Below are 71,676 nucleotides of genomic sequence, written 5' to 3'. Positions count from 1 at the left end.
GCCAGACCAGATAAGGTCTGCATGTAAGCATGCATGTAGTTTTGTGTAGCTTCATTAGGATTGTACCTCATTTTCAGTTATGTTTCTTACTGTTAATTTATCTCCATACCTTTTTTAGTCTATTTACCCAATTAACCTCAGCCAATTCTCTCCTCATACCTATATAATTGGCTTTAAGTTTAAGATTCTTGACTGATTGGAAGATGCCACTTTTAAACTTGAGATGGAGTTTAATGGTATTATGATCACTATTTCCCAGAGGACCTTTTACTGTGACATTGTTAATTAACCCTCCATTATACAATACTAGATCTAAGATAGCCTTTTCCCTAGTTGGTTCCACGACATATTTCTCCAAGAAGCTGTCATGAAAATGTCCTACAAACTCATCTTCTAGACCACTCTTAGCAATTTGATTGTCTCAATCTATGTGAAGATTAAAGTCCCCTACAATTATTACATTGCCTTGGTCACAAGCTTCAATAATTTCTTGTTTAATGCTCTGCCCAATGGTATAACTACTGTTAGGGGGCCTATAAACTACTCCCAGCTGTGTTGCCTGACTTTTGCTATTCCTAATTCCACCAATACTGATTCTACTTAATGATCTTCTGGGGCCAGATCCTTTCTCACTAATGTCCTTATGTCATCTTTTACTATCAGACTACCCGTCCTTCTTTGCCATTCTGTCTGTCTTTCTGGATTATTTATTTCCTACCCTTGGTCACCTTGTAACCATGTCTTTGTAATGGCAATTAGATCTAAATCATTTACCTTTTTGTGCTACAAATTCATCTATTTTATTGTGGATGCTTCGTGCATTCAAATAAAGAACCTTTTAATTTCAATTTCAATTCAATAGAATACTTCTATTCCCTGCAATGTTCTTATTCAATGTACAAATTCTGTTAATCCCTCTCCTCCTTCCTGTCCCACGCTGCTTGTCTTTATCCACATCATTATACTGTTCTGATGCTACGACCTTTCTCTTTGGATTTCTAAATCCTCCTTCACCTGAGCCCTCCCCCCTATTACTTTAAAGCCTTGTCCACAGCCTTAGTTAAACGATTGGCCAGGACACTAGCCTCAGCCTGGTTCAAGTAGAGCCCATCCCAACAGAACAGCTCAATCTTCCCTGAGTACTAACGCCAGTGCCCCAATAACTGAAAACCCCTCTTCCCAGACCACTCCTTGAGCCAAGTGTTATAATTCTCTAATCTACTTGATCCTATGTTAATTTGCACATGGCTCAGCTAATGATCCAGAGATGATTGCCTTTGATGTTCTGCATTTTAATTTGGTCCCTAGCTGCTCAAATTCTCTTCAGTAGAACTAGGAATGATGTTCCACTATATTGTTGGTTTCCAAGTGAACCGTGACAACTAGATCCTCTCCCTCCCACTCCAAGTTCCTCTCCAGCCGTGAGGTGATGTCCTTCACCCTGGCACTGGGCAGGCAATACAATCAACGGAACTCCCAGTCACAGCTGCAGAGAACAGTATCTATCCCCCTGACTATATCGTCCCCTGTCACTACCCCATTCTTCTTCACTCTCCCGACTTGAATGGCATCCTTCATCGTGGTGCATGATCAGTCCGCTCATTCACCTTGCAGTCCTTCTCCTCATCCCCATAGGCAGTGAGCACTTCATACCTGTTGGACAAGGCTCAGCATGGTTCCCCTTACCTGCCTGACTTGCAGTCACACCCTCCTGTACCTGACCATTGGTCAACTCTAAATTTCCGCCTGACCTAAAAGGGACTGACTGCCTCCCTGATGCCCTGCAATGTCTGCAACTCAGACTCCAGCTCAGCAACTTGGAGCTGAAGTTGCCTAAGCTGCAGACACTTTCTACAGATATGGTTGTCTGGGATTACAGTGCATTCCTCAGATTCCCACATGCTGCAGTCAAGACACTCAGCCCTGCCATTTCTGTCCAACCTTATTTATTTAGTCAATTAGTTAATAATTTACACAAAAATGCAGGGTAGCTACTTTCAGCCGACTGACAGATAACTCACTTAGGCTGCTCCCTGAACTGAAATCTCACCTTCATATTGAAGATACATTCCAGCGTGTTGTGTGGCACTACCACCATGCTAAATGGGATAGATTTTGAACAGATCTAGTAACTCATGACTGGGCATCCATAAGGCACTGTGGCCATCAGCAGCAGCAGAATTGTACTCAAATGCAATCTGTAACTTCGTGGCCCGGTATATCCCCCACTCTACCATTACCACCAAGCCAGAAGATCATCCCTGGTTCAATGAAGAGTGTAGGAGGGCATGCCAGGAGCAGCGCCAGGCATACCTAAAAATGAGGTGTCAACCTGGTGAAGCTATAACACAGGACTACTTGCATGACAAACAGCATAAGCAGCAAGTGGTAGACAGAGCTAAGTGATCCCACAACCAACAGACCGGATCTAAGCTCTGCAGTCCTGCCACATGCAGTTGTGAATGGTGGTGAACAATTAAATAAGTCACCGGAGGAGCAGTGTCCACAAATATCCTCATCCTCCATGATGGAGGAGCCCTCCACATCAGTGCAAAAGATAAGGCTGAATCATTGGCTTGCACACGAACAGGGCAGAGAGCTCATCCTAAGTGAGATACAGCCAGTGAATGTGGGTATTGGCAATTTGGTGCACAGTGGGAATTTGGTGCCTGGCGAAGAGATGCTCTCTGCATTTTTTTCCTTGCTATCCAACTTCTTAAATCTTCAGAGAGTGGTCTTGCCCTGCTGCAGCAGTAAAGGCTACAAGGGAAAGGAATGACTGGTAAGTAGTGGGTAAGGTTGGGTAAGTATTTACTACTTTAATTGCTTATAGTTTAAGGTCTTTTTGTGGTTCATAATTTGTATATTCTATAGTAACTAAGATCAGGAAAGAAGGGCCCTAGAGTAATTGACTTAAAAGGTTTAATATAAAGGGATAAGTCATGACAGGAGAGGTCAAAACCGTGGTGTGCTGCTCATGTTCCATGTGGGAAGCCGGGGACATTTCCAGTGCCCAGGACCAGCATGTGTGCAGGAAGTGTGTCCAGCTGCAGCTCCTGGAAGCTCGGGTTTCAGAGGTGGGAAGGCAGCTGGGGACACTGTGGAGCATCTGCGAGTCTGAGAGCATTGTGGAGAGCACAGTTAGAGAGGTGGTCACACTGCAGCTGAAGGGACTTGAGGAAGGAAGGGAATGGGTGACCACCAGGCAGTCCAAGAGAAACAGGCAGGTAGCTCAGGAGTCCCCTGGGTCCCGCTCGCAAATTAGTATTCTATTTTGGAGGCTGATCAGGGTGCTGGTTCCTGCAGGGAGTGCAGACAGAGCCAAGCTTCTGGCACCACAAGCAGCCTGTCTGTACAGGAGGGGAGGAAGAGCAGTAATAATAGGGGATTCTATAGTCAGGGGAACAGATAGGTGTTACTGTGGCTGTCAACGTGACTCCAGGATGGTGTGTTGCCTCCCTGGTGCCAGGGTCCGGGATGTCACTGAACGGCTGCAGGGCATCCTGAAGGGGGAGGGTGATAAGGCAGAGGTCATGGTACATGTTGGTACCAACGACATAGGTAGAAAGTGGGATGAGGTCTTGCATCAAGAATTTCAGGGAGTGAGGCAGTAGACTAAAAAGCAAGACCTCTCGGGTTGTAATCTCTGGATTACTCCCAGTGCCACGTGCCAGCGAGCTCAGAAATAGGAGAATAGCGCAGATGAATATGTGGCTAAAGAGTTGGTGCAGGAGGGAGGGTTTTAGATTCCTGGATCACTGGGACCGTTTCTGGGGAAGTTGGGACCTGTACAAGCGGGATGGTCTACATCTGAACCAGAGCAAGACTAACATCCTTGCAGGTGGGTTTGCTAGTGCTGTTGGGAGGAGTTTAAACTAATTTGACAGGGGGAGGGGACACAGAATGTTAGCAGAATAGGGACACATCATAATACAGTAAAACAAGTCAGAGGGAGTACAGATGCAATAAGCTTCAAGGGAGTAAGTCAAGGCTGGATGGCCTCTACTTTAATGCCAGGAGTATTACAGGTAAAACGGATGAGTTAAGGGTGAGGATTGACATGTGCAATTGTGATATAGGAACCATCACTGAGACATGGTTGAGGGAGAAGCAGGATTAGCAGCTCCGGGATATAGAATCTTCAGGCGAGACAGGGGAGGAGGTAAAAGAGGAGGAGGCGTTGCATTATTAGTTAAGGAGTCAGTTACTGCAGTAAGGAGAGATGATATCTTGGAGGAGGCATCGAATGAAGCTTTGTGGGTAGAGCTTAGGAATAAAAAAAGGGGCAGCCACATTGTTAGATGTTTATTATAGACCCCCAGATAGTCAGTGGGAAATTGAGGAGCAAATATGTGCACAATTTGCGGAGGTGTGTAAAAACAATAACAATCGGGTAATTATATTAGGTGATTTCAACTTTCCCAACATTAATTGGGATAAACATAGTGTTAAGGGCTTGGATGGAGCGGATTTCTTGAAATTTGTATAAAATAACTTTTTAGGTCAATATGTAGAGGGTCCAACAAGGGATGGTGCAGTCCTGGACCTAATTCTGGGGAATGAAGACAAGGTGGCTGAGATGGTGGTGGGGGAGCATTTTATTGATAGTGACCACAACATGGTACAGTGTAAAATAAAAATAAAAATACCTGGAAAAACTCAGCGGGTCTGACAGCGTCTGCGGAGAGGAGCAGTTAACGTTTTGAGTCCGTATGACTCTTCAACAGAACAGAATGGTATAGTTTAAGTTTGTTATGGACAAAGACATAGACAAGTTGCAAAACAATGTTTTGGATTGGGGGAGAGCGGATTTTAGTAAAATAAGGCAGGATCTGGCCAAGGTAAACTGGGAACAGCTACTTGTGGGGAAATCGACAGAGGAGCAATGGGTTCAAAAAGGAAATGGGGAGGATGCAGACTTAACATGTTCCCTCTAGGTTGATAGGAAGGAGTAACAAGCCGAGAGAACAATGGATGACCAGAGATATTCAGGTTACGATGAGAAGGAAAAGAGGCTTTTAGCAGGTACAAGGGAAGCAAATCAGTGGAGGCTATAGTGGAGTACAGACAGTGCACGGTGGAGTTTAAGAAAGCAATTAGAAGAGCAAAGAGGGGATATGAGAAAGCTCTGGCTGGTAAAAGTAGGGAAAATCCCAAGATATTCTATAAGTATATCAAAGGGAAGAGGATAACCAGGGAAAGAGTAGGGCCCATTAGGGACCAAGGGTGGAGCCAGAGGACATCGCTAGAGTGTTGAATGAATACTTCACATTCGTCTTCACCCAAGAGAATGAGGATGAAGGTATGGAACTCAGGGAGAGAGACTGCCAGGTTCTTAAGTAAATCGATATAGGGAGTGACAAGGTATTGGAGGTGTTGACAGGTTTAAAAATGGACAGATATCCAGGTCCGGATGATTTGTGTCCCAGACTACTGAGGGAGGCAAGGGAGGAGATCTCAGGGGCTCTGACCCAAATGTTTAATTCCTCACTGGCCATGGGGGAGGTGCCAGAGGACTGGAGAACAGCTAATGTGGTTCCGCTATTTAAGAAGGGTTGTAGAGATAAGCCAGGGAACTACAGGCCAGTGAGTCTCACATCAGTGGTAGGGAAACTATTGGAGAAAATTCTGAAGGAGAGAATCTATCTCCACTTGGAGAGGCAAGGTTTGATCAGGGATAGTCAGCATGGCTTTGTCAGAGGGAGGTCATACCTAACAAATTTGATTGAATGTTTTGAGGAGATGACCAGGTGTGTAGATGAGGGTAGTGTAGTTGATGTAGTTTATATGGATTTCAGCAAAGCCTTTGACAAGGTCCCACACGGGAGACTTATAAAGAAGGCAAATGCACATGGGATACAGGATAATTCGATAAGGTGGAATCAAAATTGGCTTAGTTGTAGGAGACAGAGGGTGTTGACAGAAGGATGCTTTAGTGGCTGGAAGCCAGTGTCCAGTGGCGTACCACAGGGATCTGTGCTGGGTCCCCTATTATTCGTCATTTATATAAATGACATAGATGACTATGTGGGGAGTAGGATTAGTAAGTTTGTGGATGACACAAAGATTGGCTGGGTGGTTAACAGTGAGGTTGAATGTCTTGGGCTACAGGAAGAAAAATATGGGATGGTCAAATGAGCAGATAAGTGGCAGATGGAATTTAACCCTGAAAGGTGTGAGGTGATACACTTTGGAAGGAGTAATTTGACAAGGAAGTATTCAATGAACGGCATGACACTAGGAAGTTCTGAGGAACAAAGGACCTTGACGTGTGTGTCCATAGATCTCTGAAGGCGGAGGGGCATGTTAGTGGGGTGGTGAAAAAGGCAAACGGGACACTTGCCTTTATCAATCGAGGCATAGATTACAAAAGTAGGGAGGTCATGTTGGAGTTGTGTAGAACCTTGGTGAGGCCACAGCTGGAGTACTGTGTGCAGTTCTGGTCCCCACATTATAGGAAGGATGTGATTGCATTGGAGGGGGTGTAGAGGAGATTCTTGGCCTGGGATGAAACATTTAAGTTATGAAGAGAGGTTGGATAGACTTGGGATGTTTTCGTTGGAGCAGAGAAGACTGAGGGGGTGACCTGATTGAGGTGTACAAGATTATGAGGAACATAGACAGGGTGGATGGGGAGCAGCTGTTCCCCTTAGTTGAAGGGTCAGTCACAAGGGGACATAAGTTCAAGGTGAGGGGCAGGAGGTTTAGGGGGGAATGTGAGGAAAAGCTTTTTTACCCAGAGGGTGGTGAGGGTCTGGAATGCACTGCCTGGGAGGGTGGTGGAGGTGGGTTGCCTCACATCCTTTAAAAAGTATCTGGATGAGCACTTGGCACCTCATAACATTCAAGGCTATGGGCCAAGTGCTGGTAAATGGGATTAGATAGGTAGGTCAGGTGTTTCTTACGTGTCGGTGCGGACTCGATGGGCCGAAGGGCCTCTTCTGCACTGAGGTTCTGTGAAGAATATTGAGCCAGAAGTGCCGAGTGGATGATCCATCTCGGCCTGCTCCGGAGGTCCCCAGCATCACAGACGCCAGTCTTCAGCCAATTTGATTCACTCCATGTCATATCCAGAAATGGCTGAAGGCACTGGATACTGCAAAGACTATGGGCCCTGACAACATTCCAGCAATAGTACTGAAGACTTGTACTCCAGAACTTGCCACGCCCCTAGCTAAGCTGTTCCAGTACAGCTACAACACTGGCATCTACCCAACTGTGGATAATTGTCCAGGTATGTCCTGTACACAAAAAGCAGGACAAATCAAACCTGGCCAATTACCGCCCCATTAGTCTACTTTAGATCATCCATAAAGTGATGGAAAGTGTAATCAACAGCACCATCTAGTGGCACTTGCTTAACAATAAGCTGTCCACTGGTGCTCAGTTTGGGTTCTGCTAGGGTCACTCAGCTCCTGACCTCATTACAACCTTGGTCCAAGCATGGACAATTGAGCTGAAGTCCAGAGTGAGGTGAGAGTGACTGCCCTTGACATCAAGGCAGCATTTGACCAACCCCTACAAGAGAGAAACCATTGCCCCTTGATATTCAACAGCATAGCGATCGCTAAATCCCTGACTATCAACATCTGGGGGTTACCATTAACCAGAAACTGAACTGGACTAGCCATATAAATACTGTGGCTATAACAGCAGGTCAGGGGCTAGGAATCCTGTGGCAAGTAACTCACCTCCTGACTCCCCAAAGCCTGTCCACCATCTACAAGGCACAAGTCAGGAGTGTGAAGGAATACTCCCCACTTGCCTGGATGAGAGCAGCTCCCACAACACTCAAGAAGCTTGACACCGTCCAGGACAAAGCAGCCTGCTTGATTGGCACCCCATCCACAAACATTCACTCCCTCCATCACCGATGCACAGTAGCAGCAGTGTGTACCATCTACAAGATGCACTGCAGGAATTCACCAAGGCTCCTTAGGCAGCACCTTCCAAACCCACGATCACCACCATCTAGAAAGACAAGGGTAGCAGATAGATGGGAACACCACCACCTAGAATTCCCCCTCCAAACCACACACCATCCTGACTTGGAAATATATCGCTGTTCCTTCACTGTCGCTGGGTCAAAATCCTGGAACTTCCTCCCTAACAGCACTGTGTGTGTACCTACACCACATGGACTGCAGCGGCTCAAGAAAGCAGCTCACTACTACCTTCTCAAGGGCAATTAAGGATGGGCAATAAGTGCTGGCCCAGCCAGTGAAGCCCACATCACGTAAAATTAAGTTTAAAAACTAGTCTATTAAACTATCAATGTTTGAAAGTAAGAGCCTAACTCATAATCTAAAAAGTTTAGCAGAATTTACCACCTGATCGAACTCACTCAATCCACATCTTAGGCATTTGTCTTATGTCCCTTTTCCATCTATTGAATTTAAATTCCACCAGCTGCTGTAGTGGGATTTGAACCCAAGTCCCCAGAGCCTTTGGATTACTACTCCAGTGAAATTACCACAGCACCACCATCTTCCTATGCTGTTGATAAGGGAAGGGAGGTGGGGGGGATTCAGCGATGGTAATGCCATTGAATGTCAAGGGGCGATAGCTAGCTTTTCTCTTGTTGATTATGATCATTGCCTGACACTTGTGTGGTGTGAATGTTACTTGCCACTTGTCAGCCCAAGCCTGGATATTGTCCAGGTCTTGCTGCATTTGGACCTGGACTGCTTCAGTATTTGAGGTGTCGCGAATGGTGCTGAACATTGTGCAATCATCAGTGAACATCCCCCCCTTCTGACCTTATGATGGTAGGAAGGTCTTTGATGAAGCAGCTGAAGATGGTTGGGCCGAGGACATTACCCCGAGGAACTCCTGCAGTGATGTTCTGGGACTGACCTCCAACAACCACAACCATTTTCCTTTGTGCTAGGTATGACTCTAACCAGTGGAGAGTTTTCCCCCTGATTCCAATTGACTCCAGTTTTGCTAGGGCTCCTTGATGCCACACTCGGTCAAATGTGCCCTTGAAGTCAAGGGCAGTCAGCCTTGAGTGTTGTTGGAGCTGCACTCATCCAGGCAAGTGGAGAGTATTCCACCATACTCCTGACTTGTGCCTCATAGATGGTGGACAGGCTTTGGGGAGTCTGGAGGTGAATTACTCTCCGCAGGATTCCCAGTCCCAGTCTCTGATCTGCTGGAATTTCTGATTTTTTGATGTCACATAGGCTGAGAATTTCTCACCTTCCGCCTGATTTTTCTGTTCAATTTTTGAATGCTTTTTCTTAATTGATCAATCCCAATGGTGAGGCAACAAATTGGCACTGGCCCATCTGTCCTGGTGGTTTTTGTTTCATTTAAAATCTTGTAACAGTACAGATTGTTTGAGCCCTTTCCCCAGGTCAGTCCTTCCTTGGTAACGCAGGTTAAATGATTAAATGTAGAGTTCCGTTTTCTAACTGTTTCCAATGAGATGCAGTTTCCAGCAGTAAACTGGCTTCTTTTATTGACTGGATGTGTGTTGTTGTGTATGGGACAGCTCAACCTGTTTAAATATTAATCACTTAGTCATGGTTTAACTGCCCAAATGGAGAACAGACAATATGCCCATCACTTTCTCCTGACCATTTTGAAGGTTGATAAACTTGTCCCATGCAAACCAAACCCCAGGACAAGGTTCCACACTGCAGCTATGTCCAGAGGATGCTGGAGACCCACTTTGAAGGTCAAGTAGCAGAAGCCAGGAGTCAGCGGTGATGCATTGTTCAAGGTCAATACACTTCATGACAAGGTGATTGGCAAAGCAAACCGGGCTTTTGAGCTAAGCCCGAGGATAGGAGGTTTTATTTTAATATATTTAGGTGTTAGGACTTGGAACATTTGAGCAGAGACAATGGTGGGAGCAGAATCTAGAATATCTTTCAAATGGCCAAAGGAAAAATATTTAGGAAAAATAAAATTTCCCAAGTTGTGGGGAAAGCTAGGACACAAATAGGAGCATTCGGCCCCTTCACCCTGCTCCACCATTCTGGCCCCTCCACACTGCTCCACCATTCAATACGATCATGGCTCATCCTGGATTCCAACTCCATTTCCCACCCGCTCCCCGTACCCCTTAATTCACAAAGACCAAAAATCTGTCTATCCCAGCCTTAAATATATTCAACGATGGAGCAACCACAATCCTCTGGAGTAGAAAATTCCAAATATTCACAACCCTTTGAATGAAGTAATTTCTCCTCATCTCAGCCCTGAATGATCGGCCTCTTATCCTGAGACTGTTCCCACGTGTTTTAGATTCCCCGACCAGTGGAAACAATCTCTCAGGGTCCACCCGATCAAACTCCTTCAGAATTTTGTAGGTTTCAATGAGATCGCCTCTCATTCTTCTAAACTCCAGAGAATATAAACCCAATTCACTCAGCCTCTCATCATAGGACAGCCCCCTCATCCCAGGGACCAATCTAGTGAACCTTCACTGTACCACCTCCAATGCAAGGATATCCTTTCTTAAATAGAACCAGAGAACACTACAGCACAGAAAACAGGCCATTCGGCCCTTCTAGTCTGTGCCGAAATATTATTCCGCTAGCCCCATTGACCTGCACCTAGTCCATAACCCTCCAGACCTCTCCCATCCATGTATCTATCTAATTTATTCTTAAAACTTAAGAGTGAGCCCGCATTTACCACGTCAGATGGTAGCTCGTTCCACACACTCACCACTCTCTGAGTGAAGAAGTTCCCCCTAATGTTCCCCCTAAACCTTTCCCCTTTCACCCTAAAGCCATGTCCTCTCGTGTTTATCTCTCCTAATCTAAGTGGAAAGAGCCTACTCGCATTTACTCTGTCTATACCCCTCATAATTTTGTAAACTATCAAATCTCCCCCCATTCTTCTATGCTCCAAGGAATAAAGTCCTAACCTGTTTAATCTTTCCCTGTAACTCAACTCCTGAAGACCCGGCAACATCCTAGTAAATCTTCTCTGCACTCTCTCAATTTTACTGATATCCTTCCTGTAGTTGGCCTCACCAATGTCTTATACAACCTCAACCATAACATCCCAACTCCTATACTCAATACTTTGATTAATGAAGGCCAGTTTGCCAAAAGCTTTCTTTACAACCTTGACTACCTGTGACGCCACTTTCAGGGAATTATGTATCTGAATTCCCAGATCCCTTTGTTCCTCCGCACTCCTCAGTGCCCTACCATTTACTGTGTATGTCCTACCTTGGTTTGACCTTCCAAAATGTAGCACCTCACACTTTTCCACATTAAATTCCATCTGCCATTTTCTGGCCCATTTTTCCAGTTGGTCCAGATCTCTCTGCAAGCTTTGAAAGCCTTCCTCGCTGTCCACATCACCTCCAATCTTAGTGTCATCAGCAAACTTGCTGATCCAATTCACCACATCATCCAGATCATTGATATAGACAACAAACAACAATGGTCCCAGCACAGATTCCTGAGGCACACCACTAGTCACAGACCTCCAGTCTGAAAAGCAGTCATCCACTACCACTCTCTGTCTTCTCCCACACAGCCAATTTCAAATCCAGTTTACAACCTCTCCATGGATACCAAGTGTCTGAACCTTCTGAACTAACCTCCCATGTGGGACCTTGTCAAAGGCCTTACTAAAGTCCATGTAGACAACATCCACAGCCTTTCCTTCATCAAATGTGAAAACCAAAACTGCACACAGTATTCCAGATGTGGTCTCACCAAAACCTTGTACAACTGTAGCAAAACTTATTAGATATACTGAATCAGGTGCTACAGTCTCAAACGGAAAACATTCCAGGAGACAACAAAGAAAATGTTTCAAAGACACTCTGAAGCTCTCCGTGAAGTGCGGCAGCATTGACATTAATGACTGGGAGCTGTTTGCCACCAATCATTCAAAATAGCAGTAACTTGCCTCTGAAGCTACATCACACTTTAAATCACAATGTCTTAATGATGAGACAGAGAGGTAGCGGAGGAGAAAAGGAAGCAAATCCTGCACTTGGGAACCCACTAACCCATGGGAAGTCCTGCCCCATGTGCCAAAAGATCTGTGGGTTGAGAGTCGGCCTGTTCAGTCACAAGACGACCCGCGGGAGAAACTCACGACCCTGAGTAGATGTTATCCTCAAATTGATGGACAGACAATAACAACATGATAGCGGGCAGCCTCTGACTGGATACATTGTCTTGGGGCCTGATTGGTTACAGTAGCTCGGGGTCTGATTGGACCCACAATCTCGGGCACTGATTGGGTATGCAGTCTCGAATTCTGATTGGTCACAGTCTCTCGGGCTTTGATTTGATACACTGTCTTGGGCTATTTTTTATTCATTTATAGGATGTGGGCATCGCTGGCTAGGCCCAGTATTTATTACCCATCCCTAATTGCCCTTGAGAAGGTGGTGGTGAGCTGCCTTCTTGAACCGCTGCAGTCCATGTGGTGTCGGTACACCCACAGTGCTGTTAGGGAGGGAGTTACAGTATTTTGACCCAGCGACAGTGAAGGAACGGCGATATATTTCCAAGTCAGGATGGTAAGTGACTTGGAGGGGAACTTCCAGGTGGTGGTGTTCCCATGTGTCTGCTGCCCTTGTCCTTCTAGATGGTGGTGGCCGTGGGTTTGGAAGGTGCTGTTGAAGGAGCCTTGATGAATTCCTAGCTTTGATTGGATACACTGTCTCACGTTCTGATTGGATACACTGTCTCGGGCTCTGGTTGGATACACTGTCTTGGACTCTGATTGGATACACTGTCTCGGACTCTGGTTGGATACACTGTCTCGGGCTCTGGTTGGATACACTGTCTTGGACTCTGATTGGATACACTGTCTCGGACTCTGGTTGGATACACTGTCTTGGACTCTGATTGGATACACTGTCTCGGGCTCTGATTGGATACACTGTCTCGGGCTCTGGTTGGATACACTGTCTCGGGCTCTGGTTGGATACACTGTCTCGGGCTCTGATTGGATACGCTGTCTCGGGCTCTGGTTGGATACACTGTCTCGGGCTCTGGTTGGATACACTGTCTCGGGCTCTGATTGGATACACTGTCTCGGACTCTGGTTGGATACACTGTCTCGGGCTCTGATTGGATACACTGTCTCGGACTCTGGTTGGATACACTGTCTCGGGCTCTGGTTGGATACACTGTCTCGGACTCTGATTGGATATACTGTCTCGGGCTCTGGTTGGATACACTGTCTCGGACTCTGGTTGGATACACTGTCTCGGGCTCTGATTGGATACACTATCTCGGACTCTGGTTGGATACACTGTCTCGGGCTCTGGTTGGATACACTGTCTCGGGCTTTGGTTGGATACACTGTCTCGGGCTCTGATTGGATACACTGTCTCGGACTCTGGTTGGATACACTGTCTCGGGCTCTGATTGGATACACTGTCTCGGGCTCTGATTGGATACACTGTCTCGGGCTCTGGTTGGATACACTGTCTCGGGCTCTGATTGGATACACTGTCTCGGGCTCTGGTTGGATACACTGTCTCGGGCTCTGGTTGGATACACTGTCTCGGGCTCTGGTTGGATACACTGTCTCGGACTCTGATTGGATACACTGTCTCGGGCTCTGGTTGGATGCATTGTCTCGGGCTCTGATTGGATGCACTGTCTCGGGCTCTGATTGGATACACTGTCTCGGACTCTGATTGGATACACTGTCTCGGGCTCTGGTTGGATGCACTGTCTCGGGCTCTGATTGGATGCACTGTCTCGAGCTCTGATTGGATGCACTGTCTCGGGCTCTGATTGGATGCACTGTCTCGGACTTTGATTGGATACACTGTCTCGGACTCTGATTGGATACACTGTCTCGGGCTCTGGTTGGATGCACTGTCTCGGGCTCTGATTGGATGCACTGTCTCGGGCTCTGATTGGATACACTGTCTCGGACTCTGATTGGATACACTGTCTCGGGCTCTGGTTGGATGCACTGTCTCGGGCTCTGATTCGATACACTGTCTCGGACTCTGATTGGATATACTGTCTCGGGCTCTGGTTGGATACACTGTCTCGGACTCTGATTGGATACACTGTCTCGGGCTCTGATTGGATACACTGTCTCGGGCTCTGGTTGGATGCACTGTCTCGGGCTCTGATTGGATGCACTGTCTCGGGCTCTGATTGGATACACTGTCTCGGACTCTGATTGGATACACTGTCTCGGGCTCTGATTGGATGCACTGTCTCGGGCTCTGATTGGATACACTGTCTCGGGCTCTGGTTGGATACACTGTCTCGGGCTCTGGTTGGATACACTGTCTCGGGCTCTGGTTGGATACACTGTCTCGGACTCTGATTGGATACACTGTCTCGGGCTCTGGTTGGATGCACTGTCTCGGGCTCTGATTGGATGCACTGTCTCGGGCTCTGATTGGATACACTGTCTCGGACTCTGATTGGATACACTGTCTCGGGCTCTGATTGGATACACTGTCTCGGGCTCTGGTTGGATGCACTGTCTCGGGCTCTGATTCGATACACTGTCTCGGACTCTGATTGGATACACTGTCTCGGACTCTGATTGGATGCACTGTCTCGGGCTCTGGTTGGATACACTGTCTCGGACTCTGATTGGATACACTGTCTCGGGCTCTGATTGGATACACTGTCTCGGGCTCTGGTTGGATGCACTGTCTCGGGCTCTGATTGGATACACTGTCTCGGGCTCTGATTGGATACACTGTCTCGGGCTCTGATTGGATATACTGTCTCGGGCTCTGGTTGGATACACTGTCTCGGACTCTGATTGGATACACTGTCTCGGGCTCTGATTGGATACACTGTCTCGGGCTCTGATTGGATACACTGTCTCGGGCTCTGGTTGGATGCACTGTCTCGGGCTCTGATTGGATGCACTGTCTCGGGCTCTGGTTGGATGCACTGTCTCGGGCTCTGATTCGATACACTGTCTCGGGCTCTGGTTGGATGCACTGTCTCGGGCTCTGATTGGATACACTGTCTCGGGCTCTGGTTGGATGCACTGTCTCGGGCTCTGATTGGATACACTGTCTCGGGCTCTGATTGGTCTCTGCGAGCGGATTTCCGGTTCTTTCCCTCGTGTTTCTCCCCATGTCGGAGCCGCCGATTTTCGGATCCGACCCCCCGGGCCGAGCCCCGACCCCCGGGACCCAGTTCCTCATCAGCGGGGGGACCGGCTACGTCCCGGAGGATGGACAGAGTGGACAGCAGCTGTTCGGGGCCGGAGAGGGGCTGACCTACAAGTGAGTCCCCCGGGGGGGGGGGGGGGGGCGTCTGTCTGTCTGTCTGGTGGGGGTGGGGGGGGGGGTGGGGGGTTTTGTCTGGGGGGGGGTGGGGGGGTGGGGGGGTTTGTCTGGTGGGGGGTGGGGGGGTGGGGGGGTTTGTCTGGTGGGGGGTGGGGGGGGGTGGGGGGGTTTGTCTGGTGGGGGGTGGGGGGTGTGGGGGGTGGGGGGGGGTTCTGTCTGGTGGTGGGGGGGGTGGGGGGGTTTGTCTGGTGGGGGGTGGGGGGTGTGGGGGGTGGGGGGGGGGTTTGTCTGGGGGGGGTGGGGCGGTGGGGGGTTTGTCTGGGTGGGGGGGTGGGTGTGGGGGGGTTTGTCTGGGGGGGTGGGGGGGGGTTCTGTCTGGTGGTGGGGGGGGTGGGGGGGTTTGTCTGGGGGGTGTGGGGGTGGGTGTGGGGGGGTTTGTCTGGGGGGGGGGGGTGGGTGTGGGGGGGTTTGTCTGGTGGGGGGGGTGGGGGGGGGTTGTTGGTTTTTCAGAACCTGGGGTGGAAAGTTGGTCTCACTTTGTCTCAGGTCAGTGATTGATTCTCATAAAAACCCGTCAGAGTCACTGATGCCTTTTAGGGAAGGAAATCTGCTGATGTGGGAGTGACACAATCACAGAAATTTAACAGCACAGCAGGAGGCCATTCAGCCCATCATGTCTGCACCGGCTCTCCAAATAAGCATTATGATCTAGTGTCATTGCCCTGCCTTTTCCTCGTACCCCTGCACATTGTTTCTATTCAAATAATCATCTAATGCCCTCTTGAAAGCATCGATTGAACCTGCCTCCACCACACTTCCAGGCCGTGCACTCCAGACCCGAACCACTCGCTGTGTGAAAAAGTTTTTTCTCCCATCACATTTGCTTCTTTTGCAAATTACTTTAAACCTGTGCCCTCTTGCTCCTGATCCTTTTATGAATGGGAACAGCTTCTCCCTATCTACTCTGTGCAGACCCCTCATGATTTTGCACATCTCTATCAAATCTTCTTTTAACCGTCTCCTCTCCAAGGAGAACAGGCCCAACCTCTCCAATCTATCCTCATAGCTGAAATATTTGGAGAGGTGATGGTGTAGTGGTATTGTTGCTGGGCTGGTCATCCAGAGACCCAGGGTAATGCTCTGGGGACCCGGGTTTGAATCCCGACACAGCAGATGGTGGAATTTGAATTCAGCAAAAATCTGGAATTAAAGCCATTGTCGATGGTTGTAAAAACCCATCTGGTTCACTAATGTCCTCTAGGTAAGGAAATCCTCCATCCTCACCTGGTCTGGTTTGTGACTCCAGGCCCACATTGACTCTAAAAGGCCCCCTGAAAAGGGGCGATTAGGGATGGGCAATAAATGCTGGCCTAACCAGTGACACCCACATCCCATGAATGAATAAAAAAATGTTTCTCATCCCTGGAACCATTCTGGAGCTGTAACATGCACTGTGGATAAAGGGGAGCCAGTGGATGTGCTGTACTTGGATTTTCAGAAGGCATTTTATAAGGTGCCACATTGCAGAAAATAAAAGCTGATGGTTTTGGGTGTAACATGGATAGAAGATTGGCTGGCTGCATAAAAGGGCTGTTTTCTGATTGGCAGGTTGTGACAGGTGGTGTCCCAGTTAGTGCTGGGACTCAACCTTTTACAGTTTACGTCAATGACTGGTGCCCCTTGCTGGGCCATTTCAGAGTCACCCACATTGCTGTGGGTCTGGAGTCACGTGTAGGCCAGACCGAGTAAGGACATCAGGTTTCCTTCCCTAAAGGGCATTAGTGACCCAGATGGGTTTTTACAACAATCGGTAATGGTTTCATGGGCATCGCTTTTAATTTGAGATTTTTTTTATTAAATTCAAATTTCACCACCTGCCGTGATGGGATTTGAAACTGTGCCTCGGCAATACTAGCCCAGTGACAATACCACTACACCACCGCACCCCCCCCCTCACCCGCCATTTCGTTATTACCTACTATCAACTCCCCACTCTCTAGAGGACCAACACTCACTTTACCTTTTTCCTTTTTATGCACCTCTTGCTATCCATTTTTACATTTCTCGCCAACTTCCTCTCATACTGTAATCTTTCTCCTGATTAACCTTTTAGTTATTCTCTGCTGTTCTTTATATTCTGACCAATCATCTGAGCTGCCACTTATCTTTGTGCAGTTATATACTTTTCCCTTAAGTTTGATGCTTTCCTTAACTACTTTAGTTAACCACGGATGGTGGGTCCTCCCCTTAGAATTTTTCTTTATAGTAGGAATATACTTATTCTATGTATTCTGAAATATCCCCTTAAATGTCTGTCACTGCTTCTCTATTGATCTATGCTCTAGCCTAGTTTCCTGGTTAACTTCAGCTAGCTGAGCTTTCATCACCACATAATTGCCCTTATTTACATTTAAGACACTAGTCTTAGACCTGCTTTTCTCCCTTTTAAACTGGATGTAAAATTCAGTCATACTGTGGTCACTGCTACCTAGCGGTGCCTTTACTCTGAGGTCACTAATTAATCCTGTCACATTGCACAATGCCAAGTCTAATATAACCTGCTCTCTGGTTGGTTCCAGAGTGTGCTGCTCTAAGAAACTATCTCAAAGGCATTCTAAGAACTCATCCAGGCTACTACTGCTAATCTGATTTTTCCAGTTTATATGTAGATTAAAGTCACCCATGATTATTGCTATCCCTTTATCACAAGCACACAATATTTCTTCTGTATAAAAATAAAAATACCTGGAAAAACTCAGCAGGTCTGACAGCATCTGCAGAGAGGAACATAGTTAACGTTTCGAGTCCGAATGACCCTTCAATATGCTGTCAGACCTGCTGAGTTTTTCCAGGTATTTTTATTTCTGTTTTGGATTTCCAGCATCTGCAGTTTTTTGCTTTTATTTCTTCTGTATACTTTGTCCTACATTGTGGTTACTGTTAGGGAGCCTGTAGGCCATTCCCACTAGTCACTTCTTTCCCCTACTGTTCCTCATCTCCACCCAAACCGATTCTACACACTGATCTCCTGAACCCAGGTTGTCTCTATATATTGCACCAATGTCATCCTAGTTCTCACTAGAACACTGGTCCCAGCCTTGTTCAGGTGTAAACTGTTCCAACTGTACAGCCCCTACTTTCCCCAGTGCTGGTGCCTGTGCCCACAAACTGGAACCCACTTCTCCCACACCAGTCTTTGAGCCACGCATTCATCTCTCTCTAATATTATATACCCTAGGCCCATTTGCACCTATCTCCGGTATTAATCCAGAGATTATTACCTTTGAGATTCTGCTTCTCAATTTAGTGCCTAGCTCTAACTATGTAGAACCTCTTTCCTAGTTCTACCTTTGTCAGTGGTACCTACGTGGACCACAACAACTGGATCCTCCTCCTCCCACTCCAAGTTCCTCTCCAGCCCCGAGCAGATGTCCTGAACCCTGGCCCTGGGCAGGCAACACAGCTGTCTGGAATTTCGCTGTTTGCTGCAGTGAACAGTGTCAATCCCCCTAACTGTGCTTTTAAAATATTATTTGTTCATCGGTTGTGGGCATCGCTGGCTGGGCCAGCACTTATTTCCCAGCCCTAATTGCCCCTTGAGAAGGTGGTGGTGAGCTGCCTTCTTGAACCGCTGCAGTCCATGTGGTGTAGGTACACCCACAGTGCTGTTAGGGAGGGAGTTCCAGGATTTTGACCCAGTGACAGTGAAGGAACGGCGATATATTTCCAAGTCAGGATGGTGATTGACTTGGAGGGGAACTTCCAGGTGGTGGTGTTCCCATCTATCTGCTGCCCTTGTCCTTCTAAATGGTAGAGGTCGTGGGTTTGAAAGGTGCTGTCTAAGGAGCATTGATGAATTCCTGCAGTGCATCTTGTAGATGGTACACACTGCTGCTACTGTGAGTCAGTGATGGTGGGAGTGAATGTTTGTGGCTGTGGTGCCAATCAAGCAGGGCTGCTTTGTCCTGGATGGTGTCAAGTTCCTTGAGTGTTGTGGGAGCTGCACACATCCAGGCAAGTGGAGAACATCCCACCACACTCCTGGCTTGTACCTTGTAGATGGTGGACAGGCTTTGGGGAGTCAGGAGGTGAGTTACTCGCCACAGGATTCCTAGCCTCTGACCTGCTCTTGTAGCCACAGTATTTATATGGCTAGCCCAGTTCAGTTTCTGGTTAATGGTAACCCCCAGGATGTTGATAGTTGGGGATTCAGTGATGGTAACGCCATTGAATGTCAAGGGGCGATGATTAGATTCTCTCTTGTTGGAGATGGTCATTGCCTGACACTTGTGTGGCGTGAATGTTACTTGCCACTTGTCAGCCCAACCCTGGATATTGTCGCAAGTTTTGCTGCATTTGGACATGAACTGCTTCAGTATCTGAGGAGTCGCAAATGGTGCTGAACATTGTGCAATCATCAGTGAACATCCACACTTCTGACCTTATGATGGAAAGTTGTTGCAAATGCTTCAGCCTTATCTTTTGCACTGATGTGCTGGGCTTCTCCATCATTGAGGATGGGGACACTTGTGGAACTTCCTCCAGTGAATTGTTTAATTGTCCACTACCATTCACAACTGGATGTGACAGGACTGCAGAGCTTAGATCTGATCCATTGGTTGTGGGATCGCTTAGCTCTGTCTATCATTTGCTGCTTATGCTGTTTGGTACACAAGTAGTCCTGAGTTATAGCTTCACCAGGTTGACACCTCATTTTTAGGTATGCCTGGTGCTGCTCCTGGCATGCCTCCTGCACGCTTCATTGAACCAGGGTTGATCCCCTGAATTGATGGGAGGGCCAGTGCTGAGGGAGCGCCGCACTGTCGGAGGGCCAGTGCTGAGGGAGCGCCGCACTGTCGGAGGGCCAGTGCTGAGGGAGCGCCGCACTGTCGGAGGGCCAGTGCTGAGGGAGCGCCGCACTGTCGGAGGGCCAGTGCTGAGGGAGCGCCGCACTGTCGGAGGGCCAGTGCTGGGGGAGTGCTCCCTCAGTAATGCAACAGCATGGGTTCAATTCCATTCCAGCTGGGATAGGCCTTCTTGCCTGCCCTATGCTTAACGTGGAGTGATGTCCATCAAACTATACAACCATGTCTCTCTCTCTCTCGTGGAGAGAGATACCTTGTGGACTCGGGCTCATTACCCAGCTAATCATGTAACTGTTCATCAGAACATAGGACTTAGGAGCAGGAGCAGGTCAGTCAGCCACATTTGTGGGATCTTGCTATGTAGAAAGTGATGATCACTTGAATGCCCTTATGGATGATGCCATTGGTCCTGAGGCTGGAGGACCTCCTGTCCTGAATTAGTTTGAATGTGTTCAGTGTGGGTTAACATTCTGCCCCCTTTGTGAATGGGGAGGAAATGTCTGGCTGCGAAAATTGACTCTGCTAAATATAACTTTGTGTTAATGTTCACTGTGTGACTTCAGTAACTGAATTAAATGTAGTTACAGTGCAGGGACTGACCTTGCTTATTGATTAAAACAGCAGCTGCTGTCTCCATAATCCAGTAATCGGGGAGCCTGTGATCCCTCCCCCCCACATCCACCCGCTGTAGAGTGGGGGCCGAGGGAGGAGTGTGTGATCAGACTCACGCCTCCTGAATCCCACTGACCTGATCTCCCAGTGCCTCACTGGACTGGGCCTGAGTTACAGAGCCCAGTTCCCAAGTGGAGTCAGTTTTTAAAAACCACCGGGACATGACGGAGATGAAAGTTTCTGAGGATACAGGAGCTGTGGGGAGCAGAAGAGTCATCAGTGCCTGCTCTGAATTCCAGCCTGTGATTGCTGAAGCTGTCTGTAGGTAAGGCTGTGAGTAACTTTCTCATTCACTGAGCCTACGGGTGCTGAATTCAGTATGGAATTGGCTTTAAATTTCCCACAGGCGGCTGCTGGACTGGGTCCAGAGGCATCTCTCTATCCTCCACCCCCCCCACCCCCAAACAACCAGAGGACCCTGGGCCCCGAGGCTGGTAAAACTCATTTGGTTAGGCTGGTTACTGCCTGACACCCCCAGTGACATTGGGACCAGGCTGAACTCCTTCATTTTCAGACAGCTTGCTCCTACTCCATGGGCCGAAGGACTGAGGAGCAGCCCAGTGCCTGTCGAACCCAGCGCCTGGCTTGGGGCTGCTCTGGTGACAGGTCTGATTGAAATTCCAGCAAACTGCACGTTGAAGTCAGGCAGAGCTGATTGACAGGATTGATCATTCAGTGTCATCTGATTCTATAACCAGCCATGAAGAGAACATTAACGGGAAATGGAATCATGTGAGGAAGCTGTTTAAATTAAATTCATCTCAGCTAATGCTACAAAACTCTTTCAATGGGTTGATAATCGATTCAGTGAGGTTACATGAGACCTGTCACAGGACCGTGAGATCTCAGTCATCCTGGATAATTCCAGAATAGTGTGTCCACCTGGCATCTCTGGCATCTACCCCCACTCACCCCCCTCCCCACCCACCTCTCATGGTTGGGCCCCCACCCCATAACTGCTCTCCCAATGAGACCAGTGCTGACTGTTCCTTGTTGTGATTCTGTCCAAATGGGTGGTCACTTCTCTGGTGCTACGATGTAGAAAGGGGCCGTGTGAATCTCTCCCTGACGAGTTAGTGCCTGAATATTGAGGGGAGAGTCACCTTCCCCAGGACCCAGCTGTAAGGGAGAGAGACCCAGTGACTGGAAACTGGGTGTCACCAGTCGCTTGGGCTTCTCTGTGTGTAACGTGGTGTCACAATGCACTAGATGTAGGATCTCAGTGACTGAACAGTGGGGTGGTGTGTTTGGCAGAATAGGACCAAGGATGTTACAGATATCTTGGAAAATGAGTCTAAATGGGGTTGAAGAGCAGAGGGATCTGGGGGTACAGATACTGTCCATTTGCTCATAGCTAGTCTGACCAGAAGATCTGTTGTCAGGGTTACAGTTACAGAAATTACTAAATAGAGCAATGTAGGTGAGGCCATAAAAAAGCAAATAAACCAGTGGGGTTTATTCTAGAGGGTTAGAACTGAAAAGCAGAGGAATTATATTTAATTTGTATCAAACTTTAATTAGGCCACATTGTGAATGACCGTGAACAGTTGTGGTCTCCATGTTATAAAATGGATAGAGATGCACTGGAGAAGGTGTAAAAATGATTTACTAAGATTATACCAAAACTGAGAGGTAATAAACTATCAGGAAAAATTGAAAAAGGGTGGGGCTCTTTTTCTCTAGAAAAGAGAAGATTGAGAGAGCAACCTGACTGGTCTTTAAGATCATGATGGGTTTGATAGGCTGGAGGTAGAGAATATGTTTCTAATTGGGGCGGTGGGGGGGTAGTGTTGATGTAAGCTTGTTAATAATAGAGATTCACTGCAGGAATTCACCAAGGCTCCTTCGACAGCTCCTTCCAAACCCACGACCACTACCACCTAGAAGGACAAGGGCAGCAGATAGGAGCACCACCACCTGCAAGTTCCCCTCCAAGTCACTCACCATCCTGACTTGGAAATATATCATTGTTCCTTCACTGTCGCTGGGTCAAAATCCTGGAACTCCCTCCCTAACAGCACTGTGGGTGTACCTACAACACATGGACTGCAGCGGTTCAAGAAGGTAGTTCACCACCACCTTCTCAAGGGGCAATTAGGGATGGGCCCAGCCAGTGAAGCCCACATCCTGTGAAAGAATAAATCCTATGTGGAATTCAGGAGAAACGTCTTTACCCAGAGAGCAGGGAGAATGTGGACCCGCTCCCACAGGCAGTGGTTGAGGTGAATAGTGTAGAGACGTTTAAGGGGAAGCTGGATAAACACGTGAGGGAGAGAGGAGTAGAAGGATATGGGGACAGGGTGCGATGAAGAGGGGTGGGAGGAGGCACTAGCAGAGGCTCACTGGGCAGAATGGCCTGTTTCTATGTTGTACACTCTGGTCAATCCACTGGCCTCCAGCACAATCAGGGAACTCTGCCTGATAGATTAACACAGGCTGCAGTGGGAATTGAACCCACGGCCAATCTTGGCACCATGTGGAAACGCAGTCCATCAGCAACTGTTGCTGTAGGGGACAGTCACCTCAAACTCTTAGAGTGGCTGATAGCGATGGTTGTGAATCTGGACCCAGGACGTTGTTTAAATGTTGATTGTTCCCTCTCTCTCTCTCTCTCAGTGATTTCCTTGTCCTGCCTGGATACATCGATTTCACCTCCGACCAAGTGGTGAGTATTCGGATAAAACTGCAGGATAAAGCTGTTGGCAAAGGAGCAACACTGAAAACCTTTGTGGATATCATCTCACAGCCCGTCATGCCTTGCTGGCTCTTTGAAGTAGCTGCCCAATTAATCCCCCCCCCCCCCCCCCCAACTGCTCTTTCCCCACATCCCTATAATTCCCTGATTAAAGTTCCCATTGAATCTGCTTCCACCACCTTCTCAAACAACGTTTTCCAGTTCACAACATCTGTGTTTGAAAAGAGAAATTTCCCTCCATCCCCTCCCTGGTCCTTTAGTCAGTCACCTTAAACCTGGGGGAGGGGGGGCGCGCAATGTGAGGGAGGGGTGGGGGCGCGAGGTGGGGGGTTGGGGTGCGATGTGAGGCGGGTGGCGATGTGAGAGGCGAGGGGGGGTCGTGATGAGGGGGATGAGGGGGGTGGTGATGAGGGGAGGGTCACGATGAGGGGAGGGTCACGATGAGGGGGGGTGGCGATGAGGGTGGGGGGGCGAGGGGGGTGGTGATGAGGGGGGGTGGCGATGAGGGTGGGGGGGGCGAGGCGGGGAGACGTTGAGGGGGGCGAGGGGAGGGTCACGATGAGGGGAGGGTCACGATGAGGGGAGGGTCACGATGAGGGGGGGTCACGATGAGGGGGGGTCACGATGAGGGGAGGGTCACGATGAGGGGAGGGTCACGATGAGGGGGGGTCACGATGAGGGGGGGTCACGATGAGGGGGGGTGGCGATGAGGGTGGGGGGGTGGTGAGGGTGGGGGGGCGAGGTGGGGAGACGTTGAGGGGGGTGAGGGGGGGTGGTGATGAGGGGAGGGTCACGATGAGGGGGGGTGGCGATGAGGGGGGGTGGCGATGAGGGTGGGGTGGCGAGGCGGGGAGACGTTGAGGGGGGCGAGGGGAGGGTCACAATGAGGGGTGTGAGGGGGTTCCTGGCGAGGGGGGTGGTGCTGTGACGGGTGAGGGAGGGGCTGTTCCCAGTTGAGTTGATTGTGACTCAGCTGCTCTGAAGTTGAGTGAATGTCACTGGTGGAGGTGGAGGTGGAGTGAACCATTCACTCGCCTCCCTGGGCCGTTCGGACAGTCCAGTCATTTCCCTCTGTGTTTGTGTTTAGGATCTAGCCTCCGCACTTACCAAGAAGATCACCTTAAAGACACCCCTGGTCTCCTCTCCAATGGACACGGTGACTGAAGCTAACATGGCAATAGCCATGGCGGTGAGTAAACACTATACTGACCCTGGACACAGAGATCCTGCTGCTGGTTCCACGGGGAGGAGCTTCCTCTTGTTCTCACTCTGGGCTGTAATATTTCTGAATCTGATTTCGATGCTCAGAAACTGAATATTCCCATTGCTGGAAACTTCTCTGGTTCTCAGCTCGGCACCATTGGTGACTGTGTGCTGGATGTTTGGAGAGGTGACCCATCAAGGGCTTGTGGCTCCTGACCCCTGCCCAGGGTCGTGTGCTTGTGACTCGTGGATCTCCCGTGCTCCCTCGTCTTCACACACGACCCCATGATGCTGATTCCCTTGGACCGTTCGGGCAGACAGAGAACAGAGTGAATGACAGAATCAGCAAAACTATTTTGTGCATCATCTGGTAACAGACATCAGATCCACTCCTGATTGTTGTACAAATCATGTTTACATTGAAAATCCCATTTGAAATAAAGGCGTGAGAATTTGAAATTGGAAAGTGTAGACAGGCAGAGATGGAATTGCAATTATGTTATTTATAATTGTAGATTTGTAGTTCCTCCGTGTCTGGATGTTGCTTTTGAAGCAATTTTCTATATTGGGTTGGAGTCAGTGACGGTTCCCAGCACACTCAACCTGCACCTCCTGGTGGTGGTGTTAATGGTCAGGGCTGCATATGTTTGTCCCATGGTCAACCTCACAGCCCATGTCTGAGAGGCTGTTCTGATCATCTTCATTTCCAATCCATTCATTCCCTAGCCCAGTCCCCCCCCGGGGTCCCTGGGCTTTGCCTGTGGTGGGTAATGGCTGCTTGTCAATACCCCAGCCAAGCGGCTGTTCTTCATGGTGCAAAGCTGGAGCGAGGGTCAGTCGGGTATTTGGAACCTATGGGCATTGCCCCTCGGGCTGAGCCGTGAGCAACAACCAAGACCTGAGGGCTGCTGTTTCTCTGCAAATACACCTTCCCTCTGTATCCAGCTGTGACCCAGCTGGACACTGGCCGAGGTTAACACACATCGATAGTGGAACTTGTACCAGTTTTGATCTGTTGCAGTTTGGTTATTCACAGGTGGTGCATTTACTGAGCCAACACAAGAAGCCAGCTACCTTTCACCCATTGCCCTGGGTGCCCCCAGCAGCCCCCCCAACCCCTCTCATTTTTCACCTGCAGAATTTTACAGGTTAAATACTCTCAAATCTGTTGTGTGTCCCCACCACAACCTGCAATCCATCAATGAATCATATTCTTGGTTTGAAAAAGAAAAGTCGCAGTGATTCAGTGACGCTGACATTATTGCTAAGCCTGTGGTCAGTTCATGTTGTGTGTGTGGGGACAGTATTGTGTGTGTGTGTGGGGACAGTATTGTGTGTGTGTGTGGGGACAGTATTATGTGTGTGTGTGGGGACAGTATTGTGTGTGTGTGTGGGGACAGTATTGTGTGTGTGTGTGTGGGGACAGTATTGTGTGTGTGTGTGTGTGGGGACAGTATTGTGTGTGTGTGTGTGTGTGTGTGGGGACAGTATTGTGTGTGTGTGTGTGTGTGTGTGTGTGTGTGGGGACAGTATTGTGTGTGTGTGTGTGTGTGGGGACAGTATTGTGTGTGTGTGTGTGTGTGTGTGTGTGGGGACAGTATTGTGTGTGTGTGTGTGGGGACAGTATTGTGTGTGTGTGTGTGGGGACAGTATTGTCACTAACTTCTGTTATTTTCTCTTTAAACCACAGCTGATGGGAGGCATTGGTTTCATCCACCATAACTGTACCCCGGAGTTCCAGGCAAACGAAGTCCGGAAAGTTAAGGTACAGACTTGAAATGTCGGCTCAGTGTGATTCCCAACCAGTCAGGCTCATGAGGCAATTCCAGAATTCAGGAGTTTCAGGTCCGAGGAAAGGTTCAGGATGTTTGGATTTAGGGAAGTTTGAGCTAAAAAGAACAAGGGGATCAACAGACAGACCAAGTAAATAGTCAAAAGGCTCAATAATATTGTTACTGAATGATGGAGTGGGCTCTAGAGTCATATTGAAAAGTCCTGCTCCTGTTTTTATGTTCTTAATAATCCAGGCAAGGAGGGTGAAACGGGTGGTGTCCATGGGGGTCAGGAGAGAGAATTGGGTGCATTATTGGAGAGAAAAGGACTTCATAGAATCAGAAGAGAGCTGAGGGGATGAGGTGAGGCTGAGGGATTGGGATTGGAGAATGATGAGGTTGTGGATCTGTTGTTGGGTGTTTTCCAGTTTGTGGAACTCTGTTTTGTGCTCGGTTCCAATAGTGTCTCCAGTCTCAGTCTCTCCCTGGTTTTGTATCATTGGAATATGATGAATTGTCTATTTTGTCATCTCCTTTTGACTCTGCCCTCCTGATTTGTGTCCATGTTTCAAATTTTGTTTCAGAAATACGAGCAGGGGTTCATCACTGACCCAGTTGTCATGAGCCCCTCAGAAAAAGTATGGGATGTGTTTGAAGCAAAAGCTCGTCACGGCTTCTGTGGGATTCCCATAACGGACACCGGGAAGCTCGGTGGGAAATTGGTGGGAATCATCTCCTCTCGCGACATTGACTTCCTGACGGAAAAAGAGCATGACCTTTGTCTGGCTGAGGTAATGTCCAGGGCAGAGTCGATGTGTCTGTGCAGCATGTTCCAGGTGGTAAGGTCTCACTGCCCGAATCCTGTATAAATATGTTCACGTTGCTGCAGGTGTGGTCAATATAACTTGTTATGAGTTGCCAGGTTCTCAGTGGCTCTGTTTATAATCAAGCAGCCATGTTCATGTGATCAATTCATACAGTTTGTGTATCGGGCGATTGATGTTTACAGGAATGAAGGCTTCCTGTATGCAGACCGTGTGCTAACTGTGACAGCTCGCAGGAGCAGGAGTAGACCATTCGACCTGTTACGGCCGAGGTGGGAGGAGTGCACTGTCTGTCTCTAGTCTCACTATTCCACGGGCCACAACATATACTTAAATGATTTCTCCAGCTAGATATCTGGCCAAATATGTGCTTTACCCATTAATCTCAGAATGACCACTCAATGTCCAGATTTCTTCAATAAACAACAAAATTATTCGTTTATAATAAAACCAGACTTGTCAAGGAGAAGGCAAAGATTATAAACGGGCTGAATGAAATATGAAAGTATAATATTGACTCTTTCTAAATACCCGAACTCACTCTGTCTTCCACACACACACGCACACTGACACACACACACACACACACTGACACATGCACGCACACACACTCACACTGACACACACACACAGACACACACACACAGACACACACACACTGACACACACACACTGACACACACACACACACACTGACGCACACACACACACACTGACGCACACACACACATACACACTCACACTGACACACACACACTGACACAAACACACACACTGACACACACACACACTGACACACACACACACACTGACACATGCACACTGACACACACACTCACACTGACACACTCACACTGACACACTCACACTCACACTGTCACACACACACACACACACAGACACACACACACACTGACACACACACACACACACTGACGCACACACACACACACTGACGCACACACACACATACACACTCACACTGACACACACACTCACACTGACACACACACACACTGTCACACACACACACACACACACACACTGACACACACACACACAGACACACACACTCACACACACACACACTCTGTCACACACACACACACACTCTGACACACACACTCTGACACACACACACACACACACACACTCACACACACACATTCACACACACACACACACACACACATTCACACACACACACTCACACACACACACACTCTGTCACACAGACTCTCACACACACACACACACACACTGTCACACACACACACTGTCACACACACACACTGTCACACACACACACTGTCACACACACACAGACACACACACACACAGACACACACACACACAGACACACACACACAGACACACACACTCTGACACACACACACACACTGTCACACACACACACTCTGAGACACAAACACACACATACACTCTGACACACACACACACACTCTGACACACACACACACTCTGACACACACACACTCTGACACACACACACTCTGACACACACACACACACACACTCTGACTGTCACACACACACACACACACTCTGACACACACACACACACTGTCACACACACACACACACACTGTCACACACACACACACACTGTCACACACACACACACTGACACACACACACACACTGACACACACACACACACACACAGGGACACACAGCAAAAATAAAATAGAGGAATTCTGCCAAAAGGTTAAAAGTCAGTTATTCAAGGGAAAGGACAGATGGTGGAGTCCTTGAAAAGGTGTCCGGGTTGTACGGTTGGTCTCTCTGTGTTGGTCTGTGAAACAATCGATGACTCTTTCACTACTTTTCAGGTGGACTTTGCAGAAAACTTGCTGTCAATCGATTTCAGAACGTTGGGTGACTTCAGAGTAACTTCCATTCACTCTCTGCTTTGGGACTGGGTCTGGAGCTTCAGGAGCTGCTGCCTTCTTTACTCAAGCAGTTGATCCTTCTTGTTTTCTCCCCAAAGCAAATGCAGCCAATCAGCTTCTAAACACAGATTTCCAGGAAGGGTTTTCCTAATTGCTTGTTGCACCTGCCTGTTAGCTTTCAGTGACTCATGAACAAGGACACCCAAATCCCTTTGAAGTTCAACACTTCCCAACCTCTCACCATTTATGAAATACTCTATTTCTATTTCTCCTACCAAAGTGGATAAGTTCACATTTCTCCACGTTGTAATCCATCTGCCAAATGTTTGCCTATTCACTTAGCCTCAGCTCCCTGTACACTGGATGGAAAGGTGCTAGTGTGATTAATTCCCACTGGTTGGAGTGAGATTAACACTGGAAATGTCACTGAGACCAGCTTCAGACGAGACAGTGGGAGGTACAGTGAGGGAAGCAGGTGGGCAGCTCATGGAAGGACTCAGCTGGCGTCTGTGCCATCAGAGAGCGGGGGAAGGTGTGGGCTGAGGAACCTACTTGAAATCAGTGAAATCATCTCTATTCTGACAGCTGGGACAAGATTGACACCCCCCCCCCCCCCCACCACCGTCTCCGCAGTATTTTCTTGCTGCTGAGGCTGTGCTCTCACTATTTCTCTCTCTTACACCAGGTGATGACAAGGAGAGAAGATCTGGTGGTCGCACCAGCTGCCGTCACTTTGAAGGAAGCGAACGAGATATTGCAGCGAAGTAAGAAAGGTAAATGGTGCAGTTTGGAAAACAGGGAGAATAAACTCAAAACAACAAGTGGCATCGATGGCAAAGGGGTCATTTTGCCTATTGTAATTCATACTGTCGGTCTCTGTCAGCTACTCTACACAATCTGCCTCTCCGTGTGTGAGAGGAATGTGATACTCCCAGAGTGGAATAGCCAACTGGCCCACACTATCCAAGCGAACCAGTCAGCGGATTGGCCAATGGAGAGGGGATCAGTAGATTGTAGTCAGCGGATTGGCCAATGGAGAGGGCATCAGTAGATTGTAGTCAGCGGATTGGCCAATGGAGAGGGGATCAGTAGATTGTAGTCAGCGGATTGGCCAATGGAGAGGGGATCAGTAGATTGTAGTCAGCGGATTGGCCAATGGAGAGGGGATCAGTAGATTGTAGTCAGCGGATTGGCCAATGGAGAGGGGATCAGTAGATTGTAGTCAGCGGATTGACCAATGGAGAGGGGATCAGTAGATTGTAGTCAGCGGATTGGCCAATGGAGAGGGGATCAGTAGATTGTAGTCAGCGGATTGGCCAATGGAGAGGGGATCAGTAAATTGCAACAAGGAGATTTGGACAAAAGTTGAACTTAAACATTTTGAAAAAGAGTGATTGGGGATGAATTATTCTGGGGCTGATTAGTTACCATAATTGGATAATAGGATTACAATAGATTGCACCACTTGATGGGGTAGCATGTGTACAGTGGGGCTGAATGGCCACTTTTCTCTAAACTCGGAGATTCAGTAACAAGCACCTTCCTGTTGCTGTGGATCTTAATTCTCTGAAAGCTGTCACTCAGCTCAGTGCTCGGAGATGACAAATGAGGCTGAGCTGGGAGCTGCTGTTAAATATCCCTCAGCCCTGATCCCTTGTCCTACCCGCCACACCCCTGTGCCCTGTCAGTCTGACTCCTGACCTTTTGTGTCTCTGCCTCAGGGAAGCTGCCCATCGTGAATGATGATGATCACTTGGTAGCCATCATTGCCCGGACAGACCTGAAGAAGAATCGCGATTATCCTCTCGCATCGAAAGACTCTAAGAAACAGCTGCTGTGTGGAGCTGCGGTTGGTACACACGCTGATGACAGATATCGTCTCGACCTCTTGGTCCAGGCTGGTGTAGACGCTGTGGTCCTGGTGAGTTTTTCTGGCACATTCACCCCTCCCTTGTCCCCTCGCCTCCTCCCCTCCTTGCCCCCTCGCCCTTCACCCCCTCGCCCTTCACCCCCTCGCCCTTCACCCCCTCGCCCTTCACCCCCTCGCCCTTCACCCCCTCGCCCTTCACCCCCTCGCCCTTCACCCCCTCGCCCTTCACCCCCTCGCCCTTCACCCCCTCGCCCTTCACCCCCTCGCCCTTCACCCCCTCGCCCTTCACCCCCTCGCCCTTCACCCCCTCGCCCTTCACCCCCTCGCCCTTCACCCCCTCGCCCTTCACCCCCCTCGCCCTTCACCCCCTCGCCCTTCACCCCCTCGCCCTTCACCCCCTCGCCCTTCACCCCCTCGCCCTTCACCCCCTCGCCCTTCACCCCCTCGCCCTTCACCCCCTCGCCCTTCACCCCCTCGCCCTTCACCCCCTCGCCCTTCACCCCCTCGCCCTTCACCCCCTCGCCCTTCACCCCCTCGCCCTTCACCCCCTCGCCCTTCACCCCCTCGCCCTTCACCCCCTCGCCCTTCACCCCCTCGCCCTTCACCCCCTCGCCCTTCACCCCCTCGCCCTTCACCCCCTCGCCCTTCACCCCCTCGCCCTTCACCCCCTCGCCCTTCACCCCCTCGCCCTTCACCCCCTCGCCCTTCACCCCCTCGCCCTTCACCCCCTCGCCCTTCACCCCCTCGCCCTTCACCCCCTCGCCCTTCACCCCCTCGCCCTTCACCCCCTCGCCCTTCACCCCCTCGCCCTTCACCCCCTCGCCCTTCACCCCCTCGCCCTTCACCCCCTCGCCCTTCACCCCCTCGCCCTTCACCCCCTCGCCCTTCACCCCCTCGCCCTTCACCCCCTCGCCCTTCACCCCCTCGCCCTTCACCCCCTCGCCCTTCACCCCCTCGCCCTTCACCCCCTCGCCCTTCACCCCCTCGCCCTTCACCCCCTCGCCCTTCACCCCCTCGCCCTTCACCCCCTCGCCCTTCACCCCCTCGCCCTTCACCCCCTCGCCCTTCACCCCCTCGCCCTTCACCCCCTCGCCCTTCACCCCCTCGCCCTTCACCCCCTCGCCCTTCACCCCCTCGCCCTTCACCCCCTCGCCCTTCACCCCCTCGCCCTTCACCCCCTCGCCCTTCACCCCCTCGCCCTTCACCCCCTCGCCCTTCACCCCCTCGCCCTTCACCCCCTCGCCCTTCACCCCCTCGCCCTTCACCCCCTCGCCCTTCACCCCCTCGCCCTTCACCCCCTCGCCCTTCACCCCCTCGCCCTTCACCCCCTCGCCCTTCACCCCCTCGCCCTTCACCCCCTCGCCCTTCACCCCCTCGCCATGCTCTCACTGCTCTCTCATGTTCTCCACAGGATTCCTCTCAGGGGAATTCCATCTTTCAGATTGACATGATTAAACACATCAAGGACAAGTACCCGGATCTGCAGGTCATTGGTGGAAATGGTAATTTATCTGTCACTGTTGATGAAAGTCAGGAGCTTATCACCTGAGTGAAACTTCCCTCAGGAAGCCGCGCTCGAAATGCTGTGATTTGTATGTCCAGTTCATGTATTATCATTGGAATCTTACAGAACCGGAAGAGGCCATTCAGCCCATTGCGCCAGCACCAGCTGTTTGAAAGAGCTATCCAGTTAGCATCGCTCCCCCTCTCCTTCCTGCAGGGACCTGCATTTTTTTTTCCCTTTTCCAGTATTTATCCAATTCCCCTTTAGAAAGTTGTTTCCACTGCCCTTTCAGGCAGCGTGTTCCAGATCACAACAGGTCACTGTGTTAAGAAAAAATTCTCCTCATCTTCCCCCCTGGCTCTTTGCTAATTCCCATAAACCTGTGTTCCTCTGGTTTCTGATGTTCCAGACACTGGGAACAGTGTGGATAGCCAGAAACTATCAAAAACCCACCACCACTACCATCTAGAAGGACAAGGGCAGCAGACACATGGGAACACCACCACCTGGAAGTTCCCCTCCAAGTCACTCACCATCCTGACTTGGAAATATATCACTGTTCCTTCACTGTCGCTGGGTTAAAATCCTGGAACTCCCTCCCTAACAGCACTCTACTACACCACATGGACTGCAGCGGTTCAAGAAGGCAGCTCACCACCACCTTCTCAAGGGCAATTAGGGATGGGCAATAAATGCTGGGCCCAGCCAGCGACACCCACATCCTGTGTATAAAAAAAACAAATTGCAGAATGTAAGACCAGCTTGCATTTCTAAAGTGCGTTTGATAACTCCAGTATGATAAAACCACTTTGCAATCGATGAAATACATCTGAAATGTAGTTGGTGGCACCCATGTAGTACACAGGAAGCTCCCACAAACAGCGGTGTGGCTGTGACCAGATAATCAGTCCAGGTTATGTTGACTGAGGGACAGGACACCGGGGAGAACTGTGTTTTTTTTAAATACCGCCCTGGGATCCCCTATGGTGTCCGAGACAACAGACAGGTTCTCGATGAGAGTCTCAGTTACTGCTCTGTCAAGCTGGAGTGTGGCTTAATCCCACAAAGCCTGACTCTCCTGAGAGACAGCTGACGTGACTAAATCTCCCCGAAACTTTCTCTAGCGTGAGGAGAACAATCCCACTCCCTCCACAAAACCACAGTCCAGCAAATCGCCCCTTCACCCTGTTTAAGGCAAATGATCGATCTTTTCGTCTTATGGTAAAACTCACCACTTTCTTCTCGCTGTGTCTCACCACCCCCCTCCCCCCTCTCCCTCTCCCTCTCCCCCTGACCCCTCTACCCCTCTATGTCCCTCTCCTCCCCTCCCATAACCCCCTCTGTGTCTCCTCAGTTGTCACTGCAGCACAGGCGAAGAATCTGATTGATGCTGGAGTGGATGCTCTGAGAGTCGGAATGGGAAGTGGCTCCATCTGCATTACACAGGAAGGTAATTTACCCCCCCCCCCCACCAGACGGAATCTGCCTGGGCCAATTGCTGACTGTTCTGGGGTCTGTTTGTCTTTAGTTATTCTCTGCTGAGTAACTGCCTCCTGGGATCCCCCTGTGCATGTGAGGCTGCTAATAGTGCCTGGTGGAGGGGATTTCTCAACTGCTGCACTCACTTTGCACTCCTGGTTTGTGTCTGGACAGGACCTTGTTCCAACCCCTGGGATTGTCTGTCAGACTCCAACATCTCTGCAGCCAGGAACCGTTGCCTCTCATTTTTAAGTTCTTGCTCATAATCGATTCGTCACTAATTCTCGAGTTGGCAGATTTCCTGAACTCTTCTGATTTAATTCTAGCTTTGTAAAGTTTTGTTCTAACCACCTCCAACAGAAAGAGACCAGTATTCACCCCACCTCACCCCCTACCCCTGTCCTCCTTCCTACCCACCCCCCCATCCAGTGACCTACCCACCCCCCCACCCAGTGACTGCTGCTTACTCCTTTCAGTGATGTGTCAGTGATTCTGTCTTGATCAGTACCTTTGGGCTAATTTCAACAGGTAACAGGTTTATAGTAAAATAAAAGCAGAATATTGCGGACGCTGGAAATGTGAAACAAAAACAGAAAATGCTGGAAAAACTCAGATCTGAAGAAGGGTCATTTGGACTCGAAACGTTAACTCTGTTTCTCTCTCCACAGATGCTGTCCGACCTGCTGAGTTTTTCCAGCATTTTCTGTTTTTGTAACAGGTTTCCAATCGTCTATCTATTTATTTATAACAGGTCCCACAGATTTAACGCTTTTTAATTTTCTCTCTGAGGTTTTAGTCAAACTTGAAAAGCTCTGAAGTGTCAGAGTTCGCATTGACCTGGGGTTTATCTGTGATGAGAAATCTGAAGAATCTGTTCTATTCCCCTTGCTCCCTGGAGCTACCAATGGGAGGGCTGTAGCTTTAATGGAGCTGCCTGGGTTGGAGGGGGACCGGGTCTGATCATTTCACTCTTTTTTCTCTTTTAATTGCTAAACCGAGAAATGATGCAAAACTGGGCAATGTTATAAACTATGAGGAGGTTAGCAATAAACTTAAGGGTGATGTAGGCAGGTTGGTGGAAAGGGCAGACAAGTGGCGGATGCAGATTAGTGTGAAATGATTCACTTTGGTGGGAAGAATGTAGAGAGATTATATAAAATATAAAGTACAATTCTAAAGTAGGTGCAGGAACAGAACTGGGTGTATATGTGTGTAAATAATTGAAGGTGACACTACATAAATCATTGAAGGCTGAGAGAGCAGTTAATAAAGCGTATGCAACACCCTGGGCTTTATTAAAAGGGGCATAGAGTACAAGAGCAAAGAGATTATGATGAACTTTTATAAAACACTGGTTTGGCCTCAGTTGGGGTCCATCCGAGCATATGAATTAGGAGCAAGAGGAGGCCACTCGGCCCCTCGAGCCTGCTCTGCCATTCAATGAGGTCATGGCTGATCTGAATGTAACCTCAACCCCAGATTCCTGCCTACCCCCGATAACCTTTCACCCCCTCGTTAATCAAGAATCTATCCACCTCACCTCTGCCTTAAAAATATTCAAAGACTCTGCTCCCACTGACTTTTGAGGAAGAGAGTTCCAAAGACTCTCAACCTCTGAGAGAAAACATTTCTCCTCATCTCTGTCTTAAATGGTGACCCCTTATTTTTAAAGTGACCCCTAGTGCTAGATTCTCCCACAAGGGGAAACACCCTCTCCACATCCACCCTGTCAAGACCCCTCAGGATCTTATATGTTTCAATCAAGTCACCTGTTACTCTTCTAAACTCCAGCAGATACAAGCCTAACCTGTCCAGCCTTTCCTCATAAGACAACCCACCCATTCCAGGTATTAGTCTGGTAAACCTTCTCTGAACTGCTTCCAACGCATTTATAGCCTTCTTTAAATAAGGAGACCAATATTGTACACAGTACTCCAGATGTGATCCACCAATGTCTGTATAACTGAATGTTATGATCCCAGTTGATGTTACTACTGGACAAGTTAAATCATGGGGTGGAACCTGACTTGATAGATTCTAACTTTAGCTTATTGTTTAGGTACATGGAGAGGGGCTACTGAACAGAATCAGAGTCCACTGATGAACTTCTAACAAAAGAGTAAAACACTTATTAAACAAGATGGATTATATTACAAAACTCCTTCACCCACAGCCGTACTTTTACAGATATGTACAGATTTGTAAGGATAAAACAAGTTACAAAAGCTATCATATACTCTAATGTTCACAGTAAGCACACAGTCCACGTAAACCAAGAGGTGACCTGTGGTCAGACACCCCACACTCTGAAACCAAGTGACAGATGCCACCTCAAAGCCGATGCTATGGATCTCTCCCCAACTCCCCCCAGACACTTGAGCCAGCCGGTCTCACTGAAATCCGTCTTTCACACGAGGGTTTCCAATCTCCACTCTTGAAGAATTCACCTTGGAATCTTCTTCCAAATGACATTTTCACTTGGATGTTTTCAACAAGATTCCAGCTCCAATGGTTTGAACTCCTTCCGATGTTCTTCTCCCCTGGATCTCTATATGCATTCAAGTTTCGCCTTCTATGCACACACTCAAGATACCCAGCCAAGGCAACAGAACATCACTGCATCACAGGCCTGTAGTAAGGAGCTACCCACCTTTGGCTGTCTCCTTGGATCTTCTAGCTTCTCACAAGCCTGGTCTGCTTTAAGTCTGCTTCCTGCAGCTTTCTCCCTTTCATTTGGAGCCTTTTCCTCTGCTCCTTGCTTTCACTGCCACTGAATAGGACCTGTTCCCGATTCCTGTTCTTGTTCCTTGACTTAACTTGTCTTCCTGGACTTCCTTTTGTCCCATTCACTGGCTCCTGGTTCTTTCATCTGTTCTTTAGGGAAATCTGCTTTCTGCAGTTCCTCCTCCTGTCCAGCTTCCTCACCCTGTGGTATCCATAGATCAACTGAACTCAAACTGCTTTTATGTTTTTCCTTGTCTCTATGGGCCCCCTGTTGCTAGGCATCTGCACAGTTTTCTAATACTTTGCTTTAAATCCCTACACTACTCTGAGGGTCGTAAAATCTCATAAAATACAGATATAAAAACAAACGCACAGACTTGCAGGTAACATTCTAAAGTGAAATGAAAACCCAGGTTCCCACTTTCTTAATACACTTACAAAATATAAACTTAAACTAAAGCTATAGCTTACTCCTTACAACCACCAATACAGGTATAACTTACTTAAAACTAACTGTTGTTCCTTTCGCATCCCTCCTCAAAAGAAAGCTTCACAACATGAAAGGTTCTTTACAGTGGCCTTACATCTGCTTCGCACAAAGTTAACATCGTAAACCTCTAACAAATAGCTTATTACAGTCTATACAGATAAACTTTTCACCTTAATTCACAATTATACATATATCACACAATCACCAAGATTTAACCAAAACAAAAGCAACACATTTGAATGAATAAAAAAGTTTAACAGAATTTACACATTGTAGAAGTATTGTAACTCAACCATTGTTTTTTTTCTCATATTCCCAGTCTTTAACTTGGCAAAGAATGTTTCAGTCCACAGTTCAATCATCCTTCTCGTTTGCTGTAGGCGGAATCCCATCTTCTAGCTCAGTGACCAAAGTCACATGTGGCAAATTCTCATTTTGATTTAGCAAAGCCAAAATGTCATTTTTCTGAGTTATCATCTCATCTCTCCTCTGATCAAAATCCCTTTTAACTGTTTCAAGGATACTATTGAGATGCTTTTTATATTCACACAAAAGGATGTCATAACGGCTGCTTGGTTTGTTCTTTGAACATTTTATGATCTTGCCACTTCTCCCAATCCCATTTCAAATGGGTCTTTTTCAATTCTCTTGGAGCAATGTCAATCACTTCCTCCCTCTGGAGTTCCAACTGATCAACCTTTTTACATAATTCATGAGCTGCATCATTCCAATCTTCTGCAGGTTTTGAATGTTCTTTTGCAAACTCCATTTGCCTGGATTCCAGCTGCTGTACCTTGTATTTTAGCACTGGTAAGCACTTGTAAATCAGTGTCTCTGGTCAGTGCCTGGAAGGGTCATTGTGCACTTTCAGCCCTTTTTGTTGATGCTTCTTCGTTTCTAATGCTGCAGTTGCTTCTGTACTGCCCGTTACTGAGGTCAATTCACAGGAACACTCCATTCCACACATCATCTTCTCTTTCACTTTCTCCAGTTTGCATTGAGATTCAAGAACCTCGTCGTTCTTTTCATGACGAAGCTCTAACGGTTCACTAATTTTGATTTTTAACTTGGTATTTAACCAATTGTTCTGATTCACCAGCAATTCCTTTTCCTGTTCAAGACGTTTTTCACATTACTTCAGAGAGACTTTTGATACTTGAAGTTCGTCAAGTTTTAACTGAAGGTTGACCTTCGCTAAATTTGCTTCTACAAGTTTATCATTTAGACATTTCAAGTCCTCAGTCAAGTGTTCTACTTCCTGTGACTGATTCTCAATTCTTATCAATCCTCGTTTTTCATGAGCAAACGTGAAAGTTGGTTCTTTACATTGATCACATTTTCCTTCAGTAAACAGTAAACATCTCATTTTTGGCCACCATAATTTTCAGGAGTGGATTAAGGTCAGCATGATCACCCACCTGCTGTATTACTGTCTCCTCTATCCAAATCATTACCCAGAATAAAACCTACCCCTTCAATCGGTGATTTAGGAATAATTCCCACCGTAACAATTCCATTTGCAAATTCACTTTGTAAACTGACTTTACACAAAGAAACATGTTCATAAATTCCATTAATACCTCTTATTAATACTTTTTCCTTCATAAAGTTACCTGGAGCACAAATTGTATCATCAGCCGTCAAGGACTGATCTGCCACAGTATCTCTCAAAATTTTAATTTGTTTACTTACTTTGTTGGAGGAGTAAGGGAACACTTCTCTCTTCAAGACAAAACATGCAGAATCTCCAGTAGCCTGCACATCTCTACCAGTGATCAAAGAAGAATTCTCTGGACTATTTTGAGCCATATCCAGCACCCCCCCCCCCCCACCCCCCACACTTACAGGCTCTGAGGGAACACGTTTCACTTGTAACACTGCCACAGTTTAAATAACCATTTCCTTTTGAGAAATCTGCTTTCTGCAGTTCCTTCTCCTCTCCAGCTTCTTCACCCTGTGATATCCATAGACCAACTGAACTCAAACTGCTACTGTTTTTCCCTATTTCTGTGGGCACCCTGTTGATAGGCACCTGCACAGTTGTTTAATACTGTTTTAAATCTCTGCACCTCTCCGAGGGTCGTAAAACCTCATTAAAATATATATAAAGTATATTAACAAATTCACAGACTTGCAGGCAACATTCTAAAGTGAAACAAAAACCTGAGTTCCCCTTTCTTAATGCACATGTACAAAATATAAATTAAACATGAAGCTATAGTTTATTCCGAACATCCACTAATGCAAATATAACTTACTTAGAACCAACTGCAGTTAACATGATGCATAGCCCCTCTACTTTTATATTCAATTCCCCTCTTAATAAACAATAACATTCTATTAGTTTTCCTAATTACTTCCTGTACCTGCATACTAGTCTTTTGTGATTCATGCACTAGGACACCCAGATCCCTCAATGTCAGATCTCTGCGATCTCTCACCATTTAGATAATAAGCTTCTTTTTTATTCTTCCGGGCAAAATGGACAATTTCACATCTTCCCACATTCTACCCCCATTTGCCAGATCTTTGCCCACTCACTTAACCCATCTATATCCCCTTCATGGCCTGCTTATGTCCTCTTCATACCTTACTTTCCTACCTATCTTTGCATCATCAGCAAATTTAGCCACCATGCCTTTGGTCCCTTCACCAAGTCATTTATATAAATTGTAAAAAAAAGTTGAGGTCCCAGCACTGATCCCTGTGACACAGCACTCGTCACATCCTGCCAACCAGGAAAAGACCCATTTATGCCAACACTCTGTTTCCTGTCAGCCAGCCAATCTTCTATCTATACCAATATGTTACCCCCTACACCAGGAGCTTTTATTTCCTGCAATAACCTTTGATGTGGCACCTTATCAAATGTCTTCTGGAAATCTAAGTACAGTACATCCATTGGTTCCCCTTTATCCACAGAACATGTGTCTCCTTCAAACAACTCCAAGAAATTGGCTAAATATGATTTCCCTTTCACAAAACCATGTTGACTCTGCCTGATTACCCTGAATTTTTCTAAGTGCCCTGCTATAACATCTTAACTAATAGCTTCTAACATTTTCCTTATGACAGATGTTAAGCCACCTAGCCTGCTTTCTGACTCTCTCCCTTTTTGAATAAAGGAGTTACATTTGCTGTATTCCAATCTAATGGAACCTTCCCTGAATCTAGGGAATTTTGGAAAATTAAAACCTACATATCAACTATCTCAATAGACACTTCTTTTAAAACCCTAGGATAAAGTCCATCAGGATTGAGGACTTATCAGCCCACAGCTCCAACAGTTTACTCAGTACCACTTCCCTGGTGATTGTCATTTTCCTGAGTTCTTCCCTCCCTTCCAGTTCGTGGTTTACAGTATTGTGTCCAATTCTGGGCACCATAGTTTAGGAAATATATGAAGGTGTGAGAGGGTGCAGAGAAGGTTTACCAGAGATGAGGGACTTCAGTTAATTTGGAGAAGCTGCTCTTTAGAGCAGAGAAGGTTAGGGGAGATTCAACGGAGGTGTTCAAAATAATGAGGTGTTTCGATAAAAGTAAATAAAGAGAAACTGTTTCCAGTGGCTGGTGAGTCAGTAAGCAGAGGGACACAGATTGGAGATAATTGGTAAAAGATCAGCACTGACTTTCTGCAACAGTTGAAATGATGGTGGGGCCTTGATTTCAGCGCAGGGAGAATGGAGTGTGTAGGGAGTGATTTTGGACAAGAGTTCAGAGGGCATCGAGCACAGTGGTCAAGTAGTCTTTGGATGATTAGGTTGCCAAATACAGTGTGACAAGGCTGCTCGCTCCTCTCCCTCCGGCTCTGCTTTCTGTCTCGTTCACTCCGTGACGTAGCTTTCTGCTGTAATTTCCATCTGTCTCTCTCTCTCTCTCCGATCTTTAGCAGCGCCCAAGATTCCTCCAGACTTTAAATCTCTCAGCCCCAAACTCCCATCAACCATCACAGGGTCTTTTAGTAAGTGCTTTTTAAACCCTGTTGTGTTGGAGGCTGAAACGTGATTGGCTGGTGCTCTGACCATTTGCTTCTATTTGTTGTGCTGCCCCCTCCTCCACAGCTTCATCTAACAGCTGAGAGAAAACTCTCCTCGATAATATTGGGGATTTATGACTACGATTAACTTCTCTCATTCAGTGTCTGAAGATACTGATAGGTGTGACACAGGAAGTCTGAAGCCAGGGAAATAGAGATCCATACTTGCTTCCTCATCTAATCAGAGTAACACTGACTCTCACTGGGGTACAGTCCCACACACACTGACTCTCACTGGGGTACGGGTCCCACACACACTGACTCTCACTGGGGTACAGTCCCACACACACTGACTCTCACTGGGGTACAGTTCCACAGACACTGACTCTCACTGGGGTACAGTCCCACACACACTGACTCTCACTGGGGTACGGGTCCCACACACACTGACTCTCACTGGGCTACAGTCCCACACACACTGACTCTCACTGGGGTACGGGTCCCACACACACTGACTCTCACTGGGGTACAGTTCCACACACACTGACTCTCACTGGAGTACAGTTCCACACACACTGACTCTCACTGGGGTACAGTCCCACACACACTGACTCTCACTGGAGTACAGTTCCACACACACTGACTGTCACTGGGGTACAGTCCCACACACACTGACTCTCATTGGGGTACAGGTTCCACACACACATTGACTCTCACTGGGATACAGTCCCACACACACTGACTCTCACTGGGGTACAGTTCCACACCACTAACTCTCACTGGGGTACAGTTCCACACACACTGACTCTCACTGGGTTACAGTCCCAAACACACTGACTCTCACTGGGGTACAGTCCCACACACACTGACTCTCACTGGGGTACAGTCCCACACACACTGACTCTCACTGGGGTACAGTCCCACACACACTGGCTCTCATTGGGGTACGGGTCCCACACACAGTGACTCTCACTGGGGTACAGTCCCACACACACTGGCTCTCATTGGGGTACAGGTTCCACACACACTGACTCTCACTGGGGTACAGTTCCACACACACTGACTCTCACTGGGGTACAGTTCCACACACATTGACTCTCACTGGGGTACAGTTCCACACACACTGACTCACACTGGGGTGCAGTTCCACACACACTGACTCTCATTGGGGTACAGTTCCACACACATTGACTCTCACTGGGGTACAGTCCCACACACACTGTCTCTCACTGGGGTGCAGTTCCACACACACTGACTGTCACTGGGGTACAGTCGCACACACACTGACTCTCACTGGGATTACGGGTTTGAAATTCCCTATATGCTAGTTGTACGATTGCAATTTGAAAAGAATTTGTGTGGTCTCACATTGTGCATCAAGGCCATGGCCACTGGCCTACTCAGCCCTTAACTCGAATCCATTTGCTATTCTTTGATAGAGAGGTGCGATCTTGCCTTAAATTGAATAGTACATACTTTGGACGGTCCTGGGAGTGTTTGATGGGAACAGTGTAGAGGGAGCTTTACTCTGTATCTAACCCCGTGCTGTACCTGTCCTGGGAGTGTTTGATGGAGACAGTGTAGAGGGAGCTTTACTCTGTAACTAACCCCATGCTGTACCTGTCCTGGGAGTGTTCTTTAGCCTCTGCAGTGACTGACTGGTTTGTGGTGGGCCTCTGGCTGTGTGTTTGGTGATTCTCACCTTGTGATTCCTGGAGCTTGTAATGACGGTTCTGAATGTATAATTTCCAATCGTTCTCAACATGATTGTTATTTGGAATCTCAGCGCATGTTGTAGTTACTGCTGTGTCATGTTATTTTGTTTGAGCTGAATTATAACCCAGTAATGGCTTAACAATATTTGCACATTTTGAAGTAAATGCCTGTGGTGATATTTGGAGTCTGCGCTAGTGGGAATCTTAAAGCACCAGCACAATCAATCTGATAACTCAGGTATTTCAGGATCAGAGAGACGGGCACAGGAGTCGCAGACGGAGCAGGGCCAGTGAGACGGGTACAGGAGTCGCAGACGGAGCAGGGTCAAGGAGACGGGTACAGGAGTCGCAGACGGAGCAGGGTCAGGGAGATGGGTACAGGAGTCACAGACGGAGCAGGGTCAGGGAGACGGGTACAGGAGTCGCAGACGGAGCAGGGTCAGGGAGATGGGTACAGGAGTCACAGACGGAGCAGGGTCAGGGAGACGGGTACAGGAGTCGCAGACGGAGCAGGGTCAGGGAGATGGGTACAGGAGTCGCAGACGGAGCACAGTCAGGGAGACGGGTACAGGAGTCGCAGACAGAGCACAGTCGGAGAATGGTACAGGAGTCGCAGATGGAGCAGGGTCAGGGAGATGGGTACAGGAGTCGCAGACGGAGCAGGGTCAGGGAGATGGGTACAGGAGTCGCAGACGGAGCAGGGTCAGGGAGACGGGTACAGGAGTCGCAGACGGAGCAGGGTCAGGGAGATGGGTACAGGAGTCGCAGGCGGAGCAGGGTCAGGGAGATGGGGACAGGAGTCGCAGACAGCGCACAGTCAGGGAGACGGGTACGGGAGTCGCAGGCGGAGCAGGGTCAGGGAGAATGGTACAGGAGTCGCAGACGGAGCAGGGTCAGGGAGATGGGTACAGGAGTCGCAGACGGAGCAGGGTCAGGGAGAATGGTACAGGAGTCGCAGACAGAGCACAGTCAGGGAGACGGGTACAGGAGTCGCAGACAGACCACAGTCAGGGAGAATGGTACAGGAGTCGCAGATGGAGCAGGGTCAGGGAGACGGGTACAGGAGTCGCAGACGGAGCAGGGTCGGTGAGACGGCTACATGTGGATTAATAGATCCATCACTAAATGTGTTCATTTTAAAATCACTGCAACCTAAATATTAACAACTGAACCTTTCAGCAGTTGTTCATAAATTCACTTTTTCTAGTTTCTAACTCTGCAGGAAGTTGGTGTGGTTGCTATAATAGTGTTAATATTACTGAGCTAATAATCCAGGGATTATGAGTTTGTATTGAATGGGGGGGTTTCAATTTTAAGAAAATTAATCTGGAAATGAGCTGGTCTCAGTAAACGTGACCATGAAACCATGTCAATTGTTGTAAAAACCCACCTGGGTCACTAATGTCCTTTAGGGAAGTAAACCTGCCATCCTTACCTGGTCTGGCCTACATGTGACTCCAGACCCACAGCAATGTGGTTGACTCTTAACTGCCCTCTGAAATGACCCAATGTCACGCTGTTTATATCAGCTCAGCAGCAGGTATTTCGAGAAGATAGCTTATTACCATCTTGTGAGGGGAAACTAGAAAAGGTTGTTCAATGCTGGCCTTGCCAAGAATGAAAGAGTTTAATTATGTTAAAAATGTTAGTGGTGATGATCTATAGTCTGAGCTGTTTCAGAGATCAGAGTGCATGACCTCTCATACTGATTGACTTCTGTTTGTTCCTGGGTCCAGTGCTGGCTGTGGGGAGACCTCAGGCCACAGCTGTTTACAAGGTAGCGGAATATGCCAGGAGATTTTCTGTCCCTGTGATAGCAGATGGTGGGATTCAGACTGTTGGTCACATTGCCAAAGCCTTGGCACTGGGAGCATCGACAGGTGAGTGAATCATTAACCCCAGCAAAGCAGAAGAAACAAAGCTCAAGTTTCCTCTGAATTAATTCACTGTCGAACAGAGCAAGGCTCCAGACACAATCCTGACTTACTGATTTCAGCTAAACAAGCAGGCAGGCTACAAGTGTTCTTCAGCAGGTTCCTGCCCCAAGCCGTCAGTGATACTTGTGTAATCTGCCTCATGTGCTTCACTTGATGAGGCCACATGTTTGTGAAGAACAGGCAGCCAGTGCCTGTGAAACAGGCTCCCTGTTAGGAGCCAGAGCGTCAGTGTGACTCAGTGGATAACATGTTCCTGAATGAGAGCGTGGTAGGTTCAAGTTCCAGTGCAGCAACTTAAACACACAATCCAGGATGACACTCCCAATTGTTACAGACCAAGATGGGAGGAGTGTGCAGTTGATTCTGGCCCCACTTCTCCACAGGTCGTAACAATAGTTTAAATCACCCACAAAACTAGCCAATTGATACCTTTTGATATGGTTATTCCCAGCATAAAAAGACTCGAACCAGGCTTCTTTCAGTAAACACAAAAAACATTGATTTTTTTATAAAACAAACTTCTTTTTAAAAACAAGCTAATAAACTGGTTAACATACAAGTGGTAGTTTAGAAGTGTAACTGTTTTCCCCTTTTTTAAAAAAGATATTCGAATCTGCATACACCACATGTACACACACATGTACACACACATGTACACACACATGTACACACACATGTACACACACACGTACACACACACGTACACACACACGTACACACACACGTACACACACGTACGCACACACGTACGCACACATGTACGCACACATGTACGCACACATACGCACACACATACGCACACACATACACACACACACACATATATACACACACACATATATACACACACACACACATACACACACATACGCACGCACACACACACATACATACACACATACACACACACGCGCGTACACGCACACACACACATACATACACACATACACACACACACATACATACACACGTACACACACACACGCGTACACGCACACACACACATACATACACACACACACACACACAACAGGACAAAACAAACACAGTCCCCTGCAGAGGCTGGAGTATGGGAAACATTTATTTTTAAAGGTTAAAATTTGAAAAGATCTCAATGCTGTTGGTCTAACAGAATTCTGGTCACAATAGATCTGGAAGCTCTTTCAGACAGATTTGTTGGTGAAACTGTCTTTGATGACTCTCTCATCACAACTTTACAGACTTTCAAAATAAAACCATTGAGTTACCCTGCTGAGATGTTTGAGGAAAATTTAACTCATGTAGCCCAAACAGGGAGCAAAGAGAGGGAAAGAGAGGGTATTTTTCTTGCAGCCTGCTTCTAAGGCACACCCTCCCTGCCCCTCTCATACACACACTCACTCTAAGGGTCTTAGAGACTAAGATGGTCGAAGAACAGTTCTCTTAGGCCAGGTGTTTGTAACCAATCAGCAAGTATCTTTAGCCTGGCAACAGCAGTTCTTTGTTATACAAACTATTTCTTCCCTGTCCAGGTTCCCATTAGACATCTATCTTGACCAGTGGTTTGTTGAAGAATGGCATAGTCATAGTCCTGAATTAATATTGCAATTGCTTAAAATTAACTCAGGAGGAAGAGTTGTTCAAAATTCAATGTCCTTCAAATTTTCCAAAAACGGGTTCCTCACACATTTCAGGGCTAAGGGAGTGCTGCACTGTCTGAGAGTCAGTACTGAGGGAGTCCTGCACTGTCATAGAGTCAGTACTGAGGGAGTACTGCACTGTCGGAGGGTCAGGACTGAGGGAGTGCTGCACTGTCAGAGGGTCGGTACTGAGGGAGTCCTGCACTGTAAGAGGGTCAGTACTGAGGGAGTGCTGCACTGTCAGAGGGTCAGTACTGAGGGAGTGCTGCACTGTCGGAGGGTCAGGACTGAGGGAGTGCTGCACTGTCAGAGGGTCAGTACTGAGGGAGTGCTGCACTGTCTGAGAGTCAGTGCTGAGGGAGTGCTACAATGTCTGAGAGTCAGTACTGAGGGAGTGCTGCACTGTCTGAGAGTCAGTGCTGAGGGAGTGCTACACTGTCTGAGGGTCAGTACTGAGGGAGTGCTGCACTGTCAGAGGGTCAGTACTGAGGGAGTGCTGCACTGTCAGAGGGTCAGTACTGAGGGAGTGCTACACTGAGAGTCAGTACTGAGGGAGTGCTGCACTGTCTGAGAGTCAGTGCTGAGGGAATGCTACACTGTCTGAGGGTCAGTACTGAGGGAGTGCTGCACTGTCCGAGGGTCAGTACTGAGGGAGTGCTGCACTGTCCGAGGGTCAGTACTGAGGGAGTGCCGCACTGTCTGAGGGTCAGTACTGAGGGAGTGCCGCACTGTCTGAGGGTCAGTACTGAGGGAGTGCCGCACTGTCTGAGGGTCAGTACTGAGGGAGTGCCGCACTGTCCGAGGGTCAGTACTGAGGGAGTGCCGCACTGTCCGAGGTACCTACTTCTGGAGGGAATGTCTGACCTATAGGTGAAATGTAAGTGATCTCATGTAACAATTTGAAGCGCAGGGGAGTTCTCCCCAGTTTCCAGGGTCCAATGTTTACCCCTCAACCAACTTCACTGAAACAGATTATCTGGTGGAAAATAGTTTGCTGTTCGAGGAACCTTGTATAAAACCTGGCTCCTACGTTTTCCTACATTACAGCAGTGACTGCATTTCCGAAGTATTTCGTTAGCAGTTAAGTGCTTTGGGTTGTTCCGAGGTCATGAAGCTATAAAAATGCACATCTTTGGGAGATAGTGGAGGGGATTGCTACATAAAAGCAGAGGGGGTAGTGGGTGGGTCAAATGTGTTGGTTTATAATGTTGATCCCTCTCCCCTGCCTTCTAGTGATGATGGGATCTCTACTCGCTGCCACTAGTGAAGCCCCTGGCGAGTATTTCTTCACGGATGGAGTGAGACTGAAGAAGTATCGAGGGATGGGTTCCCTGGATGCGATGGACAAACATGTGGGGAGTCAAAACCGCTACTTTAGGTTAGTTGTGTATAGATGTGAATCTCTGAGTCAACTTACACTAAATCTGTTTGTAAAAATGTTTGAAATGTCCCCTCTCCAACATGAAAAAGTCACTGAATTTGACATGTTTACAAGATGACAAAAGCATCTTTCTAACTTAGATATACCCTGGAGAAGCCAGAAATTTACATCAATAATTAACCTCTACCCCAGTTTACATATCATCACAAGGGACAGCAGGATTTGAACTGGTGGAGAGGGTGTGGATAAGGGGGTGGGTTTAACTGGGGAGGGAGCGGTTTAAAGGGGTGGGGTTTAACTGGGGAGGGTGTGGTTTAAGGGAGGTGGGAGATGCAGGTTTCAACTTGTGTGAATCCAGAGATCATAAGTTCAAGTCTGACTACAAGAGGTTGTGGAAGTGAATTTAATAAATCTATAATTTCTCTGGCACTGCTCCAGAAAAGACTCTGTTGTTGAATTGTCATTAACAAAGTGACTGAATGACATGGTTTTCAAGACAGGACAGCCGCATTCTTCCACAAGCTGGTTGGGTTTTGCTGTGGTACATGTACTTCAGGAGTATAAGGGGACTGTGTGTCTGAAGTAGAATCATGTACTGATTGATTGATCCAAAGTAACTCAACTCTTCTTTCCAGCGAGTCAGACAAGATTAAAGTGGCTCAGGGGGTTTCTGGTGCTGTCCAGGACAAGGGCTCCATCCACAAGTTTGTTCCCTACCTGATTGCTGGGATCCAACATGGCTGCCAGGACATTGGAGCTAAGAGTCTATCACAGCTCAGGTATGACCATGACCCCTGCTCTCCCCTCTGCTCTCCTGCTGTTCCCACCCTCTCCATTTGTCTCTCCTCCCCGTCCCTGTGATCTGGTGTCAGTGACTGACTTTGTGCCCTTTCTAGAGCGATGATGTACTCTGGGGAGCTGAAATTTGAGAAGAGAACGTTGTGTGCTCAAATGGAAGGAGGTGTTCATGGGCTGCACTCGTAAGTATTATTTCCCTTCCCCCTCTCTCCTTGCAGAGCTTGGGGTTCCCTCTCCCTGTATCTCCTCTTTCAATCTACTTCCCATTTCCACTTTGAGCTGCTGAGATTTGGGCTTCTGTTGTGAAAGCGCTTCAGATACGAGTTCCAGCCAATCCTTTGCATAGAATGACAATTTTGTAATGTGACCGTTTGGGGTGATGTATAACTGGGCGTCTTTCAGTGGGAAATATTCAAAGCAAATTTCTTTACTGTAGTTTCTCTCTCCCTTGGCCATGTGATCATTCTTCATTTTTCACTGACACACACGGTATGATGTGCTGTATGTGTCTCGGTACCACAGCTGCTATACCTCTCCTCCCTTTTGGAGTTCCACAGGATGTATGTTCTGCAGTAACTTTTGTTTTTTATCTCCTTTCCATCCCCTCCAATTCTTTAACGTGTTTTAAACCCCAGGTTGCAACATGAAGCAGCCATCGAAACCTCAAGTGCTTTTCTCTGTCCCCATCTGTGCAGCTTTCTGATTGGACAGTAAAGAGCCACTGAATATCTGGGACCAGCAAGTGATTTGCCTCTTTCTTTTTTTCCAGATATGAGAAGAGACTTTTCTAAATCCTGTCCAAGAAATCCCAGTCTCACTCCAGGATTCTGTTTCTCATTGAACGTTTCTGGTCAAATTTCCAGATATCCTATTTCAACCTTCCATCAGCTTGAAATTCATATCCAAAAGCAATGGGAGAGGTTGTGGAACTCTGGAATTCACACTGTAGCTGTTTGAATCTGCATGTCTGATACCTCTGCTGCATTATGAGGGTTATTTTCACCAAATGTGTTTTATTTTTGTTAAAATGGAATGCGATTGTTTGGCATTATGTAATCTAAACCTTTAAACCTCAAAGCTGCTACTGAGTGTGGCACTTTGATGCCACTGAGCTTGTCAGTGTTGGTGTCACCGAGTCAGTTTGTGTTGGATTCTCCAACCCTTGCACAGTCAGAGTGTTTATTCTCAGTTACGATTGCACACTAACACAGAATTTATTACTGGGACTGGTGCCTTTGCATCTGTCACTGCCACTTATGAATCGACTCTGGAATATTGAGGAATGGGGGTTTCATGAAACGTAATCTAAGCCAGGACCTGTCTATGAAGCTTTTTGACTGGAAGATCCGTGTTTGCAGAATAATTAATGCCTCAAATTGTTGACAGATGAATAGCATTCATTTTAAAGATGGGATGATGCCTTCAGACTGGTTGTGTAATTACTGATTCATTGTCTTAAACAGGGTTGTGATTGTGGTTTAAACTGTTCTTAAAATAATGATGTTGCAGGCTGAAAACTTTCTTGTGTACGCACACATACAAACACACATACACACACACAATCATATACACAAACACACACACACATATACACACACATATGCCTCTGTGGTGACACCATGTTAGAATTTGATTGAAAGGACTGGATCCTGACAGGTGTTGCCTTGAGCACAAACAACAGTGTCTGATTAACCAGGGAAAGGAAACCACTCCCCCTGGCACTGACCCCCGCCCCCAACGTTCTGCTGCAATTAGAGTTGCGGGTGGGAGGTGCTACATTTCGTGGCTGGGATGCTGATCATTACTCAGACCTTGTTGGTACCGACCTGATGTGGTTATCAGGCTCTGTTACGAGGCTTCCACAGTTAAATGGCCTGCAAATACTTTCTGATGTTGGTTCATGAATGAACAGTGACGTGGTCTTGGATCACAAGAGCCGGCTACAAAGAGTAATCTGAAACACTAATGGAAATGTGCCTTTAGCTGGAGGTGGAAATGATGCTTCAGTTGTATTTACCAGGTTCTGACGCTCCTGCCACTGGGAACGGTTTCTATTCATTTACTCACAAAACTGATAATGATTTTCAGTGTTTCTATCAGACTTTTAAACAGTTGCTGCTTCTCTGTTCTTGCCAGTGATTGTAAGAACACATTCTGTTCCCTGGTGAATAGAGACTCACATAAAAGCAAATGCACATTTTTTGTTCCAATTTAGACTTGGGGAAAACCATCGTGAATCTGTCAAATCAATGAAAGGAAACACAAAACAGTGTTTGTTGTAGACAATCTGAGTCGGCACAGAAATCACTCATGTGGCTTGGTTGGTTCATGACCAGCGTTAATGTTCGACATGAAATATCCTCTGATCCCTTTTCATCAACACAACCTGTTCTTCCTTCCTCACTTGTACTTATGCAGCTGGGGAATGACTGAGGGCTGATGGCAGTGGAGGAGGATGGGATCAGCCTGTGCTATACCTTGGCGGCTGAACACTGCCCAGAGTTTATACAAAACTGCTTGAGATGGGGAGAGACATAAGCAGGAATGGGGTTAGAGGGTTCTTCCACTGACAGAGAGGTGTGATCCTCTACACGCAGAATGAGCAGGTGCAGATACCAGTAACTCCTGATCCAAATGCAAAACAACACAAACAACTTCTTGACACAAACAGTTTAATTACTCTGTACAATTGGAGAAAGGTTCCTCAAACACTACTGCGAGTTACATCAGCTCGGTAGAGAGGTAGAGAGGTGGGATCAGTGCAGCTGCTGTGCATCTTTTCTCACTGGTTAGGAAGTTAAAGGTCGCACAGGCGTTTGGCTGTGTGGAGAGAAAAGCAGTGGTTAGCATAGTGGGTGGGCGGCTAAATCTCATTCCAACCAATCAGCACCATGAGTTAGTGCGAAGCCCCCTCAGAAATGGCCTGGTGACGACACTCCAGTGATCCCTCCCTCGGGGTTGGCACTGAGACCAATACCAGTGCAGCACAGACAAGAATCAAAGCAGCATCTTGTGTTACTGCTCAAACACACTGCAGCCAGAACTCCTGTAGTTTCACACCTTCAAGCCAACACGAAGTAGACACTACAGGGAAACCCATGGATCTGTACCCCAGTGAGGGTTGGTGTGTGTGGGGTCTGTACCCTAGTGAGGGTTGGTGTGTGTGTGTGGGACTGTACCCCAGTGAGGGTCGGTGTGTGTGTGTGGGACTGTACCCCAGTTAGGGTCGGTGTGTGTGTGTGTGGGACTGTACCCCAGTTAGGGTTGGCGTGTGTGTGTGTGGGACTGTACCCCCGTGAGGGTCGGTGTGTGTGTGGGACCGTACCCCAGTTAGGATCGGTGTGTGTGTGTGGGACTGTACCCCAGTGAGGGTCTGTGTGTGTGGGACTGTACCCCCGTGAGGGTCGGTGTGTGTGTGGGACCGTACCCCAGTTAGGATCGGTGTGTGTGTGTGGGACTGTACCCCCGTGAGGGTCGGTGTGTGTGTGTGTGTGAGAGACTGTACCCCTGTGAGGGTCGGTGTGTGTGTGTGTGTGTGGGACTGTACGCCCGTGAGGGTCGGTGTGTGTGGGACTGTACCCCAGTGAGGGTCGGTATGTGTGGGACTGTACCCCAGTTAGGGTCGGTGTGTGTGGGACTGTACCCCCGTGAGGGTCGGTGTGTGTGGGACTGTACCCCTGTGAGGGTCGGTGTGTGTGTGTGTGTGAGACTGTACCCCTGTGAGGGTCGGTGTGTGTGTATGTGTGGGACTGTACCCCAGTTAGGGTCGGTGTGTGTGGGACTGTACCCCCATGAGGGTCGGTGTGTGTGGGACTGTACCCCAGTGAGGGTCGGTGTGTGTGTGTGTGTGTGGGACTGTACCCCCGTGAGGGTCGGTGTGTGCGTTTGTGTGTGGGACTGTACTCCCGTGAGGGTCGGTGTGTGTGTGGGACTGTACCCCAGTGAGGGTCAGTGTGTGTGTGTGGGACTGTACTCCCGTGAGGGTCGGTGTGTGTGTGGGACTGTACCCCAATGAGGGTTGGTGTGTGTGTTTGTGTGTGTGGGACTGTACCCCAGTGAGGGTCAGTATGTGTGTGGATTGGGGAAAGCATTTTACTTTGGGCTTGAATTAGTTCCAACTCACTCTCCTGCCCCATCGTTATGTCTCTGGGTTGGGTCACTCACTGTATCCTGTATCTCCACAGCGATGCCCTTGCTCTTCATAAACATCAACAGTTTGGGGTCCAGTCTCTGGATTCGATCACCCATACCCAAAACCAGAATCTCTGCAACAGAATAGAATTCAGTTAGTGGAGCAGGAGGGGCAGCACTTGGGGTTAATCTTTTATTTAAGGTCAGCATTGTTGGCAAAGCCAGCATTTATTCCCCATCCCTAATTGCCCTTGAGAAGGTGGTTGTTAGCTGCCTTCTTGAACCGCTGCAGTCCATGTGGTGTATACAGAATATACAGGGTAAAGAAAATCAAAAACCTTCAGTCTCTTCTAAAGCAAAGAGAATATATTGCCCACTTTCTGTAACCTGGTCCTTATCATTGCAGCTCCAGTGTTTTGACTAAGTGCTTCAAGTGAGACACAATAGTTCTCACCTATGTTAGGCTCCAGTATGTAAAACAGAGCAAGACTGTCCTCACTGATGTCTTTGTAACTTCCAACCTAGATAGAGAGAAAAAAAATCAGAACGTTAACCCCTCCAGTCCTATTCTCATCTCATCCTGTTGCAGCAAGATTCCCCTTTCAACCCCTCAATGTCTCCTGAGCCACTGCTCATGGGCCAGCTGCCCACAGGCAAGACAGACATTGTCTGATTTCACTGGGGTTTGCAGGGTCACCTGCAACCCTCCCTAATACTCAACTGCAGCTGGAATAAGCTAAAAGCACAGATTGGGTTAATTTTTTACGATAACTTCAGCCTTTAAGCATGTATCTGTTAGAAATGTCCAGTTAGTAAGAGGGATTCCAATCCGTGTTTTGGCTGATCACAGTTTCAGCAGAAGCCACAAACTGGCTGAGCAGTGAGTCAGTGGCAGACACGTTTTCAGATAGTCCTCCGAGGGCAGCTGTGTTACTGCCTATGAAGGGGTCTTTGCTTTCTGTAACTGGCTGCATGGGAAAGACTCGACTGACAGCTCAGACTTGGGACTGATTCTTCTTAAAACTGAAGTGTAGAGCAGCAAATTGGATGAGGTAACGTGGACTTTCACAGGGACAGCAGCTGAAAGGTGGGTGATCACAACGGATGCTTCAGAAAGCAAGGCAGCCAGATGAGCTATTAACCATTGTGCTCGAGAATGATAATGTGAATTCTCTACTAACTGGTAGTGTATGTTTGTGAAGTATACGTGGTAATAGTATTAATGATTATCATTGTATACTTATTTCCTATGAAAACCAATAAATGCCTTTGAACCCTATTATTTTTGGGAATTAATTCTACAAAAGATCCATTTACTCAACAACCATCCCAAACACTCACATCCCACTGTAGGACTGCCTGTGGAATCACTGCACACGGGCCAAAGACTCGGTTCCCATTAATAGAGAAGCCGTGCTTGCTATAACCATCGATGAACATGACATTCTGCGAGTCTCGCTCCAGAGTGTTCATTCTCGTGCGCTGGTACAGTTCATCGTCTGAGGGTGTCATCTTATAACCCCGACAGGGCTGCCTGCAAAGAGAGAATCAAATCACTCGGAATCAGTGTGGAATCACTCCTGAAAACGGAACTCACCTACTACAACCCAGCTCCACACACACATGTGGAGATGCACAAGAATACTGAAAGCAGCTGCAGTGGTGTTCTCTGCCTAAACCTCTCCATGTCTCCCTCCTCTTTTAAGATGTAGCCTACCTCACTGACCAAGCATTTGCTCACCTGTCAGACGATTTCATTCAGTGATTTGGTGTCAATGTTAGTTTGATAATTCTCCTCTACATTACCTTGGGATATTTTACCTTGCTAAAGGTTCTATATAAATGTAAATTGTTGCTTCCTGCATTAAAAGTACGTAAATCATTTTCTCTTTAGCATCAACCCAGCTGAAAGGTTAGCAACAAGAAATGTCCACATTTTAAACACACAGAGGGCCAGTACTGAGGGAGTGCTGCACTGTCAGAGGGTCAGTACTGAGGGAGTGCTACACTGTCAGAGGGTCAGTACTGAGGGAGTGCTACACTGTCAGAGGGTCAGTACTGAGGGAGTGCTGCACTGTCAGAGGGTCAGTACTGAGGAGTTGCTGCACTGTTAGAGGGTCAGTACTGAGGGGGTGCTGCACTGTCAGAGGGTCAGTACTGAAGGAGTGCTGCACTGTCAGAGGGTCAGTACTGAGGGAGTGCTGCATGGTAGGTGTGTCAGTACTGAGGGAGTGCTGCACTGTCAGAGGGTCAGTACTGAGGGAGTGCTGCACTGTTGGAGGGTCAGTACTGAAGGAGTGCTGCACTGTCGGAGGGTCAGTACTGAGGGAGTGCTGCACTGTCGGAGGGTCAGTACTGAGGGAGTGCTGCACTGTCGGAGGGTCAGTACTGAGGGAGTGCTGCACTGTCGGAGGGTCAGTACTGAGGGAGTGCTGCACTGTCAGAGGGTCAGTACTGAGGGAGAGCTGCACTGTCAGAGGGTCAGTACTGAGGGAGTGCTGCACTGTCGGAGGGTCAGTACTGACGGAGTGCTGCACTGTCAGAGGGTCAGTACTGAGGGAGTGCTGCACTGTCGGAGGGTCAGAACTGAGGGAGTGCTGCACTGTCGGAGGGTCAGTACTGAGGGAGTGCTGCACTGTCAGAGGGTCAGTACTGAGGGAGTGCTGCACTGTCAGAGGGTCAGTACTGAGGGAGTGCTGCACTGTCGGAGGGTCAGTAATGAGGGAGTGCTGCACTGTCGGAGGGTCAGTACTGACGGTGTGCTGCACTGTCAGAGGGTCAGTACTGAGGGAGTGCTGCACTGTCAGAGGGTCAGTACTGAGGGAGTGCTGCACTGTCAGAGGGTCAGTACTGAGGGAGTGCTGCACTGTCGGAGGGTCAGTACTGACGGAGTGCTGCACTGTCAGAGGGTCAGCACTGAGGGAGTGCTGCACTTTCAGAGGGTCAGCACTGAGGGAGTGCTGCACTTTCAGAGGGTCAGTACTGAGGGAGTGCTGCACTGTCAGAGGGTCAGTACTGAGGGAGTGCTGCACTGTCAGAGGGTCAGTGCTGAGGGAGTGCTGCACTGTCAGAGGGTCAGTACTGAGGGAGTGCTGCACTGTCAGAGGGTCAGTACTGATGGACTGCTGGACTGCAGGAGGGTCAGTACTGAGGGAGTGCCGCACTGTCAGAGGGTCAGTACTGAGGGAGTGCTGCACTGTCAGAGGGTCAGTACTGAGGGAGTGCTGCACTGTCAGAGGGTCAGTACTGAGAGAGTGCCGCACTGTCAGAGGGTCAGTACTGAGGGAGTGCTGCACTGTCAGAGGGTCAGTACTGAGGGAGTGCTGCACTGTCAGAGGGTCAGTACTGAGGGAGTGCTGCACTGTCGGAGGGTCAGTACTGAGGGAGTGCTGCACTGTCGGAGGGTCAGTACTGAGGGAGTGCCGCACTGTCAGAGGGTCAGTACTGAGGGAGTGCCGCACTGTCAGAGGGTCAGTACTGAGGGAGTGCTGCACTGTCAGAGGGTCAGTACTGAGGGAGTGCCGCACTGTCAGAGGGTCAGTACTGAGGGAGTGCTGCACTGTCAGAGGGTCAGTACTGAGGGAGTGCTGCACTGTCAGAGGGTCAGTACTGAGGGAGTGCTGCACTGTCAGAGGGTCAGTACTGAGGGAGTGCTGCACTGTCAGAGGGTCAGTACTGAGGGAGTCCTGCACTGTCGGAGGGTCAGTACTGAGGGAGTGCTTCACTGTCAGAGGGTCAGTACTGAGGGAGTGCTGCACTGTCAGAGGGTCAGTACTGAGGGAGTGCAGCACTGTCAGAGGGTCAGTACTGAGGGAGTGCTGCACTGTCAGAGGGTCAGTACTGAGGGAGTGCTGCACTGTCAGAGGGTCAGTACTGAGGGAGTGCTGCACTGTCAGAGGGTCAGTACTGAGGGAGTGCCGCACTGTCAGAGGGTCAGTACTGAGCGAGTGCCGCACTGTCAGAGGGTCAGTACTGAGGGAGTGCTGCACTGTCAGAGGGTCAGTACTGAGGGAGTGCTGCACTGTCAGAGGGTCAGTTCTGAGGGAGTGCTGCACTGTCAGAGGGTCAGTACTGAGGGAGTGCTGCACTGTCAGAGGGTCAGTACTGAGGGAGTGCTGCACTGTCAGAGGGTCAGTACTGAGGGAGTGCTGCACTGTCAGAGGGTCAGTACTGAGGGAGTGCTGCACTGTCAGAGGGTGGGTACTGAGGGAGTGCAGCACTGTCAGAGGGTCAGTACTGAGGGAGTGCAGCATTGTCAGAGGGTCAGTACTGAGGGAGTGCTGCACTGTCAGAGGGTCAGTAGTGAGGGAGTGCTGCACTGTCAGAGGGTGGGTACTGAGGGAGTGCAGCACTGTCAGAGGGTCAGTACTGAGGGAGTGCTGCACTGTCAGAGGGTCAGTACTGAGGGAGTGCAGCATTGTCAGAGGGTCAGTACTGAGGGAGTGCCGCACTGTCAGAGGGTCAGTACTGAGGGAGTGCTGCACTGTCAGAGGGTCAGTACTGAGGGAGTGCTGCACTGTCACAGGGTCAGTACTGAGGGAGTGCCGCACTGTCAAAGGGTCAGTACTGAGGGTGTGCTGCACTGTCAGAGGGTCAGCACTGAGGGAGTGCAGCACTGTCAGAGGGTCCGTACTGAGAGAGTGCTGCACTGTCAGTGGGTCAGTACTGAGGGAGTGCTGCACTGACAGGGGGTCAGTACTGAGGGAGGGCTGCACTGTCAAAGGGTCAGTACTGAGAGAGTGATGCACTGTCAGAGGGTCAGTCCTGAAGGAGTGCTGCACTGTCAGAGGGTCAGTACTAAGGGAGTGCTGCACTGTCAGAGGGTCAGTACTGAGGGACTGCTGCACTGTCGGAGGGTCAGTACTGAGGGAGTGTTGCACTGTCGGAGGGTCAGTACTGAGGGAGTGCTGCACTGTCAGAGGGTCAGTACTGAGGGAGTGCTGCACAACCAGAGGGTCAGTACTGAGGGAGTGCTGCACTGTCGGAGGGTCAGTACTGAGGGAGTGATGCACTGTCAGAGGGTCAGTACTGAGGGAGTGCTGCACTGTCAGAGGGTCAGTACTGAGGGAGTGCTGCACTGTCAGAGGCTCAGTACTGAGGGAGTGCTGCACTGTCAGAGGGTCAGTACTGAGGGAGTGCTGCACTGTCAGAGGGTCAGTACTGAGGGAGTGCAGCACTGTCAGAGGCTCAGTACTGAGGGTGTGCTGCACTGTCAGAGGGTCAGTACTGAGGGAGTGCAGCACTGTCAGAGGGTCCGTACTGAGAGAGTGCTGCACTGTCAGTGGGTCAGTACTGAGGGAGTGCTGCACTGACAGGGGGTCAGTACTGAGGGAGGGCTGCACTGTCAAAGGGTCAGTACTGAGAGAGTGATGCACTGTCAGAGGGTCAGTCCTGAAGGAGTGCTGCACTGTCAGAGGGTCAGTACTAAGGGAGTGCTGCACTGTCAGAGGGTCAGTACTGAGGGAGTGCTGCACTGTCAGAGGGTCAGTACTGAGGGAGTGTTGCACTGTCGGAGGGTCAGTACTGAGGGAGTGCTGCACTGTCAGAGGGTCAGTACTGAGGGAGTGCTGCACAACCAGAGGGTCAGTACTGAGACAGTGCTGCACTGTCAGAGTGTCAGTACTGAGGGAGTGCTGCACTGTCAGAGGGTCAGTACTGAGGGAGTGCTGCACTGTCGGAGGGTCAGTACTGAGGGAGTGATGCACTGTCAGAGGGTGAGTACTGAGGGAGTGCTGCACTGTCAGAGGTTCAGTACTGAGGATGATATTTCTCATTATTTTATTGCTGTCTCTGGGGTTATAAATCTCTCTCATTGGCTGTGAGACGCCCTGAGGATGTGCCAGGCGCCATAGAAAGGTTATTTTTCTTTTGCGCCGCTCAGTGTGGCCGGGGCTGCCGTTCTCACCTGTCCAGGGCCTGTGCCCGGGCCTCTCCTCGGGCCGCTGCCCGGGCCGCCCACAGCCGGAGCCGCGACTCGAACGCCCGCCGCAGCGCGGCCGCCATAACGCTGGCTCGCTCGGGGGTCAGGGGTCAGGGGCCAGCGCCAAGGAGGCGGGCGGCAAGAGCGGCCCGGGACTGCGGCCTGACTCTCTGCCACCCCTTCTGGCCACCCCCAGCAACTGCAGCTCCCACTCATCCTGCAGCCTCTGTGCCCCAGGCTTGGCCAGCCCAGCTCCCCCAGATCCATAGTCCAGGCCTCAGCCCCTCCATCAGCCTCATCTCCTGCTCTGCTCACTCCCACTGTAGATAGATCGCACTCCTCAGGGCCACCCCACAATGGGAACAAGTGTTGGCCATTCGGCCCCTCAAACCTGCTCCACTATTCAATATGATCACGGCCGGTCTGATTGTGGCCTTAACCCCACTTTCCTGCCCGTCCCCCATAACCCACGACCCCCTTGTCGATCAAAAATCTGTCTAACTCAGCCCTGAATATATTCAGTACCCAACCCCCACTGCTGCCTGTGGTAGTGAATTCCAAAGGCTGATAACACTCTGAGAGAAGAAATTTCTCCTGATCTCTATTTTAAATTGGGAACTGAACTCTTAATTTTTTTAAAAAATCATTCATGGGATGTGGTCTTCGCTGGCTGGGCCCAGCATTTATTGTCCATCCCTAATTGCCCCTTGAGAAGGTGATGGTGAGCTGCCTTCTTGAACCGCTGCAGTCCATGTGGTGTAGGTACACCCTCAGTGCTGTTAGGGAGGGAGTGCCAGGATTTTGACCCAGCGACAGTGAAGGAACGGCGATATATTTCCAAGTCAGGATGGTGAGTGGCTTGGAGGGGAACTTCCAGGCGGTGGTGTTACCGTCAATCTGCTGCCCTTGATCTTCCAGATGGTAGTGGTTGTGGGTTTGGAAGGTGCTGTCTAAGGAGCCTTGGTGAGTTGCTGCAGCGCATCTTGTAGATGTCCCTATGCGTGGGTGGTGGAGGGAGTGAATATTTGTGGATGTGGTACCAATCAAGCAGGGCCACTTTGTCCCGGATGGTGTTGAGGTTCTTGTGTTGTTGTTGGAGCTGCACTCATCCAGGCAAGTGGAAAGTATTCCATCACATTCCTGACTTGTGCCTTGTAGTTGGTGGTGTAATGATTCACTGGGGATAGTGCACTGCAATATGATGCCCCACTGTTCCAGAGCCACAACAAATGTGAAAAGTTTGATCAAACCATCTAACTGTTTAATTTAGGTTAACAGAATACGAACACCAGGTTTGTAAACTTAATAAATAAATAACCGTATGTTGAACAAATTGTCATTAACCAATGGCAAAAGAAAAAAATATGAACTGCTAATCCCTAACTTTATAACCTAAACTCTACCCCTTCTTAAATCCCTATACACTCACAAACAGACACATAAGACACCCAAAAATATGGATTTTAAGGGTGGGATAAAACAGTTCAATAGCACCAATTACGGAGTACAGGATTCGATGGGTTGATTGATGTCTCCCAAATTCCTTTCAGTTCTTGCTGATGACATGAGGTGGTCTTCCAGCACTTTCAATATTTAGTTCACTAGTTGAGCACTTGCCTTTCAATGTCTCTAATGGTGATTTTTTACTTTGCTTCTTGACAGGGGTTTTTCAGAGAGAGATCAGGTTATTGAGATATGAAGAGAAAAACCCAGCTAGCTAGTATTGTAGAATTACTGGAATCTGACACACAGGAGAAAGAGATTTTAGGCCTTTTCTCTTTTCAGGCTCTCACATAAACCCTGGTCACCTGGTTAGGACCCAATTAAAATGTTGTTGACGGGCAGTTCCCCATTAGATGGAAACCACCTCGGCAACAACCTGTCTTTCATGGCACACTCTGTTCCAGGAAAGCAACATTGTATATATCCCTCACACTGTTCCAGTAGACATGTCTTTCAAATTGCAGCCATTGCAATTTTAATCCACAGTCCAACTGAAATAAAAAGATATGTTCTTTACATGACTCCACACTTATAAGTCATTTCAAAAATGGGTTTCATCACAAGGTATGTGACACATGGACAACAAAACATAAGACTTATTTCCATTTACCATTCTTCCCCTTATACTATCTTATACAATCTTCAGCATTTCTTACCCCTTTAATTTATTTCTGTATTTTACACCCAGGACAATGCATCCACGATCACATTATCTTTGTTGGCAATGTGAACAATCTTTACATTGAATGGTTGAAACAACAGACTCCACCTAAACTGTCTCTCATCTTGAGTTTTAAACTTTTCAGTAAACGTCAGCAGATTATGGTCAGTGTAGATTAGTGTTTCTTTGTTATTGTGTCGGACATAAACTTCAAAGTGTTGAAGAGACAACAGCAATGCTTAAGTTTCTTTCTCTACCGAAGAGTACTTCCTCTGATATTGATTTAGTTAGGGAAAAGTACCCCACCGGCTTCTCTATCCCTAACTTATCATCTTGTAATAGGACAGCACCTACCCCCAAGTCACTAGCATCAATTGCCATTTTGAAAGGTTTGGTAAAGTCAGGGGCGACCAACACTGGTTCATTTATTAAGTTGCCTTCAGCTTTTCAAAGGCTGCTTGGCATTCTGCTAACCATACCACTTTGGCCTGTTTTCTTAACAAATTGGTGAGAGGTGCAGCTATTGTGTTGAAGTTTGGCACAAACTTCCTCTAAAACCCACATATTCCCAAAAACCTCTTGATTTCTCGTTTAGTTTTAGGAATGGGGAATTCTATTAGAGCGTTCACTTTTGCTGTTCATGGCAACACCTGCCCTTGTCCTACAATGTCACCCAGGTAAGTTACCCTTGCTTTTGCCAGTTCGTGTCTGGCCAGATTTATGACTGAGTCAGCCAACTGCAATTGCTTAAACAGGTCCTCTAATTGCTTTACATGTCCTTCTCATGTCCGATATATTATGACATCATCTAAATAAAGCACACAGTTAGGTACTTCAGCTATGACTTGATTCATAAGTCCCTGGAATGTAGCTGGGTATTTTTTAAACCCAAACAGCATGAGTAGACATTGATACAACCCATTTGGTGTAACAAAGGCAGATATTTCTTTAGCCCTTGATGTTAATGGCACTTGCCAATATCTCTTCAATAGATCAATTTTAGAAAGAAATGAGGCACTGCCAACCCTATCGATGCAATCTTCTAACCAAGGAATTGGGTACGAATCTGTCCTCGTTACTGCATCTACTTTCCGGTAGTTTATATAAAAATCTAGTTGATCCATCAAGCTTAGGAACCAACACTACCGGTGAACTCCAGCTGCTTCAGGTAGGCTCAATCAATTGATTTTACAGCATATATTGGATCTCTGTTCCTACCTGAGCTTGTTTCTCTGGCCCAACCGATAATGATGTTACTTTATCTGCACTGAGTCTCCTATGTTCACATCATGTTTAGCTAACGTAGTACATCCAGGTGTATCCCTGCAAATTCCCTTATACTTTCTGAGTAACCTTAATAGATCTACCTTTGGTCATTCCTCTAAATATGAGAACACAGTATCTATCTGTCCCAATATTGTCGTATTGGCTAGTCATAGAGGTCTACAGCACAGAGAAAGGCCCTTCGGCCCATCGAGTCTGCACCGGTCAAACAAGTACCTAACTATTCTAATCCTATTTTCCAGCGCTAGGCCCATAGCTTTGTATGCCATGGCATTGCAAGAGCACATCTAAATACTTCTTAAATATTATGAGAGTATCTGCATCTACCACCCTTTCAGGCAGTGAGTTCCAGATTCCCACCACCCTCTGGGTGAAATAATTCTTCCTCACATCCCCTCTAAACCTTCTGCCCCTTACCTTAAATCTATGCCCCCAGATTATTGATCCCTCCACCAAGGGGAAAAGTTCCTTCCTGTCTACCGTCTCTATGCCCCTCATAATTTTATACACCTCAATCATGTCCCCCCTCAATCTCCTCTGCTCCAGGGAAAATAACCCCAGTCTATCCAATTTCTCCTCATAACTAAAACTCTCCAGCCCAGGCAACATCCTGGTAAATCTCCTCTGCACTCTCTTTAGTGCAATCACATCCTTCCTATAATGCGGATTCCAGAACTGCATGTAATACTCTAGCTGTGGCCTAACCAGCATTTTATACAGTTCCAGCATAACCTCCCTGTTCTTATATTCTATGCCTCGGCTAATAAAGGCAAGTATCCAATATGCCTTCTTAACCACTTTATCTACCTGTCCCGCTACCTTAAGGGACCAGTGGACATGCACACCAAGGTCCCTCTGATCCTCGGTACTTCCCAGGGTCCTACCATTCATCGTGTATTCCCGTGCCTTGTTTGTCCTGCCCAAGTGCATCACCTCACACTTATCCAGATTAAATTCCATTTGCCATTGATCAGCACATCTGACCAGCCCGTCTAAATCCTCCTGTAATCTAAGGCTATCCTCCTCACTATTTACCACCCAACCAATTTTCGTGTCATCCGTGAACTTACTAATCAACCTTCCTACATTCAAGTCTAAACCGTTTATATATACCACAAACAGCAAGGGACCCAACACCGATGCCTGTGGAACCCCACTGGACACAGGCGTCCAGTCACAAAAACACCCCCTGGATCATCACCCTCTGCTTCCTGCCACTCAGCCAATTCTGGATCCAATTTGTCAAATTGCCTTGGATCCCATGGGCTCTTACCTTCATTATCAGTGTCCCATGTGGGATCTTATCAAAAGCCTTGCTGAATCCCAAGTAGACTATGTCAAATACATTGCCCTCATCTACACACCTGGTCACCTCTTCGAAAAATTCAATCAAATTGGTCAGACATGACCTCCCCTTAACAAAACCATTCTGACTGTCCTTGATTAATCCCTGCGTCTCCAAATGTAGATTAATTCTGTCCCTCAGAATTGCTTCCATTAGTTTCCCCACCACTGAGGTTAGACTGACTCACCTGTAGTTCCCTGGTTTATCCCTTCCTCCCTTCTTGAATAACGGTCCCACATTGGCTGTCCTCCAGTCCTCTGGCACCTCTCCTGTGGTTAGAGAGGTATTGAAAATTATTGCCAGTGCCCCTGCTATCTCCTCCCTTGCCTCACTCAACAGCCTGGGATACACTTCATCCAGGCCTGGAGATTTATCTACTTTTAAGCCTGCCAGACCACTTAGAACCTCCTCCCTTTCTATGAATCACAGAATCACAGTGCAGAAGAGGCCCTTTGGCCCATCGAGTCTGCATCGACATGTGAGAAACACCTGACCGATCTACCTAATCCCATTTACCCGCACTTGGCCCATAGCCTTGAATGTTATGAGGTGCCAAGTGCTCATCCAGGTACTTTTTAAAGGATGTGAGGCAACTCACCTCCACCACCCTCCCAGGCAGCACATTCCAGACCATCACCACCCTCTGGGTAAATAAGTTTTTCCTCACATCCCCCCTAAACCTCCTGCCCCTCACCTTGAACTTATGCCCCCTTGTGACTGACGCTTCAACTAAGGGGAACAGCTGCTCCCTATCCACCCTGTCCATGCCCCTCATAATCTTGTACACCTCGATCAGGTCGCCCCTCAGTCTTCTCTGCTCCAACAAAAACAACCCAAGTCTATCCAACCTCTCTTCATAACTTAAATGTTTCATCCCTGGCAACATCCTGGTGAATCTCCTCTGCACCCCCTCCAGTGCAATCACATCCTTCCTATAATGTGGGGACCAGAACTGCACACAGTACTCCAGCTGTGGCCTCACCAAGGTTCTATACAACTCCAACATGACCTCCCTACTTTTGTAATCTATGCCTTGATTGATAAAGGCAAGTGTCCCATATGCCTTTTTCACCACCCCACTAACATGCCCCTCTGCGTTCAGAGATCTATGGACATACACGCCAAGGTCCCTTTGTTCCTCAGAACTTCCTAGTGCCATGCTGTTCATTGAATACTTCCTTGTCAAATTCCTCCTTCCAAAGTGTATCACTTCATACTTTTCAGGGTTAAATTCCATCTGCCGCTTATCTGCCCATTTGACCATCCCGTCTATGTCTTCCTGTAGCCCAAGACACTCAACCTCACTGTTAACCACCCGGCCAATCTTTGTGTCATCCACAAACTTACTAATCCTACCCCCCACATAGTCATCTCTGTCGTTTATATAAATGACAAATAATAGGGGATCGAGCAGAGATCCCTGTGGTACGCCACTGGACACTGGCTTCCAGTCACTAAAGCAGCCTTCTGTCATCACCCTCTGTCTCCTACATCTAAGCCAATTTTAAACCCACCTTATCAAATTACCCTGTATCCCATGTACATATGCCTTCTTTATAAGTCTCCCGTGTGGGACCTTGTCAAAGGCTTTGCTGAAATCCATATAAACTCCATCAATTACACTCCCCTCATCTACACACCTGCTCACCTCCTCAAAACATTCAATCAAATTTGTTAGGCTTGACCTCCCTCTGACAAAGCCGTGCTGACTATCCCTGATCAAACCTTGCATCTCCAAGTGGAGATAGATTCTCTCCTTCAGAATTTTCTCCAATAGTTTCCCTACTCACTGGCTTATCTCTACCAAGCTTCTCTTTTCCTTCTCATCGTATCCTGAATATCTCTGGTCATCCATGGTTCTCTGGGCTTATTACTCCTTCCTATCACCCTAGAGGGAACATGTTGAGCCTGTACTCTCCCCATTTCCTTTTTGAACACCCCCCCACAGTTCCTCTGTAGATTTCCCCATAAGTAACTGTTCCCAGTTTACCTTGGCCAGATCCTGCCTTATTTTACTAAAATCCACTCTCCCCCAATCCAAAACATTGTTTTGCAACTTGTCTATGTCTTTGTCCATAACAAACTTAAACTGTATCATGTTGTGGTCGCTATCACTAAAATGCTCCCCCACCACCACCTCAACCACCTGTCCGGCTTCATTCCCCAGAATTAGGTCCAGCAATGCACCGTCCCTTGTTGGACCCTCTACATATTGACCTAAAAAGTTCTCCTGTACACATTTCAAGAAATCCACTCTATCCAAGCCCTTAACACTATGTTTATCCCAATTAATGTTGGGAAAGTTGAAATCACCTAATATAATTACCCTATTGTTATTGTTTTTACACACCTCCACAAATTGTGCACATATTTGCTCCTCAATTACCCGCTGACTATCTGGGGGTCTATAATAAACACTTAATAATGTGACTGCCTCTTTTTTATTCCTAATCTCTACCCACAAAGCTTCATTTGATGTCCCCTTCAAGATATCATCTCTCCTTACTGCAGTAACTGATTCCTTAACTAATAATGCAATGCCTCCTCCTCTTTTACCTCCTCCCCTGTGTTGCCTGAATATTCTATATCCCGGAATGTTGAGCTGGTAATCCTGCCCCTCCCTCAACCACGTCTCAATGATGGCTCCTATGTCAATCCTCACCCTTAACTCATCTGTTTTACCTGTAATACTCCTGGCATTAAAGTAGAGGCCATCCAGCCTTGCCTTACTCCCTTGAAGCTTATTGCATCTGTACTCCCTCTGACTTGATTGTTTTACTGTATTATGATGGTTCCCTATTCTGCTAACATTCTGTGTCCCCTCCCCCTGCCGAATTAGTTTAAACTCCTCCCAACAGCACTAGCAAACCCACCTGCAAGGATGTTAGTCCCGCTGTGGTTCAGATGTAGACTGTCCCGCTTGTACAGGTCCCACCTTCCCCAGAAATGGTCCCAGTGATCCAGGAATCTAAAACCTTCCCTTCTGCACCAATTCTTAAGCCACGTATTCATCTGCGCTATTCTCCTATTTCTGAGCTTGCTAGCACATGGCACTGGGAGTAATCCAGAGATTACAACCCGAGAGGTCCTGCTGTTTAGTCTACTGCCTAACTCCCTGAATTCTTGATGCAAGACCTCATCCCACTTTCTACCTATGTTATTGGTACCAACATGTACCATGACCTCTGCCTTATCACCCTCCCCCTTCAGGATGCCCTGCAGCCGTTCAGTGACATCCCGGACCCTGGCACCAGGGAGGCCACACACCATCCTGGAGTCACGTTGATGGCCACAGTAGTGCCTATCTGTTCCCCTGACTATAGAATCTCCTATTCTATGGGGGAGGTTCTTCCTCCCCTCCTGTACAGACAGGCTGCTTGTGGTGCCAGAAGCTTGGCTCTGTCTGCACTCCCTGCAGGAACCAGCGCCCTCATCAGCCTCCAAAATAGAATACTAATTTGCGAGCAGGACCCCAGGGAACTCCTGAGCTACCTGCCTGTTTCTCTTGGACTCCCTTCCTCAAGTCCCTTCAGCTGCAGTGTGACCACCTCTCTAAATGTGCTCTCCACAATGCTCTCAGACTCGCGGATGCTCCACAGTGTCCCCAGCTGCCGTTCCAGCTCTGAAACCCGAGCTTCCAGGAGCTGCAGCTGGACACACTTCCTGTACACATGCTGGTCCCGGGCACTGGAAATGTCCCCGACTTCCCACATGGAGCATGAGGAGCACACCACGGCTTTGACCTCTCCTGCCATGACTTATCCCTTTAAATTAAACCTTTTAAGTCAATTACTCTAGGGCCCTTCTTTCCTGATCCTCATTACTGTAGAATATACAAACTATAAACCACAAAAAGACCTTAAACTATAAGCGATTAAAGTAGTAAATACCTTACCCACTACTTACCAGTGATTCCTTTCCCTTGTAGCCTCTACTGCTGCAGCACACTCAGTTCAATTCCTGCTTTGCACCAAATTCCGAATACCTACTCTGGCTGTGTCCCGCTCAGGATGTGCTCACTCTCCTGTTCCTGTGCAAGCTAATTTCTTTCATTATATCACAGTCCTTCTGTCTGATTTCCATACCCACGTCATCCCTCTCACTTGTGAACACCGACACAAAGTATTCATTTAGAACCCTACCTACATCTTCTGGCTCCACATACAAATTACCACTATCGTCCTTCATGGGCCCTACTCTTTCTCTAGTTATTCTCTTACTCTTAATGTACTTGTAAAATAACTTTGGATTTTCCTTTATTTTACCTGTCAATGTTTTTTTCATGCCCCCTTTTTGCTCTCCTAATTTCCTTTTTAAGTTACTCCCTACATTCTATACTCCTCTAGGTCTTCCGCTGTTTTGAGCCCTCGGAATCTGCCATAAGCCTCCCTTTTTCTCTTTATCCAATCCTGTCAATTCCTCGACATCCAGGGTTCCCTGGATTTGTTGGTCTCACCCTTTATCTTTATGTTGGCCCTGTACTCTCCCTATTTCCTTCCTGAATGATTCCCACTGCTCTGACACAGATTTACCTAAAAGTAGCTGCTCCCAGTCCACTCTGCCCAAATCATATCTGATCTTAATAAAATTGGCCTTCCCCCAATTTAGAACTCTGATTTCTGGCCCATCCTTGCCCTTTTCCATAACAACCTTGAATCTAACAGAGTTATGATCACTCTCTGCAAAATGCTCCCCCACTGATACCTCTACCACTTGCCCAGCTTTATTCCCTAAAATTAAGACCAGGACTGCTCCCTCTCTTTAGGACCTTCTACTTACTGGCTTAAAAAGCTCTTCTGGATGCATTTTAAGAATTCTCTTCCCTCTAAACCTATCACACTATGACTAACCCAGTTAATGTTGGGGAAGTTGAAATCTCCCACTCAGCAAAGGACTCAGTTTCATACCCTCATGCCCTCACTTTAATGAATTTCGGGCTCGGCACGATGCTGAACTCTTCTTCCGCCGCCTTCGTCTCCGTGCTCACTTTTTTGGACAGGAGTCCTCTCCCCGATCAACGGATCCTTTCACCCACCTCCAGTATTCTCCCTCCACCTGGACCCTTCCCTCTGGATTTTTACTTGCCCTTGATCTTTTCATTGAGAACTGTCAGCTTGACATCAGTCGTCTCAATTTCTCTGCTCCTCTCACCCACTCTAACCTGTCTCTTTCTGAACTTACTGCACTCCATTCTCTCAGGTCCAACCCTGACATTGTCATCAAACCCGCTGACAAGGGTGGTGCTGTTGTTGTCTGGCGCACTGACCTCTACCTCACAGAGGCTGAGCATCAACTCGCAGACACTTCCTCCTACCTCCTCCTGGGTCATGACCCCACCACTGAACATCAAGCCATTGTTTCCAGGACTGTCACTGACCTCATCTCCTCTGGAGAACTTCCTCCCACAGCTTCCAACCTGATAGTCGCCCAACCTTGGACGGCCCGCTTTTACCTCCTACCCAAAATCCACAAACAGAACTGTCCCAGCAGACCGATCGTGTCAGCTTGCTCCTGCCCCACAGAACTCATTTCTCGTTATCTTGACTCCACTCTCTCTCCCCTTGTCCAGTCTCTTCCCACCTACATCCGTGATTCCTCTGACACCTTACGTCACATCAACAATTTCCAGTTCCCTGGCCCCAACCGCTTCCTCTTCACCATGGACGTCCAATCCCTCTACACCTCCATCCCCCACCAGGATGGTCTAAGGGCTCTCCGCTTCTTCCTCGAACAGAGGCCCGACCAATCCCCATCCACCACTACTCTCCTCCGTCTGGCTGAACTTGTTCTCTCACTGAACAATTTCTCCTTAAATTCCTCTCACTTCCTCCAAATAAAAGGTGTGGCTATGGATACCCGCGTGGGCCCCAGCTATGCCTGTCTCTTTATGGGGTATGTGGAACATTCCTTGTTCCAGTCCTACTCTGGCCCCCTCCCGCAACTCTTCCTCCGGTACATCAATGATTACTTCGGTGCTGCTTCATGCTCTCGTCTGGATCTAGAAAAATTTATTAATTTTGTTTCTAATTTCCACCCCTCCATTATTTTCACATGGTCCATCTCTGACACTTCGCTTCCTTTCCTTGACCACTCTGTCTCAATTTCTGGTGATAGACTGTCCACCAATATCCATTACAAGCCTACCGACTCCCACAGCTACCTCGACTACAGCTCCTCACACCCCGCTTCCTGTAAGGATTCCATCCCATTCTCTCAGTTCCTTCGCCTCCGTCGCATCTGTTCCGATGATGCTGCTTTCCAAAACAGTTCCTATGACATGTCTTCCTTCTTCCTTAACCAAGGTTTTCCACCCACGGTCGTTGACAGGGCCCTCAACCGTGTCTGGCCCATCTCCCGCGCATCCGCCCTCATACCTTCTCCTCCCTCCCAGAAACATGATAGGGTCCCCCTTGTCCTCACTTATCACCCCACCAGCCTCTGCATTCAAACGATCATCCTCCACCATTTCCGCCAACTCCAGCATAATGCCACCACCAAACACATCTTCCCTTCACCCCCCTGGTGACTTTCTGCAGGGATCGTTCCCTCCGGGACACCCTGGTCCACTCCTCCATCATCCTCAACACCTCAACCCCCTCCCACGGCACCTTCCCATGCAACCGCAGAAGATGTAACACCTGCCCCTTCACTTCCCTTCTCCTCACTGTCCAAGGGCCCAAACACTCCTTTCAGGTGAGGCAGCATTTCACTTGCACTTCCCTCAATTTAGTCTACTGCATTTGCTGCTCCCAATGCAGTCTCCTCTACATTGGAGAGACCAAACGCAGACTGGGTGACCGCTTTGCGGAACACCTTCGGTCTGTTTGCAAGCATTACCCAGACTTCCCTGTTGCTTGCCATTTCAACACTCCACCCTGCTCTCAGGCCCACATGTCCGTCTTTGACTAGCTGAATTGTTCCAGTGAAGCTCAACGCAAACTGGAGGAACAGCACCTCTTCTCCCGACTAGGCACTTTACAGTCTTCCGGACTTAATATTGAATTCAACAATTTCAGATCATGAACTTTCTCCTCCATCCCCATCCCCTTTTTCCAAAAATTTATAATTTTGTTACAACTATATTTTTTTCTTTTCCCTCCAATTTTTTTAATTTAGTTCATCTCCACCTTTCAGCCCATTTCGATCCCTTCCCCACACCCCATCCCCACTGGGGCCATCTGCCACTAGCTTGCTTCCCTTAATGTCCCCATTAGCACATCTTTTAGATAATATCGCCACTGTCAGTACCCCTTTGTCCTTTTGTCTATGACATCTTTGGCAGTCTCTTCCTGGCCTCCACCAGTCACTGGCCCCCTATCGAGCTCTCCTGTCCCACCCCCTTCTACTAGCTTATATTTCATCTCATTTCTATATGTCTTAGTTCTGATGAAGAGTCATATGGACTCGAAACATCAGCTGTGTTCCTCTCCGCAGATGCTGTCAGACCTGCTGAGTTTTTCCAGGTATTTGTTTTTGTTCTTGAAATCTCCCACTATTACTACCCTATTATTTTTTACACTTCTCTGAAATTTGCCGACTGTTTGGGGACCTATAGTACACTCCCAGCAATGTGATTGATCCTCTTTTGTTTTTCAGTTCTACCCATATGGCTTCATTTGAGGAGCCTCCTAAGATATCATCCCTCCTTACTGCTGTAATTGATTCCTTGATCAATGTTGTGATACCCCCCTCTTCTTTTACCTCCTTCCCTGTCTCGCCTGAAGACCCTATATCCTGGAATATTGAGCTGCCAATCCTGCCCCTCTCAACCATGTCTCTGTGACAGCAATGACATCATACTTCCATGTGTTAATTTGTGCCCTTGAATTGTAGGAGATTCACGTTAGACGCTGTCTACTTCTCCTTCTACCTTGCCCTTACTCTGTCATCCTCCACTACTCCTACCACCTGGCACACTTGCTCTGTCTTATCATCTTCTCTGTGATGATATTGCTTCAACATGTTTATGTGACATAATTGTTTCTTCTTCCTATGCTCAGGAGTATCTAACAGATAAGACATTTTATCAACCCTCCTAACTATCTTGTAGGGGCCGCTGAGTTTCACTTTCAGGGGTTCACCCTGCAGAGGTAATAATACCAATACTTCATCTGCTGCTGGGAACGTTCTAGTTGTAGCATTTTTGCCTGCCAATTCTTTTACTTTGGCTCAGGAAATTTT

The 71,676-nt window shown here is 48.1% G+C and overlaps 2 protein-coding genes across 4 annotated transcripts; one reads left to right on the top strand and one right to left on the bottom strand.

The window, feature by feature from the left end:
- Nucleotides 1-15,032: 15,032 nt before the first annotated feature.
- Nucleotides 15,033-50,163, top strand: impdh2 (IMP (inosine 5'-monophosphate) dehydrogenase 2). Of its 2 annotated transcripts, none has more exons than XM_041191504.1 (14): nucleotides 15,033-15,211; nucleotides 23,368-23,416; nucleotides 24,534-24,635; nucleotides 26,340-26,414; nucleotides 27,006-27,212; nucleotides 29,844-29,931; nucleotides 30,880-31,079; nucleotides 32,440-32,530; nucleotides 33,899-33,982; nucleotides 44,653-44,796; nucleotides 47,706-47,850; nucleotides 48,489-48,632; nucleotides 48,750-48,833; nucleotides 49,421-50,163. In XM_041191504.1, the coding sequence occupies exons 1-14, from the start codon at nucleotides 15,060-15,062 to the stop codon at nucleotides 49,440-49,442; spliced, it is 1,587 nt and encodes a 528-aa protein (XP_041047438.1). In that variant the 5' UTR covers nucleotides 15,033-15,059; the 3' UTR covers nucleotides 49,443-50,163. The 2 variants fall into 2 exon arrangements, with proteins under 2 accessions (XP_041047438.1, XP_041047437.1); XM_041191503.1 differs by having other exon boundaries at nucleotides 33,887-33,982.
- A 1,146-nt stretch (nucleotides 50,164-51,309) lies between these two features.
- LOC121279932 (NADH dehydrogenase [ubiquinone] 1 alpha subcomplex assembly factor 3-like) lies at nucleotides 51,310-58,813 on the bottom strand. Of its 2 annotated transcripts, none has more exons than XM_041191506.1 (5): nucleotides 58,688-58,813; nucleotides 54,124-54,316; nucleotides 53,237-53,303; nucleotides 52,775-52,916; nucleotides 51,310-51,471 (listed from the first exon to the last, which is right to left on the bottom strand). In XM_041191506.1, exons 1-5 carry the CDS (start codon nucleotides 58,783-58,785, stop codon nucleotides 51,441-51,443), a joined length of 531 nt encoding a protein of 176 aa, XP_041047440.1. In that variant the 5' UTR covers nucleotides 58,786-58,813; the 3' UTR covers nucleotides 51,310-51,440. The 2 variants fall into 2 exon arrangements, with proteins under 2 accessions (XP_041047440.1, XP_041047439.1); XM_041191505.1 differs by having other exon boundaries at nucleotides 52,816-52,916.
- Between the last annotated feature and the right edge of the window lie 12,863 nt (nucleotides 58,814-71,676).

The sequence above is a fragment of the Carcharodon carcharias genome, chromosome 7 (genome assembly GCF_017639515.1).
Source record: "Carcharodon carcharias isolate sCarCar2 chromosome 7, sCarCar2.pri, whole genome shotgun sequence".
Taxonomy (NCBI): Eukaryota; Metazoa; Chordata; class Chondrichthyes; order Lamniformes; family Lamnidae; genus Carcharodon; species Carcharodon carcharias.
This window is presented reverse-complemented; position numbering and strand designations above follow the sequence as displayed.

What these genes read in the sequence shown, in the direction of transcription:
- impdh2 (XM_041191503.1), top strand. Translation starts at nt 15,060, where the DNA reads ATGTCGGAGCCGCCGATTTTCGGATCCGACCCCCCGGGCCGAGCCCCG. An exon ending in ACGAAGTCCGGAAAGTTAAG is followed by an intron (nt 26,415 to 27,005) that starts GTACAGACTTGA and finishes ATTTTGTTTCAG; the next exon opens with AAATACGAGCAGGGGTTCAT. An exon ending in GGTGTTCATGGGCTGCACTC is followed by an intron (nt 48,834 to 49,420) that starts GTAAGTATTATT and finishes CTTTTTTTCCAG; the next exon opens with ATATGAGAAGAGACTTTTCT.
- LOC121279932 (XM_041191505.1), bottom strand. Translation starts at nt 58,785, where the DNA reads ATGGCGGCCGCGCTGCGGCGGGCGTTCGAGTCGCGGCTCCGGCTGTGG. An exon ending in CGGGCACAGGCCCTGGACAG is followed by an intron (nt 54,317 to 58,687) that starts GTGAGAACGGCA and finishes CTCTCTTTGCAG; the next exon opens with GCAGCCCTGTCGGGGTTATA. An exon ending in CTGTGGAGATACAGGATACA is followed by an intron (nt 51,472 to 52,815) that starts GTGAGTGACCCA and finishes CTCTCCACACAG; the next exon opens with CCAAACGCCTGTGCGACCTT.